Source organism: Zerene cesonia, chromosome 3 (genome assembly GCF_012273895.1).
Source record: "Zerene cesonia ecotype Mississippi chromosome 3, Zerene_cesonia_1.1, whole genome shotgun sequence".
NCBI lineage: Eukaryota > Metazoa > Arthropoda > Insecta > Lepidoptera > Pieridae > Zerene > Zerene cesonia.
Genome location: NC_052104.1, coordinates 3888534 through 3941326, shown reverse-complemented (window position 1 = coordinate 3941326; position 52793 = coordinate 3888534). Strand labels below are relative to the sequence as shown.

General features: G+C 32.3%; 3 protein-coding genes across 4 annotated transcripts in view; 2 read left to right on the top strand and 1 right to left on the bottom strand.

The window, feature by feature from the left end:
• The window catches only part of LOC119838053 (protein held out wings), a 64683-nt gene extending 60682 nt beyond the window's left edge, over positions 1 to 4001 (top strand). For both annotated transcript variants that reach the window (XM_038363878.1, XM_038363863.1), the window contains exon 8: positions 1588 to 4001. The gene's annotated coding sequence lies outside the window, so the exon portion shown is untranslated. The remainder of the gene's footprint in view (positions 1 to 1587) is intronic.
• Positions 4002 to 17128: 13127 nt separating this feature from the next.
• LOC119839466 (probable salivary secreted peptide) lies at positions 17129 to 19603 on the bottom strand. The gene is made up of 2 exons (XM_038365735.1): positions 19243 to 19603; positions 17129 to 18372 (listed from the first exon to the last, which is right to left on the bottom strand). The coding sequence occupies exons 1-2, from the start codon at positions 19426 to 19428 to the stop codon at positions 18232 to 18234; spliced, it is 327 nt and encodes a 108-aa protein (XP_038221663.1). The 5' UTR covers positions 19429 to 19603; the 3' UTR covers positions 17129 to 18231.
• A 16111-nt stretch (positions 19604 to 35714) lies between these two features.
• LOC119838679 (roundabout homolog 2-like) lies at positions 35715 to 45469 on the top strand. The gene is made up of 17 exons (XM_038364753.1): positions 35715 to 35955; positions 36866 to 37058; positions 37380 to 37483; positions 40146 to 40299; positions 40425 to 40629; positions 40703 to 40889; positions 41077 to 41201; positions 41275 to 41409; positions 41534 to 41731; positions 41826 to 42126; positions 42209 to 42324; positions 42505 to 42716; positions 42967 to 43127; positions 43208 to 43336; positions 43677 to 43831; positions 43983 to 44443; positions 44762 to 45469. Exons 1-17 carry the CDS (start codon positions 35868 to 35870, stop codon positions 44841 to 44843), a joined length of 3006 nt encoding a protein of 1001 aa, XP_038220681.1. The 5' UTR covers positions 35715 to 35867; the 3' UTR covers positions 44844 to 45469.
• The last annotated feature ends 7324 nt before the right edge of the window (positions 45470 to 52793 follow it).

The following is a 52793-nucleotide window of genomic DNA, read 5'->3' as shown; positions in this document are numbered from 1 at the left end:
AAATGGGAATAACTTGAGATTGCTTTAAACAAACAGGAAATACGCCCGATGATAAGCACATATTACATAATTGCAAGGATTGGTGATTCTTTAATTAACTGTCCATTTTATCCATAGATTTTTTTTTAATATTTCTGCCAAATGTCCAGAGGTGCTAAGCTCGGGTTGTGAGATCCTTCTTTCCCGGTTTCCCCAGTATTAGTCAAAGGACAGCGCATTTTTATTTGTGCCATCAATCCAGTATTAAAAAACAAAATGCACCTCCTTTGACTTGAGTTTATAATCATCACAAGTTTTTCTTAGTCAATATAAGTTTTATATAAGATATAAGTTAGTTGTTTCTATTTTTGCCTTAGGTATTATTTTATTATATATCTTTCGTATTTGAAAGCAATTATATGTAAGGTTATATGCACTTGTGTCCTTGTGGATTTATAAAGGCATATCAATGTCGTTTTACGTATTTTTCACGCTTTATATGAAATGAATTTCGTTTCAAATCGCTATCCGTAATTTTACGAAGAAATTTATATAAGGATTGATTTTTTGTTTAATTATTGTTTCAATTGTTGATTGTAAATATCAAATGCATTTTGAAAGGATATTATATGCAATAAATTATCTGAAATTTTACGTGTTGGTTTTTTCTTTTTAGCTGGCATAGGTTCGCGGTAAAATTTAATTGTTTGTAATTGTTTTTGTGAATTGAAAAGTCGATAAAGTTGATGACGTGCAGTCGTTTGGTCAAATGTTTAGCCTTACACAACTAACACGCAGGTCCACAAGGCCAAGTCCCCGTTTGTCTCAATAATAATTATGATATGCACCGTCATAACTGCTATTGTCACTTGCAGATATTTGTAACTATGTATTTATATTATATGAGTCACTAACATGCAAATATGTAATGACATTATTGATACGTTTTCACAAACTAATTAACAACTTTACGTGAATGCTATCATATACAATATTATTAAACTATTGAAGCGACTGTGTTGAATAACTTACATACTTGCATCGGGGTGCTATGGTTATTTATATAAGTGATATAAAAATTACCTATGCTTGTTTGTTTGGGCAATGTTTGAAGCATCGGCTCTTGAGTATACCATTATGTATCAAGCATTGCTCTTATGGGAACTATTGGGCATTTAATCCTATATTGTAGATCATTATCATACTAAATTATTATTTAACATCAACCATTAACCGCGTCGACTAATTTAAAATAAGTATTCGTTGTTTAATAATTAACTAGACCACGATAGGAAGAATGTCGCGGCACGAATGCCTGATAGCCTCCCGCCGAACATAGTTTTTATTATTCTATTATTTTTCGAATTCCGTACACCTACATCGATCCGAGATCACGGTTCACCGCTTTTTAGCTGCATGTCGAGCCGGTTTCCTACCATTGCGAGTTCATAACTGCAGTCCTATTAAACGAGTGTGTAACGTGGGCCGGCGCGGGCAGCGTAAAAGCGTTGAAACGTTGGAGCTCGCGATTGAGGCTACGTGTAGTCGGACCATGACATTTTATCGATACTAACATTCTGTTTTCTCTCTTCTCGTTAACCCGGCTAGGTGCGTGCTAAGGCGCCGAGGCACTAACAGAAGACGCGGCCGGCCGCCCCACCGGACTCGGTCGCCGCGTAACATTATCATCGGAACATCGACCACCATGTAGCTATAGCTGTTGGGCCTTTCACGTTAACATTTACTATGTATTTTAATAGTCTAACTATTAACATTTATATGCCTGTTATGTTTATAACATGATGAACTTTATTAACAAATTTATATACTATATTTTTAATGGCACACGCCATCGACTATATTCACTATTTTGTACTTCTGTTGTCGCTTATTTTGTTTAGCACGAGTGTTGCTAGGTTACCCTATCTATGACGGCGTTAAATTTTATTTGAGTATATTTATATTTCATGATGAATTATGATCAAAATTATTACTATATCTAAGGTTTTAAAATTCAGCGCCGTTAAATATTAAATGTTTATTTATCCCTAAAGGGATCTTATTTCGGTACTATTATTTCGTGTTTTGCTTCAAGTGATTTTATTTGAAGAGTTGAGCGTGTCTTACCAGCAATAGTTATAAATATAGTACAAAGAAATAAATATGTCATATCACAAAATAATTAATGAACTGAAACTGGGATGAAGACCATGGCCTTAAACAAGATGGCGGGCAAACTGTAAGTATTTTCTGTTCAAATCAAATATAATCAGCACTCAAGAGTTGACTGATGTTCGAGTTAATCGAATTATAATTATGCATTTTCATGTACGAGTCGATTTCTTTATTTTTTGGCATAAATATATATAAACTTAAAACCAAAGACTAATGTTTGCAGACGTAACATCTGTTAGAAGCATTATTGTTGAAAAGAGTCTTCCTACAATATTGAATTTAAATTTTCGATGCGTACATGAATTTTCAAAAATCATATGTTTATAGAGGTATATTTTTATTTTTAGTGCTTAATATTTATACGTGGAAATCAAATGTGCATCCCAAGTGCCTTAACAATGTACAATGTTCACGTTTGTGGTTCTATACATATTGTTATGCTTATTTAATAGTTAAGGAAAGTTAGAAGAGATTAAATTATTGTTAACTTTACTAAATGTTAATGTTTTTCACCTTTTTTTGCATAAATCAATGGAGTATGAAATTAATCTCTTTATTTTGATAGGTTTATTAGTAGGTATATAGTTTTATTATATTTTATACATTAAAGCCTTCGTTGCAATCTCTTGCGAGAATCTCTAGTACGTTATCTCAATAAAAGTTTCTTTAATGGGTTTTTTATATCTATTATACATTTTTTATAATCTGCGCTTACGTCTCGATATAGATTAAAAGCAACTAGGGCAATCATAGATTAATTGTTATTGTAAATAGCTTTTAAAAGTAATAAAGTCAAAGCAATAATATTTTCAATAATTACATTTATTTACGTTAGTGCAATAGATGTGTTAATGCGAATTCATATTTTATTATAGGTCTCAATAGATTCGTTGAGAAATATTTAAAATGTATAAGAGATCTGATGTTGAGATTAAATCTTATATAAAACTAAAATTAAATACCTATTTAGGAAATGTTATGAAACATTCAAAATTAATAATTACAACAGAAAACGTATCAATCATATTATTCGAATATTTTTGTCAATAATTTTCAATTTAAACGCTGTCCGTCCATGATTACTTCATCGTGTAAGTACTTAATTTGTTGATAGATCATAGTAAAGTGTCACTTCACATAATTTGTTATGCAATGAGGAACGACATGCCCTATATTTCTTTTAAAAAATCATATAAAACAAAATATTGCTTCCCAACGTTTTCTTTTTAAATATTCATATTTAATTTCAAATAATTTGTAGATAAGTAAGAATATATTTAGTTTTTATACTCAAAAATACATAAAGTTATTTATAATCACAAGCTTTCCTTCTATGTATTTGGTACAAAATCATTTTATACAAATCTAAGCATTTAAAAATATGCAATGCCATAGACACAGTTTTGAAAACTAATAGCAATAGACATTAAGAAACTATAAACGTACAAATCTAGAAACTGCTTATATATAATATCTTGTATATTATATGCCACTGTTGCTAATAGCTTGCGATCGCGAAGCGTTTTAGAACATTTTTGTGCCATCAGAGACGTGTTAAAATCAACGTCAATTTATATTAATTGTACTTATTATAGCGATATTAACGGCAATAAAAATCGAGTGCCTTTTATAAACTCTTTGTAAATATTTATACATTATTACATATTTTTCAAAAGTATTATAGAGGAGAATGAATTCTTAAAATTGTTTTCCAAAAACAAATTATTATAGTATATCTTTATCTACGTTAAAATTAGTTAAGTGAGATTGTGCATATTACTTATGTCTGTTTTAATGTGTGTCTAAGATTGATTTGGCATTAGTAAATATATTATTTGAAAAATTAACTGTGTTTTAATTTTGCCCTATTTTTTCCAAATAAATTTTTGAACTATAAAACTATAGATGTTATTAAATAATAAATTATTCAAAGACTAATAATGTTGGTCTTTGTCTTTCATAGACACTTGAACAAACTCATAACAAATATAAAATACAGCGCCATCTGTGACAAAACAGGGTAACTAAATCTGTTTACCTGTAGCTCTCGATTCCAACATGGCTTCTTATGATTTTCTACTTCAACCCTAAAATGTTTGCTCTCATGACTTTCAGTGCGGTGCCCTTTTTAAAAGATGACGCTTGTTAAAATACGAAATTTTGATACGTAAGAACATAAGATACGATAAGAAAGAAATAAAAATATGTCTGTGTAGCTTTCTACGACCATACTTTTATTAAAGTATCTAGGTATTATTTCCTCCTACAAATATATTTCAAACTTAATCCGTTTACACTAATATTCTTAAGTGCAAAGTTTTATAAAAGAAGGTATAAACTCATGAAACATTATTGTATTTAGTAAGGAATCTTGCTTTTGATCCTGTCCAAAGGAAATATTTATATTACCACAAATAACATAATTCCGAATACACAGATAACAAATACATTCGCATGCTGTTATTTTACGTCGATGTTCTAGAAGTCTTCGTGCTCGTGAAGTGTGTGTGCACAACTCCCACTATAATAATCTTCTGTATTTATGAGTAAAAGTATTTCAATAATTAATATTTGATATTTAGCGACCTTTACTTTTATATTAGCCTATGTACGCCCGTCTACATTTGGCCATAGCTCGAGGAGTCGCTATCACAAAATTTGTGATTACAAACTACCCGCTGTAAAGAATTTTTAATTGCAGTTACGCACTTTGAGCATTTTAAATGGTTGCAATTTGAACTTTTCGCGATGCTAGAAAATGGAATTTTAAATTCGCCATTCCGGGGTAGCTACGTGGGAATAAACACCCGGTAGTTTAGAGCTGCATTTGTCGCTCCAGGGTTTATGCCTGGAAAAAAATTTCAACACGTTTACGCCTGTGTATTTTAGAAGTGCTATTTGCACGCTATTTCATTCTTGCTTGTTTTAATTTAATGTCATGGTAAACGGAAATATTTCTCATAGGGAACGCTTACTTAATGATGGGAACCAACCGATAGATATCTAGGTATATGTGTTCGCGGTAGAAAATAAAAAATAACTGTACTAAACTAATTCTAGTAACATTCACTTTTACTCAAATTTTATGCTATAAATTAATTTTAGCCTTCTTTGTAATAAATACGTTAGTGCTACTAATATTATTTTTTAATTATATCTAGATGTAACCACATCTAGTTCTGGCCGTTTATTTCTGCACTTCAACTATTAGTTGTAACACATACTTAGGTATAGGTACTATCACAGATAAAATAATAGTGGTATATATATATATATAGGTTTTTTTCAATAAATGGGCATTCAATTCATTTTTTCAATTCAATTCAATTTCAATTCATTTTCATTAATTTCCATATACACTGAATTTTTTTTCAAATCGGACCAGTAGTTCCTGAGATTAGCGTGTTCAACCAAGCAAACAAACTCTTCATCTTCATAACCTTATAAAGAAGTAATGTTATAGATGATCACCTCAAGGCTCTAAGTAAACCTTATAATGAAAATCCAACAATTACATCTGATTGCGTTCACATCATAATTTCTTACAAGGAAATATTAAGTTATTTTCAATATCCTGGATGTAGATTGGACATGCCTTTCACGTGTCACTAGGCATGTCATGTCGGCATCCTTGTCTGTTATTAACGAACTAGAGCAATTTAGTGAGTTTAATACTTTGATTTATATGCATGAGGTAAGTGACGGGTAATTGGGCTGATGTTTTTTATGTTTATTGGTCTATCCGTGATAAATCTTGTAGTTAACGATAAAATACCGTTCGATAGACGTTAGTACATACAGCGTTTATGAAAATTAATGCAGATCGCCCTAATACAGTTAATAATAATTTACAACTTGTTCATTATAGAGTAAGCTGTTCACTTTACATGTAATTTGTTTCCTTAAATTTTTATGATAACGTTAATTTTAATAGGTAAGGATATCCTATCCTATCCTATCCTATCAATATTATAAATGCGAAAGTTTGTAAGGATATGTGTGTTTGTTGCTCTTTCACGCAAAAACTACAATGCAATGAAGTTTGGTACGTAGATAGACAACTGGAATAACCTAAAGTAACCTTTAACCTACCTAGCCTTTTTATACCGATATTCCTACGGGATACGGACTTACGCGGGTGAAACCGCGGGGCGCAGCTAGTATGTTAATATTTTTATACGCGGACGTCATTTCGTAGCACAGAATTATGACATGTTAAGAAAACAGCCATAACTTATTATGTACTTAGATTCATTGAAAAGTAACATTTTAAGAAGCAATACATTTTTTAGCAACAGTAACATGTAATACCCATAATCTGCATCTTGAGCGTTATATTTTTATTAGTGCGAGCATTTTTACCCAATACTTTTATATACAATTTATATAAAAATCCCAAAAATATTCATCCAGTAATTCCACGTGAAACCGTTCACAAAACTTATATATTCGTACAATTTAGTAGCATTGTTGGCGTAGGATTGTGCGTGCAGGGGAGCCTTGGCTTGGGGCAGTTACTCGTAAAATTGCAGTGAACCTTAGGGGACCGTCTCAAGACGCTGTGCATTCTTAGACGGAAAGTATATTTAGAATTTTCAGATCATTCATGAATTTGACATGACGACATTTTAATTGATATGTTAGAGATAATAATAAGTAAATAAATAATAATAATGGAATAAGTAAACATAGGACATATACAGAAGTATACCTTTATCCATTTTTAATGACAGATAATAAAAAATATATTGAAATGGCCTTTTTTTTTCTTTTTCTGTAATAGTTCGCAAATAAACAGGTGAGTTGCCCAATGGTAAGCGACCAGCGCCGCCGGTGAACATTTACGGACGCTTTATACAAATGGCTTGTCAACTCTAGCAGAATTTAATTTGAAAAGTTGAAGGAGGGAATAAAGGAAAAGACTGGGAAGAAATAGGCACGAACCACCGGTTCCTCTCATCTTGACTCACCGTACTCATAAGGTATGACTCCATACTTAATATCTTACTTTAGGTGAAACGAACAGTTTAAACCTGACAAGTAGACGCTAGCTGGACCTACAGTTCATTATTCACATGTATTATTATTTACATTCATATAATACCAATCTGAAACCATTATTATCGTGTCTATTAAAAATAAAAAGGATTTATCAGATTAGTAAGATGATCTATCTCCTTTTATTTCCTATACTGCAATATCAAGGAATCAACCCGGACCAACCTAACAACGTCGAGGGCGCGGGGTCGTAAAACTACTTCCCCTTGCGAGTAAGAAATGCGAGTACCGACACTCCGTTTCATATACGTTTACACACGTTTTCGAAATCAATGTTGCTGGAATAAGAATATCATATCGTGACTTTTGTAAACGCAACTAAATTTCAATAGAAAATATATTTTATCAATGTTATGTTATGAGTACGATGTATAATTAATAAATGGATTAGCAAATGGTTTAGATTTTTATATTTTTTCATAATGATTAACGGAAACATTACCGGAACACAAAATACACTACGTCTAACACAATAATTTAAAATAATTTGCGTCTCAAAGTAAATAAATTCATGTGGGAGTCGAGCACGCTTCGGCACGAATTGGGCCAGCTCGCACCGGGGAAGTACCACACCCCCACAGAAAACCGGCGTGAAATAGTGGCATGCCGCTGTGTTTCGTACGGTGAGTGGGGGAGCCGGAGGCCCGTTTCCTTTTCCCTTACCCCAAAGAAGCGGGCAGCGCATTCGCAGAGGCCCTACCTTTGCGAATGTTCATGGACGGTGGTGTTTGCTTACTATCAGGCGAACCACCAGCTCAGTTGCCCGCTATACCATAAAAAGAAAATAATGTAAACCAACATACTTAGTTCAATGATACATCTCCGTTTGAGACTATCTATGGTTTGAGTTAGAATAAGAATAGAATTAGGCACAAAACTAAAAGCCTAATGAATACAATGAATCACTTAAAGGTAATTACGTATAAAATTATACATCAAACATATAACATCAATCCAAATGACACAAAAACCAAATTAAAATGAAAAATAGCGGTACGTTTATTTCAATTCTACTCACAGAATCTTTATTTGTAATTTGTATTTCCAATGTAATTTGTATAAAACGTATAACGCCATTTGATTAATATAAAAGGTACATTTTATTAAAAAATTACGCTCAACTTGTTTGTCCATTTTTTGTTTTCATGTTTCACTAAAAACAAGCTGCAATATATGTTTTGTTTGCGAACATTATATTTTGATTTACTTGTCAGTTCTTAATATAATTAATAATTTTCTTTAATGCTTTTATTTTTTACTAGCTGCGCCCCGCGGTTTCTCCCGCGTAAGTCCGTATCCCATAGGAATATCAGGATAAAAAGTTGCCTCTATGTTATTCCAGTTGTCCAGCTGTCTACGTACCAAATTTCATTGCAATCGGTTCAGTAGTTTTTGCGTTAAAGAGCAACAAACACACACACATCCTGACAAACTTTCGCATTTATAATATTAGTAGGATTAGTAGGATATCCATTCTCATTCTAGCATTACTGATTTATATCCATACAGCGTGCAGATACACTGTTATCGATCATCTGCTGTTAGCCTCGTTTCGATATAAAAGTGGACAATTTTCCCTATCATATTTCATTTATTAAACACTTAGAAATGGCGGTGTAGTCTTTATCTTTGTTTATATCGCTGTATTATACATAATTAACGGCCGATAATTACACGCTCAGATATCTTTAAAGACGTTGAAATATTACTAACTGATAGAGCAGGTTTTTGTTCTTGGATAAAGCAGTTTATAAACGAATTTTGTCGTGTTATTCTGTCAAATATGCGTTTAATATAAACGTTGATTGAGATATTATGACACCAAAATAGACGATAGTTAAAGTATCTTCTAGCTAGTGATCTTAGTGTACTTTCAAAGTATTATTTATGTGAGTTAAAATGCATAGAAACGCATTCATATAACAAGACGAAAATAAAACGGTTAAAAGCCAGCTTGCAGGCTTAATTAATACTCGTATTTTCAATATAAAAGATTTACCGCTTACCTCTTCGATTACCAAATAATACTTACAAAATTATCTACCTACATTGGAAAAAATAATTGTTCAATTCAGTGTAAGCATGGGCAAAATTAAAATCTCCTTTATCCAAGATACGAGCTCGTACGGATTATCATGAAGATACCGTTTTAATTACGGCGTTGTACGTGTAATTAGCCAGCATTTGTGTTTAAATCAACGACGTATTTAGTTTTTAATTAAGCCTTACGAGACCAGCTTAACATACTCTAGCGCTGGTTAGGCAGCTTTTATGGGTGTTAAATTCATTATTTTAATTGTGAATCGCGTACAGTTTCGTAATATCTGGAAACTCAATTATTTTAACGGCTTTTAAATTGTCTTTATGGGTTTAATATCCAATCTCAACAGAATTAGTTTTTATTTCACAGACGTTCGGATGTATTGAGTTTCGTATATGGGTGTGTAATTAATTATACTAAATCGTTATTATATGAAATATGTCTCGGGCTCATTAACTCTTAAAATGCAGGTCATTTCATATCCGTAATGCGCCTTGTCGTCAAGAAATAACGATTATACAATAATGAATCTGTCACTAACATAAAGTATCCTGTATTATGTTATCTGTACCTGTATTTTAATGAATTTTAGCCGATTGAACTACTGTACTAAATTATTTTTTATCTCTCAAGCATCACAGACTCGAATATAGCCACATAAGGAGGCGCTTTCTAAAATTCTTAACCGTGAAATTAAAAAAATGTCACTCCTTATTAGAAATGACTAGATATCAGTTACAGCTGTCAGTCATTTTTTAAGATACACCGTTGGTTTAAGTGCAACAAATGTGGCTATGTTTGGGCATAATTATAGTTAAATGTTGATATTTTTATTAGATTAACTTATTAAGGCGGCTTATTTTAGATTAGAGGGGTTTTTGTTTTTAAAATAACATAGATAATCATAGCTTACTGTGCCTTATTTTGCTTTATATGAAATTCGCATATACAGTTATTATTGAAATGATAATCTCCGTACTTCTCCAAAGGAAAAGTAAATTTTCTTTGACTACGCGTTTGAGTCGCGGCTGGAATGCTGGTTATCTATACAGTTGTGGTTCTCTTATTTCATCGTATACCTACGCCTATAGATTCACAGTATTTTTGTAGAGTAACACATCGGTTTTATGGTCTGTCCCTACTTTCTAACGAGTAACGAAAATGTGTTTCTTCGCAAGAAACTGCTCGTAACAATGATTTACATTACGTGGAATACCACGCACCACGCATTTCCATCTATATAGGTGTTTTTATGTACCATAACGATATTAAAGTTTTTTTAATATATTTTCACGACTTTTATATACAACCATGTTATTTCGCTGATTATATTCGAAATAATAACAATGACAGTGGATATCGAAATAATTTTCACGTGGTTGACATGTCTTGTAATGGGCAATCTCATTTGCATTTATTATGACATTTTATAGGCGACATTACTACCTTATTTTGTAATAAATAAATTTTCAACATGGATTGAAAAATGAAATAAAGTAAATACAAACTTAATTCAATAAAGTTAACACCAAGCAAATATTTTTTGAATAATTTATTGTGAAAGTTCTCATTTAAGGACACTATTGTTTCTTTGTAGTTTTTAATTAATTACAATTTGTGAAAATAGTACCAGCGTCTGATCAAGAAAAAGTTTTGACATACACCGCGGCAATCTCCGCAATGTGGTAACACCATTAGTAAATTGCATCAAATATTCAAACGATTGATAGCAGTGGTGGCTCAGTGGTGAGAACCTCGGACTTCAAAATCGATAAGTCGGGGTTCGAGACCGGGCGAGCGTGCAGGAAATAAATTGATTTTTCAATTTATCTGCGCATGTGGATAACATCACCACTGCTTAAACGGTGAAGGAAAACATCGTGAGGAAACCGGCATGTCCGAGAATTAAAAGTTCGACGACATGTGACATCTGCCAACCCGCACTTGGCCAGCGTGGTGGATTATGGCCTGAACCCTCATAGGAGGCCTGTGTCCCAGCAGTGGGAACATATATGGGCTGATGATGATGATGATGATGATGATTCAAACGATATGAAAATTCAATAACTTTTGTTTTGTCATTTGTATGGACGGAGCATAGCCGTTGCTAGGAGGCTTTCCCCCAAAAGTCTTCGTCAAGTTTCATAGAGTGCTCCGTGATCGTACTGCAAATGAACTTTTAGGGAATATTATAATTTCTGTGGGATGCGAATTACTCGGTCTACACCCTAATAATAGCAAGCGAGCAAGCGGTGTAACAAACTTTAATTAAAGAGAAATACATAGAATTCGTAACAAAGATTTAAAACACACAACCTTATTTCCAAGTCATTAACAAAGAGAAGAAGAAGAAGATTTCCAAGGAGTGGAAAGAAGTATTTGTGGGAGTCGAGCACACTTCGGCACGAATTGGGCCAGCTCGCACCGGGGAAGTACCACACCCCCCCAGAAAACCAGTGTGAAATAATAGCTTGCTATTGTGTTTCGTACGATGAGTGTGGGAGCCGGAGGCCCATATCCTTTTCTTTACCCTTCCTAGACCTTTCCTTTATTCCTCTCATCAATCCTTTCCTAATCCCTTCCCAATTAAATTCGGCAATCCATTTGTAGAGGCGAAAGGTCTGCAATTGACCTTACGCCTCTTCAAATGTTCATGGGCGGTGGTAGCGCTTACCATCAGGCCCACCAGCTTCATTGCCGACTGTGACATAAAAAAGTAATACCAAATGAAGTACATATTATACAGTATTCGACATAGTAGAAGTCTTGAAAACATTTTGTATTATGTGTTTTAATTATATCTGGACTATAATAAAAATTGAACCAGGATTTTTTTTATACAAAAATGACGTCATAAAAAATCATAGTAAGATTTATTGTTACATGCTATATCTTAAACAAAAGGAATTATATTCATGCTACAGAGCGATAGAACGGTAGTAATGTAAAGGCAAATCTTTATCCATCAAGATTTACAGCTTGTTTGGCGTCGGCCATTCCGCACTAAAGGGTAAAGTTCCACCAAATATACTTCCCAGTGCAAAGGGCCGCCCTACGATTCAGCAAGAACCGTTTTATTACTTCAAACTGTAAAGAAACTCATTGGATACTTTTTTATTTGTTCTGCCCGTTTCTCGTCGTCCCTTTTTGTCTAGAAGTTTTTAAATACATTTTCCCTTTCGTCGTTTTTCCTCAAATACGCTTTGTGAAAAGTTTTAATGTACCCAAATTACCTACTGTTCAGTTTGTCTTTGTTTCGATAGTTTTTTAGTGTAATTAACTAAATCCACATTTTATTTTATATAATCTGACAGAGATTTAAAATTGTTTAGTTTATTATAATGTAAATGAAATTTACATTTGCAACGTAATTATTTGGGCACTGAAGAAATTATTATGAATATATCTATAAGAGCAATGGCAGATCTATAAATATTTTTACACAAACATAATATATTATAATAGACAAGATTCTCATTTTAACAATACAATAATAACATCTGCGTCTTTAAGATCTAAGACTATAACGTATACAAAGGGCCAGTTTAATCAAACACCTATCACTACAAAGCCAGGAGGTTTAAAGGCAAAACAAACGAGCAAATTAGTCCGCCCGACAGATCCTGATTGATGGATGGGTTACCCGCAGACACAGTCTTATTAACTTCTAAACAAAATCCCCGAAATGCTCGCTAAATTTGTGGAGCAATTTATTTATTAGTTTGCGGACTAATTTCGGTTTGCGGTTTATTATTGATTAATTTGAGTATTTCAATATTTTTTATACACACTGTTTGAGAAGAAACATTTGTGAGTATTAAATAAAATATTCTACATATCCAACGATAAGAAAGCTTTTGAAAATATTACGATTGTAACGATTTATCATACATTTCGAAGTCTATAGAAATGAGTGTTTTTTATTCACTGCAGTATGCATATTATTTCAAAACGAACATAAATATCACTGCATTTATTAATACAAAGCTTTCTTTTCCGTCGCTTGTTGCACCCAGATAATTATTTTTGAAAATCACAGAATCGATTTTGAGCTATATTTCTTAATTTTAACTGACGAAAAAAGTTCAATTAAGTTCCAAAAGAGACATTTGACGGGGTTAGAGTTTTGAAGATATCACAAGTAACTTATAAATAAATTACATAAACAGTTAAATAATTAAGATATTATCTTAATTCATATAAATGATTAATGTGGTTTGTAATTATGCTAATAATTATTGTATTGATCTGTATACAAATGCGCCTTTTATGTATTTATTGTAAATTACTTGATAAATATAAAACAGTAATTATGTCAATCTATTTATTAGTCATTAAAAAGCACTATTTTATATTAAAAATATACTGTTATATTCTATAATATGATTATTTTCGGGTACAAAGTAATACTATTCTAGCACCTGGTTTGGCTTAAGAAGTAACGATACGGCACTGTAAATTGGAAACTCTTTCGAATTTACCTTTATAAGAACGTGGAACTTTAACAACCTTACGGTTTTCCACCAACCTACGAATGATTTAGGTATTTGCAACTTTATTCTCATCGCTATAAGATACATAATATATTTACTAAATTTATTAAGTGAAGGATCAGAAAGGGGTTGTATATTGGAAATTCCTGAATGTTCGGAACGTTCGTCTGATATCGAATGTCGACGACGACAGTTTGAACTGCGATTGGAGCTTGGATCCGGACGTGTTGGCTTTCGAGCGACGCGAAGGAGCATTTTGTTTTAACATTTTCAGTTTGAAAATAGAACTGCAATTGCAATTGGCTTACTTATTTTGTATTTGGAATGGAATTTGACATTTAGAAATTTGAATTTGGAAACGTGTTTCGATTGGAATTATGCATTGTATTGTTTTGATATCCAATGTATATTTCAACAGTGTATAGAGTAATATGATAATTGCAATCCTAATATAAAACAATTAATATTTTCACTGTAGAATATAATATTATGCACACTCCTATCTACTTATCATTATTTATAGTTATATTGTTTCTTTTGTTATTCTTTATTAAAAAGTCGTAATAAAGTAGATGCAAAATTTAATGCTGATTAGGAAATTTACTTTTCAGGTACAAGCAAAAGGTTTTAAAAGTAGGGACTAATTCGCGCGTAAACTTTTTATGTCTTCATAAACCGTATTATAAAATTTATAATGAGCGGAGCGTCTTTCGGTATTTCGTAAATATTGGGGCGCGAAGTAAACTAGTGAAGTTTTAACTCCCATAAAACAAAGTGTCAGTTATTACATTAATAAGGAAGGGCCGACCGCAAAAACCCAACCCTTTTTGTTTATCCTTCGGGAACGTTGCAACTTCCGTGCTACGATTAAAACATGAAATTACGCATGTTGTTGGATGTGACTGGAATTTCATGTGACTATTTTTTTTTTATTCTAACACATTGCCATTCGTGAAATATAGATAGTGGAACAATTTTGTAAATATCCTTTAAGAATAACACGTTCATTCTTAAGTACCTATTAATAGGTATTATAAAATGAGTGAAAGTGTTTGCACACAAAGGAGTGATTTTGAAATACGATTTTTGGGTCTGATGCAGTAAGGAGGCGAGACAGTAACCGAGGCTAATTTTTAACGTAATGAAACATGTCATTTTCATGGGAATTTTCTTTGTCTACGCGGGCGAAAACGTGAGCGGAAAGCTAGTACTTAAAAGTAATTTTTAATTAAACCAATTCCAAATATTCTCGATTTAGGAGTCGGTATCTAATATCATGTAAGTTCCATTAACGTGATGAAAAAGTAAATGTAATATTAAAAAACAATAGTATTTTTGAGAGAGGAAATATAAAATGTTAGCTTTCGTACAGATCTTTTATAATATCTACCTTCCAACACAAATATCTCACTTGAGTCCGTTCTCTTCGTCGATTATTTTATTTATCCCTTTCATTTCCAAAGCACTATCCTCATGCTTAGGTTAATGGATCAGGTCACACTTAAAAGAAAATAAAAACTTATAAATATTCTAGATATCAATTTATATTACATATTCCTATCCATAATTTCAACCTCCGTGTTAGGATAACCTCGGTTTGTCTGATTTATTAGAGTCCTCTTTAACAAAAACCTCGCCATCATAGGCTGTTTCCACAGACATACAATTTCAATGTGTTTCGTGTTTTCCATTAATCTTATTACTGTTTTTGTTCGTGTCGGCGATTGTGATGTTTTTGCGCCTTCGGAAAAGAGAATTATTAAATCTGATAATAAATTCTATTTCAGCTCAAGTGTTAATGAAGGGAACGAATGTTTTTGAAACTGTTAAGATAATTTGTATAGTTTTTCGTTAAGAGATAAGTTTTCAATGGTGTTACAGTCACCGGGTCATCAATATAATTGTATATTAAAATATACTCTTCATATTCTACTTCAATTATGAGTATCATTGTCGTTATTTTTGTTGTTAAGTAAAGTAAACTGTATAAATAAATGGTTGAGTATGAGTTTTAAGTTTTAACTGACAGTTTATTATTATTCTTTTTCTTTGGACCGTGCTAAATAATTATTTCGTAAATGCTTAATAATTATTTCATAAAAATTGGGTTACCCATTACTGAAATTTAAGAACACAATGAGATTTTAATATTAGAATGAATGGGCCAAATTAGAATGTATAAAAACCATAAATAACTATGCCTATATTATAATCATTAAAGAGGCCAACGCTCAAACGGACATAAACGTGATGTCACGCAGATAATTTGTTATAAATTGTGATGTTTATAAATACTACAGTAGCATCCTTGTTGACTGAGATAAGCGGTAACTATAGACGCTATTTAAGCTATTTTAGCTAATGAGTACTACTCGTATAACACAAATAAAATAAATAAATAAAACAAAACATATCTATTTATTGATATAAAATCAAGTTTCTTATAAGACCCACTGATTACCGAACAAGTTGGAAACTATCTTAATATACCTTAAATTTTTTATACTTATGAAACACAATTTTAATACATATAAAAACTAGGATTAGAGAAATAGAATACTAGTAGTACGATAATATTGACCCCGTGCTGGCAGCTTTAGGCAAGTTTTTAAATACATAATTTTCATTAAACAGTGCCCTTAACACTAACAGTTTTAAATGACAAGGTTTCCCTGCTAGTTATGCTTAGTCCATAATCTTCGGGATAAACTTACATGGAAATAAAAGTCGTAACATTTTACACAGGATAACAAACCTATTGAACAATGTATGTTCTCTATATGAAAGAAAAGTTTTGCAATATTGATATAAACATAAAACAAAAGACTACGTAAAACCCTTGGCTTCTGTTATGTCCTCTTAAAATATATATGTAAAAAATGTATTCACATTTCATAGCATTTTCAGCTCAGTGGTAAGGGCCTCGGCCTATAGCATTGGTGGTTCAGTGATGAGGATTTTGGACTTAAAAATCGATAAGTCATTGGTTCGTGAACAAAAGAGCGTCCAGGAAATAAATAGATTTTTCAATTGATCTGCGCATGTGGTTAACATAGCCACTACTCGACGGTAATACGGTGACGAAAAAGAACGTGATGAAACTGAAATATCCAAGAATCAAAAGTTCGGCGACATGTGACATTTGCCAACCTGCACTTGGACAGCGTGGTGGATTATGGTCTCAACCCTCGTAGGAGGTCATTGTCCTAGCAGTGGGAACATACGTACATGGGCTGATGTTGATGATGATGATGATGAAATGTAATTATAGACAGAAATTCTGTAGTAGAATCAATGCTATGCAAGTTATTAGAATACATTTATAATATTACCACAATATTAGAAAAAGAATGGGAAGTATTTAATAAATAAAAGATAATGCTACACTTAAATAGTTTTATTTAAGTAACATGACACCATTCCATTGTTACTAAGAACTATCTTTCCAAATATCTCACATTCATCAAGTTAATATATTTGCACTGTACAAATTCATCTTAAACTAAATACGTGACAGTCGTAACGTATTGTCTTCTTCACACAAAAGATGTTCAATATTTACACATTAGTAGTAAACATTATCTGTTTTTATTATCTATAAACTAGACAGTAAAGAATCTTATTTAAAATTAATTGAGACACTACATTAGTTATGTGACAAACAAAATAATTGCTTCCGTTTAATAAATATGTTATTTCATTTCCAAGAATGCGTAAAGTCCAAGTATTTGTTCTTCAAATTTCTACGTTCACTTATTTCGCATAACTCAATTTAACCACCAGTCATCTTAATATAGAGAGATTGTTTACAAAATACCTTGCCATATCTGAGTCGAAACATACTTAACTTCATATTAAATATATAATATAAATAAGATATTGTTGTATTGGCAATTATCAACCAGACGAGACGTTTTACACAATTCTACATTATGTACCAAATATTCAAGTTATTTTTGCAGACACAAAGGAATATATTTTTATAAATACATTTTATAACAAATATAATGTAAATTGACACCTAAACTACAGATAAACAACAATGTAAATCACAATACAAGCATTTTGAAATGAAAATCGATAAAACCCATATTTCTAATAAACATAAGGACTAAAATAAATAAATAATTTCTTGCACTCATTTCGTTAGAAACGTGACGATAAATAGTGAAATCGTGGAACTATTATAAATAGCAATACCACAGAAAACAATAGCCACACCACACATATCAAAATACCAATAGAATTGTCTAGTCGCCTAACCTACTTATTGTTGAATACAAATTTTATGTACTAAATAAAACACATTCGTACGTTAATAATATTGAACCATCGTTACCGTCACGAAGATTTTTAACATACAAATTAAATGATTAAAATATCATTCAGCATATGATCGCAGAATTATTATATGTTTAATGTAAATACGTTATTAACTTTTATATCGCACACAGCCCATTGAGGATCCAGTTTGTACACAAAAGTCTAGACATATATTTCGACTTCAAAGTTGAGAGGGTGATGCCGTTGGCTTTTCATTCTTACTGTGACGTGTGAATAGCCGACGCCCCCGTCTGTTATATTAGCGCTGGCGTGGGAAAAGTCATTGTCTATTGCTGCAACACCCTGGAAACAAAAATATTATATGCAGTTTTTATTTGGAGAAGCTTGGAACTCGCGTCCCGCGGTATTAACTGCGGTGGAACTCCAAATGTCCCGGAGAAAGCTTCGATTTTCTGGGAAGAAAGTTTCAATAGCTAAATCTGATCTAACGTTTGGAAGTGAAAGAATCACATAAGTACGGAAATTTATCCAAATAATATAAAAGCAACAAGTATTTTTAAGTTCCTACGGTTTAGAAAACTAACTGGTAGATGACAGACTTTCAGGACTTTGGAGAAAGGTTATGTCTTTAGGTGTTTTAACAAATTTGAAAGAGACTCCAACGAATTCTATATAGAATGAGGCAATTCTTAAATCATAATATCGCTCTTTTATGATTAAAACAGTATTATAAAACACACATATGTATCCTTGAAATTTATATGGTCAAAGGAAATTGAAAGAAAAAAAATCCACAATTGAATGACTTATTTCCTACATGCATATCGGAAACAAATAGTGAATGGAATGTCAAATATGTACAGCTTTTCCTTTCATTCGAAACCAGTTTGTTTGAGAATTGCCATCAGGATAATGCAGTGACAAATCATTGAGACGCGATCAAGGTGACGGCAAAGCGATTTATTGTCATTAAATATTTGCATTTGGCATTGCCGCGTATCCTGACTTGGTGTTTGTGTACAAAATTCATTTTGTTGTGATACAACAGACTGTTATTAATAAATTTCCTCTTCTAACGTTATGAAAACTTATGAATTTTCACGACCTTTGAATAAATGTACCTTTAAAGTATATAGTCAAAGCTGAAATAATACATAAACCTATCTACGTGAGCATAATAATATTAAAATGTCTAAATTGCATTAAACTTACCTTAATTATTCGTTTTTCGGCATCGTTATACGTCAATGTTTTTATTCTCTTCTTGAACGGTATCGCAAAGTCCTTTACTCTCTGATGGAAAACCATCTTCCTGTGCACCGTATCGCCAACAATCATATCGTAGTTCTCACACAAACACACACACGTAAATAAAATAAACAAAACTAAAAACCGCATATCGATATCATGTCAAATCGAAATAACATCGTGTTGCTTACACGACACGCAGTCGACAAATGACGAATGTAATAATTATTTACGAATGCCCGATAACCTCATCGTGTTTACTTAGCAATGTTAAAACAATCGAAGCGCTCACTTCGCTAAAATTTATTTAGTCTAAAGTCCATTAAGTGCTATTAAAAACACGTTTGATGGATTCCAATTTGCACAGATAACTAATTGTTGGTTTGTTTATTTTGATATGAAACAATAGACAATCGTACGATTGTAATCCATATACGTTGGAATAGTGGTTACCTACGTGTTCGGCTTTGAATAAAATTATTGGTTTTGGTGACAATAACTCAACGCACCTTGTATTGTTGTTAGAGCGACCCACTTTCTCTTTATTAACGAAGTATTTATTTTTATATTCTACTAAAAAGAATCAACCTCCTCTCTTAATAAGAAATTCTTATTTCATTTTATCCGACAGAATGATTAATAATGTACCTTCTCAGACAGTTCCAACAGAGTTAAAACTTGAAAACAACCTTAAAAGGGCAATTTTTAATAAACAAAAAGAATCTGATTTTCTGCACAGTCTTCAAAATGTTCGTTTTATAATTGATGGGGATTAACGCTGTCAGTGCTTCGCAGCTTGTAATTATCTCTAGTGTTACATGTAATTATGTTTTTCGCACTTTAGCGGATAAATTATGAACAGCAGAACATATTTAATGTTTTTCAAACATGCAAATGAGTTTGTGGATGTTTGACGATAATAAATCAGTATTAAATAGGACATAATTTTATGAGTTGTTCATATTTTTTTTTATTTCTAAAGAACACGAGTAAAATTGTAATATTTGTTTCTAAAACTCATTTACCTTTGGTGGTTTTGTAAGTGTTGTTTTCTTAAATGAAGATTTTTCTTATTGTTCGTGAATTATTCTTGTTTTTACTAAATTTTATCGATCGCCTACCCGTTTAAAACAATGTATTACTTATTTATAATTTTATCTGTTACAAAGTGAACTGTATTAATGATTCTTGTAAAACAACATAGTACTGTTTAACCGCACGTTTGTTTTAACTAAGAGAAAGGGTAAGATAATGGTTTTAATTTAGATTAATCGCTCATTTGTCTCACCCTTTCTATATGAGCGTGTAATTTGGTAGGAAATTGCAGTTTCTTGTCTAATATGACCGTATGAAACTCAATTTGAGTGAAGGCAACGTTTTAGATATATCTACCTGGAAAATATATGCCAGCAATCATTCTGTAGACAAAATGTAAGTACCTATTTTATTATTTAATCTGGAGATTGCCTGGTACAAGGTTATACAAAGTCTCATTATCTATATATACATATAACATAGTACGTATATATCTATATCTTTATAGATATATTTATTAATAATATTAATTTAAATTAGAACGATTTCTAATATTCTAATCACACAACACACCAAACACGTTATGTGATGGAAAAATTTTCAATATTATTTATATTTAAAGGTCATCTATTTTGATATTTAGGTATAGGTACGATGTTTATGGGTTGATTACCGAGAAACAAAACCGCAGCTTAATGGTGACACAGCAAGCAGTAGCATAATAACCTTATTTTATTATTATTTGAGACAAATATTATGCATTAGTTTCTAGGATTTTCCCGCGGTTTCACCTACGAAGCTCAAGTCCAAAAATCATATTAATAATAATTTTCTGTTTTTAATAACGACTTTTATTGCTATAATTCTTCAGAATGTAAGCAGACAGTGTTATTGAAATAAAACTGACTAGATTTGATAATTAAAAATTAAATGCGTAATAAACAAATATCTTTCAATAAATGTGAGATCATTCAATATAGCTTCGAAGAAAAATAAAAATAAATCCAAAATTCAAATATTCAATGGTTATCTCCATAGAGCCGACTAAGCCGTGTGCCTCACTCGCTGAAACTCTATTGAAAGACATATATTTTCGAAGAATCCGCTTTATTTGTGAATTTGTTTAGAATCGCATTTTGTACTTGCGAGCTGTTTGCTTATGTGGAGGAATATTTCAATAGAAATAGAAGATTTTTTGAGCACAAACGAATGAAAATATGAAAGTAACCTACATTCATACTATTTAGAATTTGAGCTGAAAAAATCTAAATCATATTTGTTATTTCGGTATTACTTACTAATTCATGTGTATGCGATAGGTTAAATATTTATTCATTTTCGCAGTTAATTGCAGCTTTAGCATTGTTTCACAGAACCAGTCTAAATAGTCTAAATAATGAAAAGTATTAGGTAAATCAATTTAAATGCTTATTATATAAAATCTGAAAATTTCTATTGTACTTTGATCGTACACGCAATATAAAAATGGTACGTTACATGTTACAATTAAATAATGTATATGTTTGCATATGAGACATTACAACTCTTACATACATAGCTAGATTTTCTCCAACTTACAAACACAAAAGCTACTTTTGTCTACAAATAAGAAGTGTAAGTCGCTTAAACCTCGTAGCGGGAAAATCCTCATGTAAGTATACAAGCACAATCTCAAGGATCTGATAAATTGAAACAAAACCTTCTAGAATATTGTCTGCATTGTTCATTCATTTATTGGATACAATTTTCAAGTGAATCTTGGAAGGCTAGTAAAATGTGGATCAAATATTATGTGTAGTTTATTATCTAGTCGTTTGATAAAGAATTATTGTTTACCTTTTAACTGTATTCACTCACTGTTTTATATCAAAATATTTTTTTAAATTAACCTTCCTACATAAAAATGATAATGCAAAAGGGCACTTAAAACGTATAGTTTCATGTATAAACTTCTATTTTACATGCAATATCTACGCACATACAATAACATCATCTCTCTCGTAATATTTTTGATTTATCACAATAATACCGTGGCCTATCACATTATAATGCGTAGCGTATCACTAATGAAAGTGGGTTCTAATACTGGATTTTCCCACTCACTGAATCACTATACCCTACTCAATGTAATAGGACGAAAGCAAACGAAGCATTTTCAATGTTATATGGGAAAGGTTCCGCAATCCGATTGTGAATATGGTTTTACCATAATTGATGTAATGATATAAAAATCATAACTTAGAAGAATATATATTTAAAAGAATAGATGATGTAACATTATTATTTATAACTTAATCAAAATTTCCTACATTCAAATTGAATATGATCATGGTCCATGATATATAAACATTTATTTAAAAATGTAATATATACGAGTATATATTGAGTTTGCAATATGAATTAATTTTAAATTTAGAAAGCTTGTTAACATATTCCTTTGTTTTTGTATAAAACGGTGTCAGGTTTGATGCTTTCGTTAATGGAATTGAGGCTCAAGCCTCGGATGAGCTAATGATATTCACTTCAGTAAACTGTTTCTCTTATCCGTACAACGTGCGTTTACCGAAATTTCGCTAGCATGCCATTGGGAACAGAGGGAGTTGCCATGGCAACCGCCAAAGGCTCATGTGGGCTCCAAAACTTTAAATTGCATTACACCGTGGAGCGAAAATATCTTTGACTTGTTTGTTCTGCCAATCTCGTCTCGTAGACGATGCATTAATATAATAACTACATCCCTTTTTGTTAGCGCAATGAATATGCCTAAAGATGAGATTGTTTGAATTATTTATCTAAGTAGATAGTGTAAGGTAATGATAACCTTGATATCATATGGAGTAATATTTATAAAATGGAAAGAAAAACATAAAATGTTGTTGAATATTACCTGGGATTATTTCATCGAGTTCTATTTATGCAAGACTACTATAAAAAATCAATTCAACATACACGTCTTATCAGCTAGTTGAAACTAGGCCAGGAGTGAAAGAAGAAAAATAAACAGATATTGCACAACGGTCCAAGGTTGTTTTTTCTTATGAAGGTTTCGAAGATAATAATGTAAACTAGGTAGGTTAGTAATAATATAGAAACAAAGTTATAAATGCTCGTTATTTTAAATGAAATACATATATAAAGCATAATAATTGAAACATATTCTATGAACCCAAATACACTCGAATGAAACATAAAACGAAATATACCTAATTATTACAATATAACCTTTACGCTCGTGGCTCCGGTCGCGTGAACTAGGAAATTTTGTATTTCATGAATTTCTGAAGAAACCGCGCTATGACATTTTTTTAGAGTTTGAATGCGAATATTTTAGCAAAAATCCTATTTACTGACCTTTCTCTTTGATTCAAAATACCTTTGCAATAGCTAGTTATCTTATAACATATTCACGAATTATTTTATTTTTATCCCCTGTTAAATGTATAGATAACCACTCCTACAATTTTTTCACCCCCCAGTTGGATAACCTCGTCTATATATTATTTCTTTCAAACAAAGGTAAGCTATAACTTGGTAAACTAATATTGTTATATCATATAAGTTACGTTTTCAAAATCTGCCCAGTTTTTTTACATTATTACCTAGTGCACATAAAAACAAACCTACATACGAAACATACTCTTACGATTTTGTTTGGTATATCAAACAGCCATATTGTATTTATTGCATTGCATTTGTATTATTATATTATAGATTTGCCCGTGTGCAAGGCGTTGAAGTTAATGCTTTTAGATATATAGCGAACTATTGGCCCCTCGATATAGTTCCTTCATCCTTTCTAACAAGGCTCTATAGAGAAAAATTCAATCACACGGCACAGAGCCTCATAATTAAATCAACGCATGCAGCGACCCCTATAATCCCGGGGAAAATAGAATTACCCACACGGCTTCAGTAAAAATCTCCTTAGATAGGAATTAATTCAATCTAGATAAGGTATGTTTAAGCGTGCTATGGAAATCAGGGCAAACTGGGTTGTCTAAAATTTTTAAATTTGCTGAGGTTTGTGCTTTTGTTAGTAAAGTTTTCAATAATTGTAACAACATTCCATAAAGCAAATATTCAGATCCTAGTTCTACGTTTAATTCTCCGTTCATAAAATATCGTCTTTGTGCGGATGCATTTAACTAAACAATTCAATATATTTTAAAAGTATTAACAATATTTTTACGACTATTAAATATTGTAAAATAACACTTTTACCATTCGCAAACCACTGAAAGAGCAGCGATAAGAAATTAAAAAACGAGGGTGAATATTATAGCGGTCAATATAATCGCGAGGGTCCACACCCTGAATCCACATACAACATATATAAATGCCACGCAAATCGATACCAGGATATCCGGGCACTAATTGCTCGGCCCACTGAAGGACGACTGGATTAGTTAGAATCGATTGTCGTCTGTTTGTTAAACGGGTAGCGTTTGATCGCGAAGCCTGTGGTTAGTCTGATTTCAATATTGGGTGATTTTAATTTCTTGTATCGGTTTGCGTTTCGATTGCCAATGTTGCAAGCGCTTGAAACGAAGATAAATAAGATTAAATAAAATTATTTATAGATTCTGTTCTTATTTATACGCAGTAATGCTTAACTCCTGTATTGTGGGTGTCATCGTGTAGTGGAACTGTTGAGAGTTGCAATGGTTGAAATTTGAAGTGCCTTCTAAGATATTTTTAAATAATAAAGGCAATGAACGAAAAATCATAATATATACAATATTCTACTAATTACGTTTAGAATGATCGGGCTAATTAAATGGATTTGGATATGGCCAGAGAACCCTTCTATTCGAAATACAGGGTACCAGTGTTTCTTAAACTGTTTTTACTTTTTATTATAAAAATAGTTATATCTTATTTCTCTATATTTCAATTGTTACATAGAGAAAACAATGCAAAAAATGTGTAGCAGAATTTCGAAAAAGGCCAAAAACATTCGAATTTTTACCTGACCCTGCGCCACGGAATCTATAACTATATACCTTATGCGTAGATATATAGCATTATGAAACAGTTCACCAATACATGAAAGCGATGATGTTTTCAAAATACAACTAAAACTGGAGCATCATGGCATTTCAAAATAAATAGATACTATTAGACATCCATTAAATCGATACCCGGATATCCGTGCAGGCCCTAATTGTTCGGTTCTGTGACAGACCACTAGCACTGGTAGATTAGTTCGAAGCGATTATTGGCGGCTTGCTAACGAGGAATACATATAATGTATTCGAAGATAATTCATTGCAAATCGTTGTTGTGGCGATGTAGGCAATTGAATTGATTTATATGATCAAGTAATATTAAGTCAGGGAGTTTACCGTGACATCCTATACCAATACCAATTCCGGTGATAAAAAATCAGAGCTGTAACTGTGAACGTATGTGCAACCCTCCTTTACTCTATAAAGATTTTTTTTTTTATTTTTGCCATAAAATAGTTCACAAACATGCTTTAATGGTTCTACCATTAGATAAATTGTCTTACTCGATCTATTAGATCAGACATAAGAAAATTATAAAATAAAGGCGATACTAATCAGGATAATAAGACCAAACAAAAGCATGATCGATTCTCGATAAGTGTACAAAGTTTTAACTAAATCTGTCCGTTTACCCTTTAAAAAAACTTAAGTCTTTAGTAATCATATATTATTGTGTTATATAATTATAGCTCCATACAAACATATAAACATACAAACATACAGGTGAAGCTAATAAAAGTTAAACGAACATCGCGCATTGAAAACAGATAGACTCCGATCTGCGCAACGTCAAGTTGTATAATCTTGATGTTCAGTATAAATTGATCATGATCAATACGTCGATTTTATCGCTAAAGTCTACCCAATATTGCTACATATATAATTTTTAATTTACATTCGGAATACATCAGTCGATCCGCTTAGCTCGGCTAAGCATTAATTGATCCACCCTCAGTGGATGACGAACGAGCTGTCACATGCAAGCTAATTGTGCCTTTACGATGTTGGCTTCTTTTATTGAAGACAAGTCGTGCCTGATATTTCGAGCTTTGATTTTTTTTTGTTTCGACACTAAATTTAGGTATGAGCCACCCGATTAAAATAAAATGGGATTGGAATGCGAGTTTTTAAACTCGTGTCGGATTAATAAAAGCTTAAAGTTTGTTAATTATTTATGTTTTAATTATCCTTACGTCTTACTATAATATCATTACCGCATACGCATAGCACGATTTTATGTCTGGAGGTAGTTAGGAGTATAGAGAGTGAGATAGACTACCTTTCTCACGATACCGCGGGCGAAGCCGCTAGCGAAAAATTAGTAACATATTTAGAATGATTGTTATGTGAATCTTAGAATGCTTTTAATTAAAAGCGCTAACCTGAAAAACGCAACTTACATTTATTAAGACCCATAATATAAGATTAAGTTACAACAAACGAAATAGGTTTAAGTTATTCTTTTATTCAGCTACAAACGGAAATTCTTAACAAAAACTTCTGTTAGTAATAAACATATTTTACAGAAGCTTGTTTAATGTATTGTCTACAGTTTTGAAAGACCTGCTTAAAACAATGTCTTATTATAGTTACTGGCAAAGACGTGGCATTGTGGTTTGGTCTAAATCACAGGGGTTGGATGAATGAATCTACAGCTATTTCGTGAGAAATTACTACTAATTTCAATTATAATAATATCTATAAAAAATTAGCTCAAGAGAGTACTAGAATATTTTAATCTATATTATTATCTATGGTAATATATAGCTAGATGAAGATAATAAGGCATCTTAAAGTTATAAAGGTGTATGTCAAGGATTCTGTTGCTTTCTTTATGCAAAACCTTTACTCTGCTCTGCCTGAAATCAGTATACGTTTGAATAAATAAACAAATTGAAAATGTTCTAATTCAATAGGTTGCCTATATAGGTAGTTAACAGGATATAGTACCTAAATTATACAATATAGTGAGTTTACGAACAAAAAGGGATACTATTCAGAAGTAACTACTAAATCTAAATATCTTTACTAAATTAGAAATCACTAAACTTAGTGATTTCTTTTTATTAACCAATGCTTCCTTAAAAGAATAACGATTATAAATATACATACACCTGAACTGTTCGAACTATAAAGTTCATAGCAGTGAAATCTAAAGCACACCAGCTTCTAGTAATTTTTCTTATTTAAAAATGAATTATTATCGAAGGCAATGTGTTTTGTCATTCCTTCGACAAAAAACGCTATAACAAAATGAAGTTCGTTCATCCACTAAGCCATACATCGCGATGATGGGATTCCACTATCCGCAGGGGTTTGCGACGAGACTCGCTAAAAGCATGTTGTCGTCTCCAATTTGGTTGTCACACTACGCTCCGAACCAAACATTAATACATACCCTTTCACATTTCTGTGAAATACGGCGGAGTCTAGACAATGCTTGCAGCCTCGGGGATATGTAAAAATGTTCGCATTAACAAGAACAGGATAGAGGTTTTTATGGAAGCCTGAAACGATGGTGCGTTCAGTAGCCCTGTAAAGAATTGGGCTGTTACAGACCACTTAAAAATATAAAGTAAAACCTTTTATACGATACGAATTCAATTTCTATCTTCTTTTCTACTACAATTAACAAATTTTGATACAAGAATACTAAAAGAATGGGGTTATTTTATTAATTGTAAGCAATTTGTCTGTGCGCTGAACAATTTTTTGTTTAGGTTATATTACTTATGGTTTAAGTTACATTAGTTATGGGCTTCCAAACATTGGGAAAAAGTCTAAAATTCAGATTTCCGATTTTATGTTTTGTTTAAAATTGAAACTGTATTATTTGTTTCGAATCAATTCCAAGTTCGGTTATGTTATGTTAATGTTATGTGTATTAATGCAATGTTAAACGTGGTTCAGGCCATCCCTACTTCATATCAAATAATAACCCCAGAAAGGTTGAACAATGAACAACATAAAGAATTCTCTTTAGCGTCATATTACCGACGTTCACTCATTTAATCTAACCTCGCTCATGAAATACAATTTGCGATATCCGACCACCAATAACACGACGACAATAGTCCATTGTGGCACGTATATTGACACGTTGTCTTAAGTCACACCTTCGTTACACAATATTACAGCATTTCCTTTTCAAAACAGAGATAACTCGGGTGAATGAAGCCGCGGAAACCGTTGGCACATCCTATTTCAAGGAAGGGTCCCCTATTTGACCAAATCCATTCGCTGCTTTCCGCTAGAATATTGGAAACAATCTACTTCACGGTTTTACGGGAAGTATTTTAGGGTTGGGGTTTACAAACGGGTTTGTATTGCGAAATGGTTTGTATGGAATACCTGGAATCAAAAAGATTTTTTTTATGTTAAACAGAGTAAGACGTTATGGAACTCATAATTTTATTAATCAAATGTTATGTAACACTGCTATAATAAATGTAAACACGTAAAATTTAAGCTATATGCTTATATTGCATTGCATACATTTTACACATGCTAACATTTATTTTTCATCATTCTCCATACGCTTACTGAGATAGATATAACCAAAATGAGAAAAATCCGTAGAGTCGAACCGTCGTTATCAGTAGACAGAATAATTAGACTGGGGTGGGAAACCACTAATTAATATTGAGCGAAAATTTTATTCTACCTTCATGAATTGTTATATGAATGCAATATGTGTAATATAATAAATGTTTCTAATTATGTATAGGCGACATAAATTGTACAAGGAGCCGAGACTATTTTAGAAGATTATTGAAATTCTAAAGAGAATTTTATATTTGCCTCGAAATAGAAAATTATCATGAGGCATATAATACTATATCTTTACGTTAAAAAAAACCACACGGTATATGGTGTTACGTAGCAGGGATATAACAGTAATGTTCTTTACAGTACATTAGCTGAAGAAATGTTTGTTTATGATGGAATAAGAATGGGGTTTAGATAATACGTAAATATTATACCGGGTGTCCCGATGGTGTTCTATGCTCAATGGGACTCATAGCTTTACAAACGCGGATTACAGATAAAAAAGTAAATAAACAAAACAACTTGTCTAATTTGATTTCTTTTCTTAAAATTTAACAAAAAGGTTTTAAGAATTCATGTGATAGAAAAAAGCATATGTGCTTTTATGAATATATTTTACATAATCAGCGCAAAAGCTGTAAGTTCCATTGAGCATAGTATATTAAATATGACTGAATAAAATATTATTAGTAATTATCTAATGCAACGTGATATTCTACAGATCTGTTGAAGATGTTCTATATACGTGATATTCGATATATCTAATAAACGTAGTCCTTTTTTTTTACAAAAATTAAATTAATTGTTTGAATATTTATATAAAGATTACGTACACTATATATAAGAGTTCTTATAGACGCAACCGTGTGGCATTTGAAAAATAACTATCATATTATAAAGATCTCATAATTGAAGTGCGAAATATCTTTCAAACATTCGCAAAAACATATTATTGTGTACTAAGGTATTGATAAGCGTATGCGTCCCGTGTTCCCGACCCTTGGGGATAGCAGGGCTAGTGATAACCGCGTTATCACTACGTAATTTGCTCGTAGGGTGGTGTCGGTGTCGGAGTAAGAACCGTTAGTGGCAAAATAAGAAATGTTATATGCTTTGTTTGATTTGTTTTTATTTGCAATAATTACTATTATAACATTGTAATCTTTTTAATACAATTGCTACAATGTTTGCTCTTTACAAAATTTTATATTTCCTCACCTAGTATTATTAACCATGCACTAAAATTTTATCAATATCGTACCAGCCGTCTCATAAGTTCAGTGACACACACGACTATAAACAAACACTATATACCTACGCAATACGATTGACAATTCCGTCCAAGATAATAAAGGCCATTTATAGTAATTTGTTATCCATTACTCTCCTCTTATTGCCGCGATAAGTAATAACATAATGAGAGGATAAACCGAATGAAATATCGCCGGGAAGTTGGGTATCATTTGTGATACACTTATTGAATATTTTATTGTGTAACTTATATACAATGATAAATATGAAACTTATTTGATAAACACATGTGTTAGTACAGATTTCCTTTATTGTTTCGAGGGTATTACGTTATTCTGTGGCTGGATATTAATTTTATTTATATGTTTTTTTTTATATCATAAGCGGGCAACTGAGCTGGTGGTTCGCCTGATGGTAATCGATGACCAAAGCCCATGAACATTCGCAGAGGTAGTGCCTCTGCGAATGCGTTGCCTGCTTGGGAAAGAAGGAATGGACTGGGAAGGGTGAGGAAAAGGAATCGGGCCTCTTATAAATATTAATGGCGCTATTGTGATATGGGCGGTGGTCTATACTATTTTTATCAACTAGCTGCTGCCCGCAGCTTCGACCTCTTGTTCAAAATAAATTTGCATGGTACAAATTTTCCACTACTTTATCCCCTTGGGGGAGAATTTATCAAAATCCTTTCTTAGCGGATGGGAAATTTTTGCCTGAATGGTTTAATAGATTGGTTGTTTCGACTGTGCGTTGCAATTCAGTCACCACCAAGAAACATAAGAAAAAATTAAAAAAAACAAAAATATGGCACAATATACAGTACCATATATACTTACTTACATACAAAATGTATGAATTATTTAAAGGAATAAACATAGGGAGGTCGCTTGACGCTTAAACTTACGTAATACGTTAATCTCAGTTTAATACTTAAAACTGAGTCACCCCTTGGCATTAGCCCAATAGTGTCAACTGTCAACTGGTAATAGACGGAGCACGTGGCTGTAAGGCAAGCCATACACGCTACGGTCTACCGTAGAGGTCATCTGTGCAGCTATGCCTGTGCAGGTTAACCAAACATTGGTAGCGTGTATGGGGACATTCCGGTGTACCGGAGCGGTCTTCAGTTCTTTTTGCGATGGCATCGAATGAGGACGATGACGCATAATGAGGTACACCGTACGGCGTCACTCGAAAGAATTGATTTTCGATCTTGCGCCGGTCGCCTGCGCAGGCTCAAAAAACTGCACAGGTCTATTCCCACACACATTCCGGTCTACCTGCGCAGGCATACTTGCTCAGGTGGACCTTTCCGGCAGACCGTAGCGTGTATGGCTTGCCTTAGCGCGTCCATTTTGTCTTCTATCGTTTGTTCACAATTATATTTACATTCGCAAATGCTATCGAAAAATGGATATGTTGTATTAGTATTATAGACATTGAAGGCAAATATAATTTAATTATAATAAAATATTAGATGTAACACATTTTTGTAAACCTTATGGGTAAGCTATCGTTTTATTCATTTAATTGCATAGAAAACAAATAATAAAGTGTAGTACAAAGAACATTATTCTCATTATGAGTACATAGGTAGTTAGTTCTATTTAGTGATTTTTCTTATTTGTAAAATATAATATTCGTATATTTATGTTTCCGCTGGGCTATGCAACTACTACAGTCTTATTTGACTTCCAGTAAGACAAAAAATACACACAAAAATCGTATAAAGCATATCAAAAACTTTTTATTTACTCTAATAAAGCAATGAAACAGGCAGCGCTATTTCAAATGCACTGTTGTTACTTGTTAACCTAGAGAGTGGTGCGCTCGTGAGATGAGATTTTTCACTTTTATTTCGTAGAGGCTGTCAGTTTCATTTGTGTGCAGGCACCCTTGACAAAAACAAGGATTAGAGCTTAAGCTCTGTATGTATTGGTTTCTCATTTCGTATTTATATAGGGGAAGACTGTTTATATTTACGTTAAGCTTCGTTTCCAAAATAAACTCATCAATTTTGATTCCCTCATTTTCACATCGATTATGGATAATTTAAGTTTTGTTTTAAGAAAATTAATAAATTAATTAACTGCCCGCCTCTTTCTTCGAGAGAGCAAAAGTCTGAACATCTTGTTAATCTCATAAATTGATCTTAACAAAAACGATGACCGCATCTCAAGTAATCCGCATACGAACGTTTCACGTTAAATGACCTGACGTTATCAAATTCGTCCCTCATTATTAATGCATCCTTTTTATCTTAGCTTAATTGATTTGTCGCTTAAGCCGTCCGTATCCTTGCTTCTCAATTACGTGAGTATCGAGAATGCCTTCCGTTTTATTTATGGTCAGCCAATTGATTGAATTAGTGGCCCCTAAGGCGCTTGTCCGAGCTTGCTTTATGTCGATGGGAATTTACTCCGCAAGCGCCGCTCCGACGTTAAAAACTTTTACTGTGTCGGGTTTTTTTCCTTTTATCACTATATAATTTAACTCACCAATCACGTTGAGTATGGCTTGTAAATTACACACTAAATGTTTCTGTGTAAAGTCTAAAGGGTAAATATCGGTCTTAAGAGATAATTTAATAGACTTTGGACACATTTTCAAACTCAAACTAAAATTTACTGTCTTTTTTATTCTGCTAAAGAATTTAATTTGAAGGATTATGTTTACGGCAAAAATCGAATTGGCATCAACTTTCGAGGCTAATGTAATGTATATCTAATCTTCAATTATTTGAAGCTTTAGCAGCAATGTCTCCTAGAGTCTAGGTAAGTTATTAAAAACTCGTACTTCCAAAACTTGATTTAAAAGTTGCTTTATAGTTTGTATACCGCCCTTGCTACAAAACCTTTCCTCTTTACTAACATTATCGCCCCTCACGCGTGGTGCTAATTCTCTAAGAATAGACACACGCAGCCATTTCTATAACAAACATTCTTATCATAGAGCCGCAAGCCGCAAGCCGCACGTGCCGGTCTTAAGCCTCACCTGACATAAGTCCGAGTGTACGTGCAGAGAATGCACTATCTTCGCAAGCATTGCATGTTTATCTCGCGGAAATAAATAAAGGTGCATTTATGCTATCGCATCGCAAGGAAGTGTTTCTGTGCATTTTTATTTAGATGTTTCGCTTTGGGCGTGTTTACCGGACTGTTTTATTGATATAAGAGTGGTAATAGTGAAAATTGAGTATTGAAATGGAATGAAATAAAATTAAGGATTGTATCAAAGAAATATTATTAAAAACGTTTTGAATTTTGTGCAACGAACAATTACCTATATTTAAAAGTATTTAGAAATTGGATGGAATTCATCAAATCAAGAGATCATAGAAACGATTGGATTAAACTCAAAACAATATTTTATTTCTCTAACCTACTCAAAACAATTTTTTTTTTGAAGAACCGCCTAAAAATTAACAATAAAATAATATACTACTTTTTTCTATATGTACATTATAGATAAAGCTCGATCAAAAAAATCTATCAAAGTATCTATCAAACAGAAGAAAATACTATTTATCAAAGTAAGTAAATACATATAACATTATATGTACATAATTTCTAAAAGCTATAAAACTAAATAACAAAAGCTCTTTTCATGTGATGATACTCCATATAAAACCGTTTTTGAAAGGAGATCGCGAAGTCAATCATTATTAAATGAGATAGATACACAACATTCAAGTAAATACCTATTTGGTTGTATGGGACGGTTAACTGAATATTCTGGCTCATCTCAGTTTACCGTTTGGCACACTTCATGAATATTTCAATGAAATAGAGTTAATGAAGCCTTCCTTTGTTCGCATCTGATAGGTTTATTATGTAACCCAAGTCGGTACCTTCATAGATACATTGGAATACATAATTTAATTATGCCAGCACCTTGATTTACATATAATCGAATATGACAACATACATGTATAAAGGATATATTGTTTACTGAAATATTTTTAATAATAATAATTAATTCTTTATTATTTTAATTTAAATTTGTTTACTATAATGTGGTATTTAAGGATTCGAGCAACAAAGAAGATAAAAAAATAAATAAACAAAAGTTTTATTTATTATATTTTCGCCATAGAACCATTTTTTTAAATGAAGCAAATGAGGCGATTACAATAATCAAGTGTTCAAAGTTATATTTTTCAATGCATTATACCAATTTTTATGTAAATAATTCTAACCTTTGATTCTAGCACTTGCACGTTTTATTGTTTCGAACAATAACAATAAATATGCATGTAATCATCGTTTTAACCTCAATAAAAACTAACATCAACTTTTGTAATTAACAGAATCAACATGACTGGTGTATGATAATTGCTCTTTCAGACATCAAAAGCTGCTCTTTTTGTCTCACTTCCAAGGAATGGCGAAGGCTCTTAATTCGTATCGTATTTTTTATTTTATATTCGTGGTGGTTATGAATGTGTTTTAGTAATAATATTTAAAATGTATAAGTGTAATTGATTTGTTATATTGTGTTAAATAAATTATGTAAACACGATATAAAGTATCATAAAGGAATGTAACTCATTACAGTCAATGAATCACAGAAGTAATGTCTATATAAACGAATTGATATAAAGTAACTATCGTAAAAGAGATTCATCTAGCGATTACAATGTTAGGTTTAATTTTTTTATGTATAAAATTCCGACAGTTTTTACAGAGGTAAATGTAAGCATTGAATATACAGAAACAAAAAATATTTAATAAAAGCGAAACTACAATTACTATTCACTGTTTCGTATGCGCAAAGCCAAATTTCCCTCTAGATGCTCTAATCAGGATGACTGTCCGCAAAACAGTTAGGTAACAAGGAACGTGAGCCGCATCGCTGACTCACAATTGACACGTCCTCTCTAACACGTGTCTGGAATTGGCGGGAGATAAGCCTGGATCCATGTAGGATTCTGATATGACGTCATTTCATTATGCTCTCGCCTTCAGAGTGGCGTATGCTAAGTTTAAAGTTTGTTTTAGCGCTTGCCTCGTGTTCTTCAAGCAGAGAATTTGAAGATCTTTAACATACCGCGTTTTTAGTTAAACGATCGAACTACTTACTGTTTTAAAACAAAATGTCGCTGTGAAAGTATGCATATTAAATATTAATGTAAAGTTGATGGGAATGAACCGAGATTAGAATTTTTTAAGATAGAGAGCCTTCTTACTTCTCTCGATAACACTTATAATTCAGTTTAGTATAAGATTTATTAAAAATGCTCAAAAAAAAGTCTTTACGTTGTCATGTTTTCAATATTACCTGAAAGCTCAAATCCATAGTTTCTTATATACGAATGAAAGCTGTATTTTAATTTTAATCTGTCAACATTAAAGAGCATTTTAATTAAAACTCGTAGCGCTTGAAGAATGGCAGCAAAATCGCTGCATTTGTAACGCAGAGTCCATTACGTTGTATAACGTTCCGGAAAAGAACTCTGTTTAAATAAAACTGCAGCGGAAAAGTCACTGAAAATTTAATTACCTATAGGCTTACCTGCAGTGATTTTCATAAAGTTCATATTGGCAAGTGCGTGGTACTGAGTCGGCGCGAAATGGTGTCTTTAGTGGGGGGCAGTAAACTTTGAGACTTCAAGCGGGGTGGTTGTGTCACCCGGCGCTTCGTGTATCGCGATGATCGAATAAACTACGATTTCGCGGAACGCTGACAATGAACGATTTTTAGTGAATATGTGTAAACGTGTGATAAGTGATAATTAGTGTCAGTATGGTCGCGGGATTTCGTTGTTGTGATAGAAAGTGCAATCAGTTATTAGTACTTTTGAATGTTTTGATTATTTTACAGGCGTGTTTAGGTATGTGATTTTTTTAATAATATCATAATATAAATATTGATCAAAGTCGTTTAATATATATCGACTCTTATTATACTCGTGATAACAAAGCTAATCCTTTTTTCGCCTTATTTTATAACAATTTATTTCATTTATTATATTTTATAATTATTTCCTATTTTATATATATGTATATATATATATATATATATATATATATATATATATATATATATATATATATATATATATATATATATATATATATATATATATATATATATATATATATATATATATATATATAATATATGTATTATATTTAGTATAAGTACCAATTTGCTTTTAAAATATCTATAAGTATGTTTGTATTGTTTATATAATGTATGCATGTATGTTTATTTCTTCTGACTGGTACTCCAACAAGGGGCTACTGAAAATCAGCGCTGCGCATAACGCGTAGCACACGCTGAGTAGTTACCCTTTTTAGCACCACACCGTTTAGTCATAAGTACACTTTTTAATTTTAATTTTAATTTAACTGTAAATGTGGTGGTGATAAATAAACATTTCTTTCTTTCTTTCTTTCTTAATAATGTTACCAATTACCTAATTTATTAATGAAAGTCAGGTAGTGTAAAGAAAAATTCTAAATTATTTATTTATTAATTAATACATGAATAATTGAATGTTATTTCTATATATACCCATATTATGTTTATGCTTTCCACGATATTTTCGCAACTCAAGCCTTTTTTAATACTTTTGCTACCTATGAATTATTATGATCATTTTATTTGTCTGTATATTTGTTTTTAATGTATGTTTCATTTTTAAGGTTATTTTATCTATTTATTAAATATCTCATAAATTAAGTTATATAAATGTAGATAAAATATAACAACAAAGAATAATTCCAATGTATTTAAAGCCCAAAGCCGGGCTCCCCGTATAAAGGAACACCCAGCTGACACCATAGTCGGGAGAAGCGAACCCGCTACCCTCCGTTGCGTGGCCGAAGGAAAGCCCAAACCATCGATCCAGTGGTACAAGGACGGCAGCCCTGTTGCACCCACTGACCACCCACATAGAGTTTTACTTGAAGATGGCCTATTGTTTCTCAGGTACAATTGAATGGTTTTATTTCATTATTATGCATAATAGTATAGTTTAAATGTAAGAATATGTTATAACGCTAGTACACAACTACCGTTTTGACAATAATTAGTAAAACTACGAGAAAAATAATTCGTTTAATTTATTAGGTAATCTATTATTTTAGATTCACTTCATTCGTTGTATAAATATTGTGTATGTGTATTTGTGTATTCAATAGAAACTTACCTCTCTGGAGTAACATATTTCATTCTCTATAAATTTCATATTTGAGATGTTATATTCTTTTATAAGTAAAATCCTTGTTCTATAGTTAGTTATACTTATAGGGTTATGCGTGGTAAGAAGGAGAGTGACGAGGGCGTCTACTGGTGCGTCGCACGTAACACTGTCGGGGAAGCAGTTAGCAAGAACGCGACGCTGACCATTGCAGGTAATGTATTGAGCTGCACGTGCTACGGTTATAGAGATGGAATAATGTAATAATACAATTGCTTAAATGAAATTGTAATGTAGTATGGATAATTGTTTAGTAATTTAAGGTTTCAAATTACAATTATCAATAAAAATACTGAGTTCGTGGTATCGTGCTATTTATTTATTTATTTATTTTAATTATAATTAAAACGGTTTTACACCAATAACATTAATTATTATTAACTGTCAATTTAATGTTATTGGTGTAAATTTTTGTTTTTGTAATTGGTGTTGTATCGAGACTTTCTCGGGTTTTTAATATTATTTCTTGTTTTGAATTCGATATTAACAAATTTTAGTTAAAAAACGGTTATGTCGAGATTTTGTTTGAAAAACGAATTATCAAGTCTAAGTGATCCCAGCAAACTAATTTACAGAGTTTCGTGCCCAAAAGGTAAATCGGAACCCTATTAAGTAATAGGGTTCCGAGACTTCGCTACATGTCTGTCTGCTTGCCTGTCTGTCCGTCCGCCTATCACCAGGCTTTATCTCATGAACCGTGATAGTAAGACAGATGAAAATTCCTTCGTTACTTTAACAATAATTAATAAATAAATTGGGGTTAAACGATAGCTAGCACGATTATCAAATGGATGGGAATTAGCCTACGGAACCCTTAGTATCGCGAGACCGACTAAGCACTTGGATGATTCGTCGTCCTGGCTCCGCCCGGATATCAAGATGCCTGTGTTATGCCAATGAAGCATTAAATCGGGATAAAGATCCTATCCTATCACCCAAGTCAGATCATACCCTGTCTGTGTACCAAATTTCATCAAAAATAATTGACAGACGAACATCCAAACAAACAAACTTTCACATTTATAATATTAGTGTGAAACAAACAACATTTTATAATCAGATGAAATCGTTTATTCGTATATGCATATCAAATATGAAAAAGACGTAACTGTATTTTTAACAACTATATATTGTAATTTATCAATCAAAATCCATCAATTCAGCATTAATACGTACACAAACATTGGTCTGTTCTTGCAGACCGCCTGAAATTATAATTCATTTATTATTAGACACAAACATTGAAAAACAACAGACAATAACAATTACGTTTCGCATGCTATGTGATATTAATTGATCACAGAATTAATTCTCAGAATCACCATTACCAAGCTTTCGTTAAAAATAATAGTCGCGAGCTATTTTAAGGAGGCAAAAATGATTCCTGTAGACATAACAAACGTTAAATATTATACACGCTTGCGCATTAGGATTACAAGTCAATGAACGCAGTTTGCATGCTGGAGTTTTTTAGGTATCATTAAATGCTTATCTATTAATATGACATTTTATAAATGTAAAAAAAAGATACTTATATTCATATTAAAATATCTGTTAAAGTGTAGAATGCAATAAAATAAATTTCTCAAATGCTAATATTAAGCGTTAGGTTAGTTTTTTTACGCAGAAATTTTTTAAAATTATATTAGCGAACCCTTCGCAAAACTCTCGATTAACTAAAATTAGAAATCATCAATAAATTTAAATGTTTTGATGGACATTTGAAAAATATTTTTTGCAAATTTAAAACAATTATATAATTGTACAATGTTTATAAATATTTACGCTTTAAAGCATTTTTATATTATCACCTTATAATATTCTATCTTCATTTAAAATAATGTAGCTCTGGATTATATTCTTGCATTCCAAAGTATGCACAAGAGACAGCTTTACTTAACTTTTAAATTGTCTTAAAAGCTGTGTATTAATTAGAAGTTTTAATGACTTCAGTCTGAAAGCTAGCAGATGCAGTTATTAAAACGTGTGATATTAAAAACAAAATTACATTTGAGTCCTAACACTGTTCTGAAATTTAAATTATATAGTTTTTGCAATGATAATATTTTATGTCTAATCATTATTATTAAAACTTTTAAATTAGGTTTTGAATACAAACGCCATTGATGGGAGCGCACCTAAACACAATAATTGCTTTAATTTTAATTAAAAATGTTTACATGAAAACAAGTGCAAATTTTTTATTATGAGAGCCTTGGCACGGGACTGAATGTGGTTTATTCGAGGATAAAATTCGTGCAAGATTCATACCTTCACCATAACTTATACACAGAATATGATAACAAAAACGTTGATGAATTTTGGTGCGATTTTAAATCACTTTTTTGTTTTTTACTATTTTTGTTCGGTTTTGTGGATCGGACGCGATCAAAATATCATTTCATATCAAACTGCCATGTTTTTCTTTCGTTCGAGTGGAGATTCTGCATCATGAATAGATTAATCATAAATAAATTAATGGTTAGACACTAAAAGTTCTGTACAAAGAACACAAAGAGCTTGATTTTTTATCATTCGTTGTTTATAAAAATCGTACAACATCATCACTGAAAATATGAACTGTCTAACTATCAGACGAGATACAGTCTGGTGACAGACGGGCGGAAGGACGGACAGCAAAGTCTCTTTCAATAATAGGGACTTACCTTTGGTACATAATCCAAAAAATAAATCGTCTTATGCGGTTTCAATTACTAAGTTTATTTGTTCAATTTAATTACTCCAAACGTAGCATTATTCTATGCAACTCTTAAGATTCTATACTACCGTTGCAATACAATAAAATATCTATACAGTTCTCCGCGATGAATTCAGAAACGAACCAAAAGATGTTAAAGTGGCGAGTGGGGAGCCGGCACTATTCGAATGTGCTTCGCCGAAAGGGGCACCAGAGCCCTCAGTACATTGGGTTAAAGATGGAAGAACACTAGATGTCGATGTCAATGGAAGGTATAACATTAATGCAAATTCGAACATTATTGATACGTTATGAATATTCTATTAAGAGATAACGCTGCAAAATGAATTCTTAAGATAAAAATATATCCAGAGTGTAAATTAAGACCCTTTTCCAGGATAGCAATAGTGGACGGTGGTAATTTAAAGATTATCGAAAGTCTTCCAACCGATAGCGGTGTATATAAATGTGTGGCGTCTAATGTTGCCGGAGAACGACAATCTCGCCCTGCCACATTACTCGTATTACGAAGACCACATTTTCTAGTGAAACCTAATAATATAACGGCACTGATTAACCAGAACGTTGAGTTTCATTGTCAAGTAAGTGAGCTATAAAATTGCAACGGACGATGAAGATAATGCATGCATTCAGTGATGTTTTATAACGTTTTAGGCCTCGCCAGAGTCAGATGTGTCAGTGACATGGTCTCGGGACAAAGGTCAACTATCTCCTTATGCGATAATACGAAGAGGTTCTTTGAGAATTGATAGAGTGGTGTCTTCCGATGCTGGCACTTATACATGTAGAGCTGAAAGTCAAGCGGGAACTAGTGTTGCTAGTGCAACTCTTACTGTACATTGTAAGTAATTTTGTACATTCACTTATTACAATAAGATATTTAACTATGCCATGGATCATGGTATTGACAAATTTACAATTTTTCCGATTTATCCAATGTTTTTAATATTCTCTGTAATTAAATAAGCTTTATCGAAAAGACAGTGATTAAAAAATGATTAAAATACAAGCCAAAAATTTTCTTATAGCTTTACCTCATTTCACACGTGTGCCTTCTGATCAAACTGCTTGGGAGGGAGAATCAGTTTCGTTTCCATGTGAAGCTGATGGTTCACCAAGGCCAATAATATTTTGGACAATGGAGGGGTCTCAGGTGAAAATTTAATATAGTTTCAAATGATTTATTTATGTCTGAGCTATTAATAACAATGATTGTATTAATGCAGGAACTCATATTTCCAAATTCAGAACACGCTTCGGGATCGCTTTATTTGAATCGGGTTTTGACTCGCCATGCGGGTAGATTGACGTGTGTCGCTGTGAGTGCTGCAGGAAGTGCTTTACATACGATTACTTTACAGGTTAGAATAGTAATAGGCTATTAAATAAATTAATATGGAATAAATATACCATTAATACAGTTCATACGTAATAAGCCCATCATTAATAAGTTCTTCTAAGTACTATAAAAATTTTCTTTTATAGGTACTAAGAAGGGAAGCCAATTCCTTCAATGGTAATCTGGAATCATCATCTCCGCATCCCGATTTAAATAAGCCCCAAAATCATCCGCCAATGACGCAATATGAATTAGTACAAGCCCGTAGATACTTACAACAAGATGTTCTAGTGTTAAGGAGAGTTGAAGGAATATCATCAACCACACTCAAAATTGTTTGGGATGTAAGCATAATATAATATTGTTAAACGCGCAATATACATATTATAATCATATGTTGAGAAGTAGATAAATGTAAAAATTTCGTTTAATTTTTAGGTACTCACAGATTACAACGAATATTTAGAAGGGGTAAAAATATGGTTTAATGGAACATCTTTAAATAAACAACACGCAATAGAATTTCCAGATTTACAAACCAATAGTAGTGTAGATAGTCTTATAGAATTAACTAAATTCGAAAATTTCACTATGACTACGGTCCATAATAGCGGATCGTCGAGCCACGTTCTAACAGGGTTGATACCATATGCCAAGTATAACATATTTTTGATGCCATTTTATAAGTTGCTACTTGGAAAACCGTCCAACATGAAGATCGGTTTTACCGAGGAAGATGGTAAATATTACACCTCCATTAATTATCAGTAGAAAATTCATTACGCCTGGTTTTAATAAATGTATACGTTTGACGTCTGTAGTACCTACAGCGGCACCACAAAGTGTGACGGCTGGAGTTATAAATTCAACATCAGCGTGGATTCGTTGGGAACCGCCACCAGTATACACGTGGAATGGAGATATTTCAGGATATTTGGTTTGTACTCTCAATTTGAAATAATATTTATCGTATGAACCTTGGATGAGTTTTATACGACATAACTTATATAATTATGTCGCAACTAAAGAAGTTTTCCGTTATTTAACATTGGAATACAAATCGCAGTTCTTTGTCTCTTTGGTATGTGTCAATAAGTTTTCAAAATTAATTGAATAGATCGAGGTGCGAGTGGGAGGCAGTAATAACGGTCGCGTAGTTGGCCAGATGTCTCTAGGCGCTAAAACACGCGCGGCAGCCGCAAGTTCCTTGCGCGCAGGGGGCCGGTATATCGCTCGAGCCGCCGCTGTCACACGCCGAGGCCATGGGCCCTTCAGTGCTCCAGCACAGATACACATGCTGCCTACTCAGTCACAGCGTCACTATGTACAGTGAGTATAGACAATTTCTATCGTTATTTTGGAATTTTTGAAAAAGGTACATTTATGTTGCTAATATAGAGAATGTATTTTTAATACTAATAAATAGATGCAGATTTTCATAAAGAATTGATTAACTGAAAATAAAATAAGTAATCAAATTGCAAGCAATATCAAAAGCCGCATGCCAAATCAAATTTCAAAATTTATATATTTTATTCAGAAAAATCAAGGTTAGTTCAGTTAAATAATCTCGTTTCAGAACGGAGCCAGCCAGAGATAAAGCGATTCTGTCAGTGTTCCAAGAAACTTGGCTTTTAATTTTAAGTTTGATTTTATTGGGAATTATTCTAGTCGGAGCTGGTATTATAATTTATTTACGGCAAAAGCAATCGAAGCAACGGAAGAGTCACAATGCAGCGAGTACGTACAAAAACAGCAAATGTTATAAATACTTAAATAATTTGTCCCATTTAGAGGTATTAAGCACTATTTTTGAACAGGCACTCCAATTACGAATACTCAACAATGTTTGCTCGGCAAAGAAGCAGTGTGGATGCGAGAAAGGCCTTTGTACGAAACTAATGAGCCGCGCGTTGAAATGCTGAATTGTCATCAAAGTCTTTTACATGGTATGTCACACATCATCATAATTAACGTTGCTTTATCCTTTTTAAAAGCTTTTCCTTAAATTATTCTGATTATGAGTTCATTTACAAGCGAAGAAAAAACTAGGGAGATTCTCAATTTCATTGAGATATTTTCTCTTTTTGGTTTTGTTACTCGATAAGTCGCTTTTCAAATCTTACCATTTAAATCTTAGTTTTTAATAACATTGATGGTAATATTGAAAATTAAATACCTAAGATTATAGGCATTGAGTGGTATTGTTGCTTCCATTTGCATTCTTTATGTTGTAGCTAGATAATTGTGTGGTTATGTCGAAAAAAAAACCTGTAAATTAATTCATAGGTAGCAACACTATCGGTACGATGACCATGGAAGCAGAATACAGTCTACCTCAACACGCGATTGCTACTAGCAATATAATCCTACAAGAGGATAATAGGAAGTATCCGCCAGAACCATATGCGTCTAGTGCTATATACAGTGAATTAAATTACCAGGTCAGCAACATTTATTATAATAATATAGAAACTAACTTTTCCAACCAACATAAAATAATTATAATATTCTTTTTCTGTATTTCTTTTGGTGGCAACTTGATTTGTTTGAGATAATTGAAAGCAATAGGATATATTGTTTATTTTTATTTAGGACCATCACACAGATGCCGAAGATTCCTGCATTAAATGTGCAGTCAGTCCTGGGTCCTATGACAATAGCATGGTTAGATCGTTCGCGGAAAGCAATCAGTATTCAAACGAAGAATGTTCCACATGCTGTAGAAGTAGTAGCAATAGTTCAACGTTAACTAAGGACTATAGTGATATGACGAAATGTGGTAACGGTGATGATCAAGACATCTCAATAGAAGAGTGTCCTTCATGTAAAACAGCACAATCTAAATCATCAAGTCAGCATGATGCTAACAAAGAGTGGACAGCAATTGCTGAGGTTGAATATGATTACCCTCAATGGCAATGGTTGGCAAGGGAAAATAGTTTTAGACAAGTATCACAAGAACCGAGGTACGCCACTCAAGCGAGATCCACGAGAAGTGATCAGAACTGTAGAATGAATTTGTGTGATATTCTTCCACCGCCGCCATACGAAAGGTAAGTGCAGTGAGTACTAGAGTACTAATGTAGATCGTAATTAACATTAATAATGGTTAAATGATACTCAAATAATAATTAGTAGTTACCAATTGATGTTATCACTATTTACTAATTCTTTTGGACTTTAGGCAAAAAGTGGTGTTTATCGTTATTTCAACGATTTAAAGTCAACTTTATAATTTTAATTTCCATTACCTTTTACTATCTATCTTCATATATTTTACTAAATGTCTAATCACTCTCACCATAGCTGGATAATTTTAAATGTATTTTCTACATCAAGTTTGAAAATAATATTAGATGAAATCTAAACAGGGAATCGCCATATCGAGAAATGCATCCATACGGCTCACAAACTGGTGCTTCGGGCTGTTCAGGACATTCGTACCGAAGCTAACTTATTCAATTAAGAACAAAATATCATTAAAGTGTAATGAAAGCAATAATTATAGTAACATGTATATATAGATTGTATATTATAAAGTGCTAAGGATATTGTTAAACCGCTGCACGATGACAATTTTAATTGATTTTGATCTCTTACGACTGTTTATGAAGTTTAATTATCCATTCTTTGCCATAACTATGCTCAAATATAATCATGTTCTTTATAATCAATAGGTAACTCTGTTAGTAATATTTGTTAGTTGTTTTAATCGGCGGTGGTACTGATGGTAACTAAGGGTTGTAGTTTTTGTGGATGTGTTTGCGAATAGACTGCTAAACTTAATGTAGTTGTTAGATTTTATCTCTCTCTAGTGACTGTGATATAGAATAATTTTGTAATTGCATTTTAATTTTGTATATAATTAGAAATATTTGATATCCTTATACAATTTTAACTTTAGTCTATTTATTATAATGTAGCGAAATCGTTTTCGAATGAGAACCAATTTCATAGTTACAAATTTTTCGATCACAGTTGTAGCGTTTTGTACTGAATTGAAATTCCTATATTTAAATGACAATTTAATTTGTATATTCTGGTACGTCAGTCAAGTTATTAAATGATAGTATATTTGAGAGTATTCGTTTTATTTTAACCAAGTTATCATAAGCTTTTCATTTATTAATCACTTATATTAAAAGCAGATCCTGTGATATAATCACTCATCAATTTTATTTACTTGGATAACATTGTAATCAAACCTGTAGTAAAAAAGGTCTCAGGCAAGTATTATGTGGGATATACCACAGATAAAGCACAGACTGTCGCTTCCTCATGTTTTCTGCACAAACTGGATAGTAGGTCACCGGAAAATACGTACTCGTCAGAAGTGAGATTTTAAGATATGCTTTTCAAAGGTTGTGTCTTTTTTCCGTTGAACAAGAGCTGAATATTTAACAGAAGGTTCTTTGGACGTGAGAAAGTAGGTAAACGAAACAACTATAGCGAGATATACGAATAGATTTTAATGGGCTTTGAGGATTAAAACTAAAGCTATGCATAGGTTTCTGTAGGTACATAACATTTTACTTTATAGATTACTTAAAACTGAACAAATTTCGTAGAATATCAACGACTTTCATAGGCTAAATTAAATACCAATTTCATCCTGCTGTATAATTACTTTGTTTCAAATATGATGCTACCCAGGGAAAACATTGCAACAATTAAAGCCTTAATCAACTTTTCTCGTAAATATCTAAATACGTTTGTGTGGGCATCGCAACCTGCGTGCAACCTTAGGGCGTTGCCATAGCAACAAGTTGGGTTTTCGCCCCTATTGCACCCTTGTTATTAATATCTGTAATAATTAAACTTGATTGCATTTCGCACCAGGTGTTGGATGACGCCTCTTGTCAAGCGATCCTATTGTAAGTTTTAATGGAGACGTTTTGAAAAGTCATTACAGATAATAAAATAAAGCAGCGGTAGGTTAAGTCTATTGTAATCTGTTATGACTGTTTATGTTTAGGGTTTTTTATTTTTATTGTTTTTAAGGCCCCTTACTGAATGTTATAATTTTATAATATAAGTACCAGAAATAATAGACAAAAAAATTAATTAGGTTGGTGTTATTTCTTCTTCGTAATTCTCTCCGAAGCCATCAGTAATCTGTTTTAAATTAAGTGAAATGTAAAATTCAAAATAAGTCTTTTTCAGCCTATGAAAGAAACGTGTCGACTCTCTATCACATTTTCTAGAATACCTACAATTTCCCTTTGATTTTTATTTTCTTTATTAATCAACACTCCCCTACGTGCGATTTCAAAGTAAAGAGCCCTCTGTCGTGTCGCTAAGTCAAGTGGTGGCTTGACAGAGAAAAATTGAGAGAGATGCGCGCTACGAAGATAAAATTTTACCTTTGTATTTTGATGTGTTTTGTATGAATTTACGGGAACGGGACTATTAATAAAAATGTGGAATAGGGGAGAATTCTAAATAGAAAATAGTATGCGCATTTAGCCTCTTCTATACTATAACTATTATTATAGTATATTTTAGGAAACATCTATTATATTTGTGATAAATGCAAGTTATTTGATTCATATCGGCAAATTATTTATTATGTAATAGAAGAGTTGCGCGTGTTTACCTGATACTAAAACTCTCATTAGTAAACCATAAACATCAAACCTACTAATTTCATGATATAAATCTAAATTCAATATATTTGTACGCCCTAAAGTCACGAATTTTGGAAAATAATTATAAAACTTCACGTAAAATTACAAAATAGCGGGGAGAGGGTGCATGAATTATCCATTACACAGCGGCTGAAAGTACTTTAAGAACCATAATTCGTAGCGAGTTCCGTATATTTATAACCATAGATAAGGCCTACAGATGGCCGTGGAGTTTTCCTTCCTATAATACTTGTTGAATTATGGTTTCCAATTTCGCCATGTACTCAGGTACGCAGTGTCTTTGAGATATGGCCGGAATATGCCATTTGATTGATGGTGTGACACGAACAGATTGTGTTTTGGGTTCTTTTGAAATGTAGCACCCTAGCTATTTCGAGATAGATTTTGTATAGTATGAGCAGAATAAGTCAGCACGATAACTCCATAACAGTTAGTTACAGTAAAGGAGAAAACAACCTTTTCAATAGGCTATTAGCCGCATGGAAGTTAATAAATATTAATTATTTCGCAATTTGGACACTTTGTAAACTGTGTTAACAAAACATCTTAGTGTTCTCTGGGATTACTAAAGATTTATCATCAAAATTAATCTTATCTTGTCTCGTTTTCAGTTGGTTCAATATTAATTATTGAATAAGAACTAACGAAACTTGGTATCTGAATATCAGGGTAGTTATTTGTTTCTGCAAGGCTTATAATAGACATATAAATAGGTACACTTACTATTTATTCGATTTTAATTTGAATGCCATTAGATGCGTCATTCATGGAATGGGAAATCAACGTAGAATTATGACATCGGCGACGGTGTACGCAACGCGGGAGTCACGCAATGTTCAACTTTTGATAATTTATAATGGCGTATAAACCATGACTAATTTGGGGTACTATATCTATACTAAACTAGGAAGTATTTATGGTTTTATAAGTACAATCCCACAAGGAATAAATCTATCAAGCTTTGTAAAATTATATTCGTTTAAAAAATAAATTGATTATTAAAATAAATAATATGATGTGGTTCTTTATAGGATATCATTTTCTAATCGATCAGACAGAGAAAAGTAATTCATGCTTGTTTTTGTTTTAATTTAAATAAATTAAACCTCTATTGATCTGTACTATTTTGATAGTTACGCATTTCTAATGCATATTTATGAGCTATAAATGTAACGTGCTAATAATTTTGAAATGGCAAGATTGCTACCTCAGTTCTAGAATATAAATCGATAGGTTTCGCGGCCACTGTGTTTATCCAATTAATATGTCTCTTGAAGTGTATATTAGTAAATGTAAATTAGATACAGTATATAACTTGTTGATACGATGTTAGGAGTAAATGCGATTTTAATTGCTAATATTAGTTTCTTCAGTAATGCGGAATCGTTTCTGCATTTATTTCTATTAGACTTAAGATGCAGAGATAAATCATAATCTAAGTGGCCATATAATTCATATCACTTTTCACAATTATTATAACTAACAAATAAGATACACCTTTTCGTTTGGTATTCATATGTGTATGTGAAACTATATATATATATATATATATATATATATATATATATCTACAAGTGCGAGTGGTGGTGACAAACAGTAGACCAGCGAGGCCTTAATAATTTTAAGTAAGTTACCGTTTAACCATTGGCTACGTAACTCTAAAAAATTTAACGGAATCATGCTTATTTTATGCTTATTTTATTAAGCAACACCACAACGAATAATTTGTGTTACTCATTAGTGTCCATAACTAATACGAAAGGAAAGGGATGTCAAAACGTAGCATGCTATTTGCATGCGCAATTCTATTACTCAACTGTTAAATGTTAAGTTAAATATAAACTATTTATCGTCACTGATTCACGCCAATGTATTCTCAAAATAAGATCAGCGAGTCTTTGACATGCAATCTGCTGTAAATTCGCAACACTTCGATGTATTCATGTATACATACCTATTTCCGTATATTGCCTTGATAAAAATATAATCTGTTTACACAAAAAAAAAACGTTAATTGTGAGTTTAATTTTCAATAGTAATAACATTTACAAATTTTCCTCTCATAATCAAAAGGTGCAGGTTTTATTTTATATAAATTTCATATACAGAATTGTTATAGTATTATTATGTTGCGGCAGAAATGTGAGGACATTTTCATGTAAAATTTGCGCTGCATTTATGTCACATATGTGCAGCTTTACCCAAAATTGTTTTATTCAAATCTAAAATATAAACACCGTTATTTGGTTCGTTACATATTATTTCATATCATCTATGTGTTTATTGATTACATAGGCGTCTGATTAATAGCATCATTAGTTCTAAAACCTAGACTGCCTACACAGTCGTTACGATATCTCTTAGCGATACACAAATGTGCGGCGATCAATTTCAACGAATTCAGATCGTTTCCACGCATACAGTTGAATTAGCTGGCGCAAGAGGGCCCTCACTTTATCTACAGCCATATTTTTAAGTAAATTACAAATAGGTACGGGGTGTTCGAGGCTCGTGCCATCAGTTGTCGTGCGTGTTATCGCGACAGGGGGATCGCGAATACCGCGTGCTCGTACAGACTATATAGTAAATTTTGTTTCAGTATACCACAGTCTGCTGTAGCTTAGTATGTTGTTTGTCTTTGTACATATGAATATTTTGTTTTTACTGATGTATTTTATGTGTAATGGCCAGAGCGTGCTATATCTCGGATTATCTGATAATGTAATTTGTGAACGTTTGTTACATTAACAAATTACATTTTCCTAAGTCCCAAAATTTTATTTTTTTCATCTCTAACCAAAAATGCTGAATTATCATTTCACGATGCTTAATCATATGTCAAAACATCACCTATAGTAAATTTGTTAAATTGTTGTTGCATTATCCACAGTTTTTGATAATATACTCTGTGGCAGCATATTTTCTCCGACTCGTACAATGTACGCGGCGGCGTCGGAAACAAATTTTTTCGTCTAGTCTCCCCGTCGCATTTTCAAGTTTCCTAGCCGACAGTTTTTTCCCTTTCGGTGATGATAACTACGACCGCTATATCGGGCGACACTGGAGACGTGATAGTTTGATAATGTCTTTGAAAATGGAGTGTTGTTACAAAATAAGTTTCAGCAGGGGAGGATGAAAACTGATAAAATCTTTTTTTAAACAGCGCCTCCATTTTAAAACTTCTTGTCATAGTCATTTTAAAACTTCTTATAAAAAACTTGCCATATTATTGTGCAGATTAATATTAAGATAGAGAGTACGACTAAACTGTTCTTTATTTAAAATCCTGACAATTGACAGGGCAACTGTTGTTCCGTCATAAAAAATAAACTAAGAGAATACTTCAAAAATAGGCACAATAATCGCACATATCTATAGGTTATTCTTTGAGTAATACCAAAGTCCACATTGTACCTACGCTATGATAAATTCAGATATTTAAGCGGAGATAAGAATAAAACACGACATTTAATTTCCACAATTTCGAACAAAGCGTTCTCACAAGAGAAATCTCTGGCACCAGCAATTTTTCTTCGAAATAAAGGAATAAAAATGAAATGCGTCTTTGCGATCGGCTATGTTTGTATATTCAGCGTTTTGAAACAAACCAACTGCTTCGAGCTTCGCCGAGTGCGCTCACCGGGTGGTCTATATCATTTTAATGTACACAAACAATTGCTAAAATACTAAATAAACAATGTATTCCAAATATTGTATAGCGAACGGCTTTACAGACAAAGAACGTGTTGAATTTGCATGTAGGATTCTATTTTGGTCAGAACGTGCCATATGTATTAAAATAAAGCACCTTTCCCACATTTTAGACGGGACTAAAGGGTTTGTGTTATGAATTTTTAAAATTTTTCTATTCACCAAATGTAATTATTGAAGGGGTTTTCTTCAAAAGGGTATTTCATTCTGCTTGAATCAAAACTGTTCACGTAATGTAAGCAAGTTTAACAAGGTACATGTTTTTTTTTTGTTTTAAATAAGGCAATATAACGTAAAGCCTCTTGTAAACAATATATGTTTTTGTTATGAACTGATGTTTCCATACACTGTTATAATGCCACATAAGCATATTATTATAAAAACGCTTTCAAAAAAAAAGTTTATTAACGAAATAATGAATGAATGAATCGTAAAGCCATACTCACACACTATACGAAAGTATTCACACATAATACGAAAGGATATTGAAAGGTGTTGTTTACTCGGGACGTTAATTTATGTACACATTGTCACCAGCTTTATTTAGACTGTGATTAATATAATTTATAATGACTGTCAATGTGCAAGCGAACTGCGGACAGAGGAATGGCAATAAAATGAACGATTTTATGTCGATCCTTGCACTCACTTTGAAGTGAATGTTGTGCAATGAATCGATTACGGACACGTCAGATGGAATAAATCAAATACTTAACGAGTTGATAAACAATGTTGGCCATTTGGATATTTGACAAACACTTGAGATGTAATGGTGCGTTACAGATGACAGCTGAGATGTTGTAAAACTCTTATGAGTATTTGTTTAGCGGTTTGTTCCGGTCGTTGTTAGAATCTAAAAATGCTGATTAATTCAACGTTCGGTTTTTATATCGGTTGTAGTTTCTATCATATTGAGAATTATTTTTCCATGATTAGTTTATTACTTGGATGAATGAAAATACGAAATGTTGTATGATAACTTTAATTGCCTGTCGTTTGATATGTACTTTTTCCTTAACATGATAATGTCAAGCTACCTGTATATTCTGTTAACTACGACTATCTTGTCAAAAATCCATACAAAAACAATATATTAGTAGTACCTTTAAAGTGCTCTTTACAAGAACGCGCACGGAGGAGTATGTATTTTGGCACTCATATGGTTTATTTTTAATGAATAAAAATACATTAAACCCATAAAAGAATTACGCACACACGCACGATCAATTTGCACACGTCGACACACGCATTCGCACTCTTTAATTTCAAGTACCAAACCTTTATAACCTATGTGATTTTAGAAAATGCAAAATGGTAGAAGGCATCACTGGATATATTGGGTTATGTAAATATGCCTATGCTTATGTGGCTATGATATGTTATGTGGATTACCCATCTTTTTTCTAGCCGGAGTAAAAAAACATTTTTTTTTCTTATTATTTAAAAGCAGTGGGTGCTCAGTGGTGAGGTTCACGAAATTGCGACCGGACGAGTGTGCAGGAAAAACAATATTTTTCGATTCATCTGCGAATCATTCACAATACCACTGCTCAAAACGGTAAAGGAAAATATCGCGACAAACCGGAATGTCTAAGAATTCCAAGTTTGACGACATAATATGAATCTGCTAAGCATTTGGCTAGCCTGGTGGATTAAAGCTTTAATCCTCATAGAAGGCCTGTGTCCCAGCGGTGGGAAAATACGTGGGCTAGAGATTATTCACCAAAGGCTGAATTTCGTTTTGTAATAAGGCTCATAAATTCAATATAATAAATTTAATAAAATAACTTTCATAGTATTTGCTCACACAATCTTTTTAGATAGTTTTAATATATAGTTTATTTATTCACAATGAACGAGAGTTTACTTTTCAAAGCATTTCCTTGTGTGAGAAAATTTTCTTAATTAGATTGCTAGGTAATGAACAACGCGTCTTAATATAAAAAAGTCATCCCATAACTAGAATATAAAGCTAACTCGAACATAGCATCGGGCCGTTTTAACAGCACTCTCAAGCAGGAATGCCACTAAATGCCAGGTGGAT

What these genes read in the sequence shown, in the direction of transcription:
- LOC119839466 (XM_038365735.1), bottom strand. Translation starts at nt 19,428, where the DNA reads ATGCGGTTTTTAGTTTTGTTTATTTTATTTACGTGTGTGTGTTTGTGT. An exon ending in CCGAAAAACGAATAATTAAG is followed by an intron (nt 18,373 to 19,242) that starts GTAAGTTTAATG and finishes TTTTGTTTCCAG; the next exon opens with GGTGTTGCAGCAATAGACAA.
- LOC119838679 (XM_038364753.1), top strand. Translation starts at nt 35,868, where the DNA reads ATGGTCGCGGGATTTCGTTGTTGTGATAGAAAGTGCAATCAGTTATTA. An exon ending in TATTTTACAGGCGTGTTTAG is followed by an intron (nt 35,956 to 36,865) that starts GTATGTGATTTT and finishes ATGTATTTAAAG; the next exon opens with CCCAAAGCCGGGCTCCCCGT. An exon ending in TACATACGATTACTTTACAG is followed by an intron (nt 41,410 to 41,533) that starts GTTAGAATAGTA and finishes TTTCTTTTATAG; the next exon opens with GTACTAAGAAGGGAAGCCAA.